Source organism: Prionailurus bengalensis, chromosome A3, assembly GCF_016509475.1.
Source record: "Prionailurus bengalensis isolate Pbe53 chromosome A3, Fcat_Pben_1.1_paternal_pri, whole genome shotgun sequence".
Lineage (NCBI taxonomy): Eukaryota > Metazoa > Chordata > Mammalia > Carnivora > Felidae > Prionailurus > Prionailurus bengalensis.
The window spans coordinates 1,437,233-1,505,748 of NC_057354.1; the positions used below are offsets into that span (position 1 = coordinate 1,437,233).

The window sequence follows — 68,516 nt, forward strand, 5'->3', positions numbered from 1 at the left end:
CAGCTGCTGGCCTCCGCTGGCGGGAGCGCGTGCACAGCAGCCGCGACCCTAGACTCACGCTGGGCGTGCCGTGTGTGTTGTTGGACTCTCCCCACCAAGTGAGCTAGACGGAGGGATGCGCTAAGAAAAGAAAGAAGACAGTTCGCCCACAGGGCTGCCCTGTAAGGTCCCGCGTGCCGAGGACCCACGCAGTTCACATCCGTGTTGCTCGAGGGTGGACGGCGCCCGCAAGGTGCTCCCAGGTCCACGGCCCCTGAGGTCACGCTCTCTCCCCTTCAGACCAAACGAGAGACGCCCCACGGGTGAGGCCACCGCGGGCAGCGCAAAGGGACAGTGTGCGGAGGTGCCCCCACGAGCCGTCTCTGGGGAGCCAGGGTAGCTGGGGGGGGGTGGAGGGGCAGAGCGGCCGGGTCCTCCCCCCTTCCGGCCCCACCGGCTCCACCCGCCCCTCCCGTCCCTCCATCACCACCGTCCGTGTTGCTAGGACAGAAGAGGGGGGCCACCGGCCCGTGTGCCCTAGCCTGACCGCCCGCTGGCTCCGGACGGGGCTGCGGGGCCCGCAGTGGCTCACATGTGCTGCTCTGAGCCTCCCCGGGAAGGTGGCAAATACAGACACAGACACAGACCAGTCTTCATTACTGTGGGTGTTGTGACGATGCCAGGGCCCAGACGGGGCCAGCAGAGGACGGGACTGGGGACCTCCAGGCTCCGGATGAGTGACTTCCAGGGGCGGCGATGCCCCCCCCGCATTGCTCCCGTGCATGTGAGTGACTCCTGGGGGGGAGGTCCTGGGGGGTCCTGGGGACGGCCCCGCACGACGTGCATTACCGATCACGCTGTGAATTAAACACAGAACGTAATTACCGTGGGAGCAGCCCTTAGAGGACAGCGGATCATACACAGAACAGGCGTCACACAGTCATCCGATGCGCGTTTCTAACGTGCTGCCAATTAAAATAAATCTGAGCGTAAATGACCAGAGTAATTGCTTTCTACACCTCATCCCTGTGCCCTAGGGAGCGGCCAGCACGGCCACTGGCCTCCGACCAGATCAGAAAGGGGCCACCTGGGGTCCTGGAGCCACCAGGGGTGACCGGGCATCTTTGGAGCTCCACCCAGATGGATCAGCTCTTCCCCTCCTCGCCCCGGGAGGCGGGTCCCCATCCGGGCCCCATTTGCAGATGGGAACACTGAGGCAGAGGGGCCAACATTCCTCGCTCAAGGTCAAACCACCTGTGAGTGCCAGAGCAGGGATCGGAACCCCGCCCCAGGGTCAGCACTTTAGAAGTGAACGTGTGTATGTGCGTGCAGGGGCACAGCCACGCGTGCACACAGACATGTGAGCACACGTATGCCCCCGATTTGAGTCCGCACCCTCGGTTGCTTCCCGCCCTCCCCCAAGGGGTGGCCCTCCCCAGGCTGCACGTCAGGAATTTGGGGAGGGCTGGGTGGGCGTGGTGCTCAGGACCCAGCAGCCCCCCCCCCCCACTTCGGAGGGAGGTGTCCCGTGGGAGGTCCTCGCACCGGTGCTGCGGGCGGCCTGTCCCCGGCCCAGGCCTCTGGCCAATGCGGCTGACGGTGGGGCGTCCCCTGGGGATCCAGCCAGGAGGCGGCTCTCCCGGCCACGGTGGCCCCGTTCCCCTGGGGCCTCTGTCCTGCCTTTTCTCCCCCATCTTGTGTCCACACAGTTACCTCATGTCCACACACTTACCTCGTGTTAACCGTAGAGGTTTCCATCGGGACTCGGACGGCCCGCGTGGCAGGACACCAGGAGGCTTCCGCATTCCCAGTGCTGCGCGTGGCCGCTTCCTTCGGGGGCGTCTCGGAACCGACATCTGATAATTGTGCCCGGCCCTCCCTGTACGGGGGCGGGGGCGTGCCCTGGACCAGGACCCCCCTCAGGGCCCAGGGCTGAAATCCTGCCAGAGTGACAGACATCGCCCCCAGCTCTGGGGGCCGTGTGGCCGTCCCAGTAAGGACCCGCCTCGTTAGCAGACCTCCCTCTTGTCACGCCCTCACGTGCTGGGCAGGGTGGGGGCTCCGGGGTCCCCTCTCATGAGGACGTTAATCCCGTGACGAGCCCCCCGCCACTCCACGGGGGCCAGGCCCTCAGCATGAGAACATTCGATTCATGACACTTGTCTCTGCCAGTGGCCGCCGTGGGGCCGGTCGGATCCTCAGTCTTCCCATCGGTAAAATGGGCAGTTCCACCCCCTGCAGATGGGGACACGCGGCTCTGGGCACAGGGGCCACCCTCCCCACCGTCCCCCCATCTTCCCTCGCCCCGTTCTTCCTCCTGCCCTTCCAGGCCTGGGTCCCAGGACTCATCTCTGCCGCACAGGACATGTCCACTGGGAGCTTTGAGGCCACACGGCTCTGGCAGGATGCAGTGGGGCCAGGGGACATGGTTCATGCTGTGGGGTGTGAGCGTGTGGACTCAACTGACCCGCTGACACACTCTGCCCCAACTCCTTCTTTGGGTTCTTGGTCCAGATGCCGAAGCCAGGCTGCCATCTTGGAACACTGGGGTGGGAAGGCATTGGAGGGGGTGGGAAGTGGTGGGAAGGGGTGGGAGGGGGTGGGGAGGGGTGGGAGGGGGTGGGGAGGGGTAGGGAGGGGGTGGGGAGGGGTAGGGAGGGGGTGGGGAGGGGTGGGGAGGGGTGGGAAGGGGTGGGAGGGGGTGGGAGGGGGTGGGAGGGGGTGGGAGGGGTGTGAAGGGGTGGGAGGGGGTGGGAAGGGGTGGGAGGGGGTGGGAAGGGGTGAGAGGGGTGGGGGGGGTGGGAGGGGGTGAGAAGGGATGGAAGGGGTGGGAGGAGTGAGCAGGGATGGAAAGGGTGGGAAGGGGTGAGAGGGGGTGGGAGGGGGTGGGAGGGGGTGGGAGGGGTGAGAAGGGATGGAAAGGGTGGGAAGGGGTGAGAGGGGGTGGGAGGGGGGTGGGAGGGGGTGGGAGGGGTGAGAAGGGATGGAAAGGGTGGGAAGGGGTGAGAGGGGGTGGGAGGGGGTGGGAGGGGTGGGAGGGGGTGGGAGGAGTGAGAAGGGATGGAAAGGGTGGGAAGGGGTGGGACTGGCTGGGAGGGGGTGAGAAGTGGTGGGAAGGGGTGGGAGGGGGTGGGAGGGGTGGGAGGGGGTAAGAGAGCGTGTGAGGGGGTGAGAAGGGATGGGGAGGGGTGGGAGGGGGTGGGAGGGGTGGGAGGGGGTGGGAAGTGGTGGGAGGGGGTGAGAGGGGGTGAGAAGGGATGGGGAGGGGTGGGAAGGGTGGGAGGGGTTGAGAAGGGATGGGGAGGGGTCAGAAGGGATGGGAGGGGGTGGGAAGGGGTGGGAGGGGGTGGGAAGGGGTGGGAAGCGGTGGGAAGGGGTGGGAGGGAGTGAGAAGGGATGGAAGCTGTGGAGGGGGGGAGGGGGTGGGAGGGGGTGAGAGGGGATGGGAGGGGGTGGGAAAGGGTGGGAGGAGTGAGAAGGGATGGGGAGAGATGGGAGGGGGTGGGAGGGGGTAGGAGGGGGTAGGAGAGTGTGTGAGGGGGTGAGAAGGGATGGGGAGGGGTGGGAGGGGGTGGGAGGGTTGGGAGGGGGTGATGGGGATGGGAGAGGTGGGAGGGGGTGGGAAGTGTGGGAGGGGGTGGGAGGGGTGGGAGGGGATGGGAGGGTGTGAGAAGGGATGGGGAGGGGTGGGAGGGGGTGAGAATCGATGGGGATGGGTGGGAAGGGGTGGGAAGGGGTGGGAGGGGGTGGGAAGGGATGGGTAGGGGTGGGAAGGGGTGGGAGGGGTGGGAGGGGTGAGAAAGGATGGAAAGGGTGGGCGGGGGTGGGAGGGGGTGAGAATGGATGGGGAGGGGTGGGAGGGAGTGGGAAGGGGTGGGAGGGGGTGACAGGGGGTGGGAGGGGGTGGGAGTGGGTGGGAGGGTTGGGAGGGGGTGAGAAGGGATGGGGAGAGGTGGGAGGGGGTTGGAAGGGGTGGGAGGGGGTGACAGGGGATGGGAGGGGTGGGAGGGGGTGGGAAGGGATGGAAGGGGTGGGAGGAGTGAGAAGGGATGGAAGGGGTGGGAGGGGGTGACAGGGGATGGGAGGGGTGGGGGGGGGGTGGGAGGGGGTGGGAGGTGGTGAGAAGAGATGGAGGGGATGGGTAGGGGTGGGAAGGGGTGCCAGGGGGTGGGAGGGTGTGGGAGGGGGTGACAGGGGATGGGAGGGGTGGGAGGGGGTGGGAAGGGATGGGAGGGGTGGGAAGGGGTGGAAGGGGTGGGTGGGGTGGGCCACAAGGTCAGGCCCTGGCAGCCCCTCGCCCAGGAGCCTGCACACAGGAACCGTGATCCTCTCTGATGGAAGCTGCTGTCCCTCGGGGGCAGTGAGACCTCTTCCTGGGGCTGACCCGGGACCTGCCCTCCAGCCTCTCGTCACCACCTGGCCCACAGGCCGGACCACCGCGGGCTCTCCAGGGTGACTCCGCCAGCCTCACCTCCAGCCCGAAGGCCCGTCTCCCGTTTGGTGGGAGGGGCCTGCTCGGCCCCGGGCACTCTGCCCCCCAGACCTGCGCCTGCTAGTTGACTGCTTGACACTCCGTGTCCCCGGATGCCCTTCCCCAGCCGGCCTGGGCCAGAGGTCACCCGGGTGAGCCTGGCGGACCCCATCCTGGGGACCCCAACGGCCGGGGGCGCAGCAGGGCAGACCGGTGTGGACGCGGCTGTCAGGACGTGCTTATGGGGTGCGTGTGTGCGCGGAAGATGCTGTGTCCCCGCGACGGCCACAGCGCGGCTCGCGGTCAGAGCCCTGCTGGAGGACATTACCCCGATCCCAGCATCGAAGTGAGCAAAAGTGTATTTCAGCCTGGAAAGGGCCGGGAGAAGCCGGGGACCTTTGTTTCTTCTGTAAGGAATGTGACCGACGCAGCGGGGCCCGTCCACACGGCGGACTGTCATTCGACCTTAGACGGGATTCGGGAAACGGCCTGGACGGCACCTGGCGAGCACAGCAGGCGTGGAAGACGCCATCAGTGCGGTCCCGCCCACAGCAAATGCTCCGAGGAGGCAAACAGGGAAGAGAGTGGATTCGTGGCTGCAGGGGTGGGGGGGGGAGCTGGGGGGTGCAGGCCAAGGGGGGTCTCCGCGAAGAGAACGTTCCAGCCGGCCTTGGCGATGCTGGTCCAATCCTGTGAACAGACCAAGACCCTCTGAGTTTTCCTTTATTTTATTTATTTATTTATTTATTTATTTTCAGAGAGAGGAAGAGAGGGAGGGTCAGAGAGACAGAGAGAGAGAACCCCCAGCAGACTCCGTGCTCAGCGCAGAGCCCGACAAGGGGCTCGATCCCGTGACCCTGGGATCGTGACCTGAGCCGAAATCAAGAGTTGGACGCTTAACCTACTGAGCCACCTGGGCGCCCCTAGTTTACTTTGAGTGGGTGATTCGCATTTCAATAAAGCTGCTTAGAAAAAGACATGAGCTTAAGTGAGCACCACCCCAGCTTGGAGCCTCTTCAAGGGCAAAGACAGGGTGGAGGGAATCCAGAGGTACCAGCGTCCGCCAGGATGAGGGGGGTTTGAGGGCCTCCTCCTCCGGGGAGAGGGCATTGGCGCACCTAAGAGGGTCCCAGCGCCCCTGCCAGGCTGTGTGTCCCCGGGCCCGCGGCCCCCCTGCCAGGCTGTGTGTCCCCGGGCCCGCTGCCCTCCCGCCCGGCCTGGGTTTGCCGTGGGGACCTCTCAGGCAGTGTCTCCCCCATTCCCCGCCACTCAGCACAGGGCCTGGGATACAGTAGGTGCCCCGTCAATTCTCGAACGTGGTCCAGAAGGCCAGAGAGGCCGTTTCCTGCTCACCACGTAAACCTTGGCCAACGGAAGCGGCCGGGTCAGGATTCAAGCATGGGGAGTGGAAGGAAAGGCCCATCCGGGACGTGGGCCCACGTGGGCCGGCTGGGGAGACTGGTGTCCAGGACACCTGTGAGCTGCCCCCAGGGCCCCCCCGGGCCGTAGTTGTGGACTCTCTGGGCTCCACCTGGGAGGGACTGCGTCAGATCTGGATACCCAGGGAGAAAGCCCAGTGGGGGGGTGGGGGGTGTCTCCCTTTGTGTCCCCTCTCACACACACGCACACCCTTCCTGAGCTACCTGCTGAATCCGGCCGTCCCCATCTGAATCCTGGTGCTGCGGGTCACTCAGGAAAGTGGGACCCTGGGTGGAGGGCTCAGGCCCACCCAGCTGGCACTGGGCCCCCGAGGGAGGGGACTCTCGGGGCACAACGGGGGTCACTGGTGAGGTGGGTGGCAAGAGGCCAACCGGGAGGGCGCAGGGCCAACGGAGCACTTGTCCCCGGGGCAGCCCGACACTGGCTTTGGGGCGTGAACTCACAAAAACCCACACGAAGGGGGTGTACAAACATCAAACTCTGCACCTTCGTAGAAAGAAAACACATTGGCCAGAGAGGTTTGCTTTAAATATCAAAATATATTTATTTACACATAATTTTGACTGAGGACATCCGCGAACATTCCATGGGAGTCCCAGTGTTCTCCAGGCAGAGTTCACGAATGTCCGCTGAGCCGGCCGCTATGCCCACCACACGAGCAGGTAAAAGACAAATTCTATAAATAAGGTTCTGCAAAATATTGGTCCATAAATATCTGCTTTTGCGACGCGTCCCGTCCCGCTGCAGCTCTGAGGACGGGAGGGGGCAGCAGGGACCGTGCCTCTGGGGACGGCCGCCCACCCAGCTGCCCCGCATCAGAAGAGACACAGGAAGTCGGGGCCAGGCTGGTCCCCAGATGCGCCGAATGAGGCCCGTTCGGGAGCACGGCCGGTGACACGCCCCGGCGGGGCTCAGGGCTTTGTAATTCCCACCCCGCGGTGTCAACGGTGTCACGATGAACAGGAGCGGCACGAGCCCCGTATGCGCGCCACAGGCAGTGACGGGCGCTTCTCCAGTCTCCAGGACAGAATGGTGACTTCCGAACCCCCGGCGGCTGCCAGCTTCACACCGGCCGGCAGCTGGTTCTGGACTTTCTGTAACAGTGCAGCTCAGATCGCATAGAGAGACTGAAAATCACAGCTGTCGACGCGTCCGGGGTTCTCAAAGCCCCCGGGCAAAATCCAGTGCCTCGCGGCTCTGTCCGTTCACGGACTGTGAGAAGGGCTGGGCTGCGGGGCCTCGGTCTTCCTGAGCCAGAGGGACCGTCACACTCTCCCCCGGGGCCAGGGGGGAGGCGCGCCGCGTCCCCCCATGCCTTGCGTTCTTCCTCTTCGGCGTCTCTGAGACTCGGACGTGCGGCCCCCACCAGCTTAGTACCCTCAGGATCCTAGGAGAGATTTTTGGAGGGTCCTCAGCCCTGGGGTATCAATCGGCGAGGGGTCAGCCCTTCTGGGGAGAAATCAGACAGTGCTCGCAGGAAGTGCCAGGCAGCTGGCTCGTGTCCCTGGGCCGACGGGTGGGCGGTCAGACGTCACTCTGGAGCTGGAGGGCCGAGGGGGCGTCCTGGAGGTCCATGGGGGTGTCGGAGGCCGAGGACTGGCTGGGCAGAGAAGCTTCTAGGCCATTGGGAGCCTCCAGCGGATGCTTGTACAGGAGGCAGGCGGCGGCAAAGAACAACAAGCCCAGCACCTGGGAGAGAGGAAGAGGCCAGGCGGCCCGGTTGCTCCCGAGGTCCCGAGGACCCCGCTTCCGGAGAGAAGACCCATCTTTCCTGCATAACCCGCCCTGCGTGGACACCCATACTGTCAGTGAGGGAATGAAAACCAGCATTTGACGACATACTGGCCCTGGATGGGGTGGGGGGGCTCGTCCTGGGCTGAACAGTGCCCCCCCCCCACCAAGAGCTGTCCCCGTGTCGACCCCCAGAGCCTATCGTGGGAGCAGTGTCTTGGCAGGTGTAATTAAGTTCAGAAGGTTGAGATGAAATCATCCTGGGTGTCGGGTGGGCCTGCCTGCAGTGACAGGTGTCCTCGTGGGAGCAAGGAGACAGTGGCTTTACAGAGACACCCAGGGGAAGGCCACGCGACACAGGGGCAGAGACGGGGCTGGAGCAGACCCTCCGTCAGAGCCCCCAGAAGGAATTGACGTGCAGATTTTGGACCTCTGGCCCCCAGAACTGAGGAATAAAGATCTTCAGGTTTTTTTGTAATTAAAAAAAAAAGTTTGTTTATTTTAGGTGGGGGGGCAGGGAGGGCAGAGAGAGAGGGAGACCCAGGATCCGAAGCAGGCTCCAGGGTCCGAGCTGTCAGCACAGAGCCCGACGCGGGGCTCGAACCCACGAACTGCGAGATCATGACCTGACCCGGAGTTGGACGCGTAACTGACTGAGCCCCCCAGGCGCCCCTGTACACGTGTGTGTTTTAACGTGCGGATGCTGGGTTTTAGCTTTTCTGGGTGCATCACCAGCCTGAGAAGCCTGGCACCCGTGTCCACTCTGGCGCAGGGATCGGAGGGGGCGTGTTCGGAACCTGTCTGCTACTCCTGCTGAAACTAACACGGACCTGAGAAGCCACCGTAACCACTGTGCTGACGCAGAGGGCTCGTCGTCTGGGTGGACAGACGGCCCGGGTACCGGCCTGTTGCTCTGGGCACAGGGGCACAGAGGAAGAGCCGGGGGCAGCCCCCAGGAAGCCCTGTCCCCTCCGACTGACCCCTGGCCTTCCGCTGGGGTCACGCAAATCCTTTCTCACACGTGGCTATTATTATGCTAATCCGTGTGGAGATAAGCCCAGGGGGCTGAGAATTTGCCATCCCGAGATGCTTCCAGACAAACGTGAGGCAAGGGGGGGACCCCTGAGCAGCCACCCCCCCCCCACCCAGAGAAGAAAATCGAGACACTCCTACAGGCTGGCCCCAGGATTTCACTTTATTGTGAAGGTTCGGTGTCCCTTCCTCCCATCGGGGAAAATTCAAACTATAAATACCGTGCTTCTCCCCACACCACACGAAACACGAAACACGTGATAAAGCAGGCAGTTTCTCTTCCCAGGGTCGGGCGGAGGGTGGGCCAGCGCCCCAGGCACCTCAAGGTCAGGAAGCGGAATTGTTCAGGGGTCCATAAGCCCCGCCCCCACAGCCCCCAGACGCGGACAGGCCAGCCAGAATCTGCCCTCGCAGGACAGAGGGGGGTCTTATCCCTGCAAAGCCCTAGGGGACCAGACTCAGGGGCCAGCGGCAGAGGGGAGGCCCCGGCAGGCAGGGGCTTCGTGGGGCTGGGGCCCCACAACGGGCTCTCACTTGGGAAGGAGGCCGCTTCTGGGAACCGGGGCCCCGGGTTTGAGCGGCTGAAAAGCCCCGGCGGAGAGCCTGGGCCCCTGGGCCAGCAGGAGGAGGCCCCGGGCCTCTGGAGCCGACCGGGGACCGCCCCCCTCCAGCGCGCCCCCGCACTCACCTTGTACACCAGCCCCACGATGAGCATGTAGCGGCTCATGGCCGAGTTCTGGTACACGAAGCAGGAGCCCTGCTGGCCACACTGGTCCTGCCAGAGCAGGCACGCCTTGTCGATCACCCAGCCGAAGGCGATGGGCCCCGGGATGCCCCCTGCAGAAAGAGGCTCACTCAGGACCCAACCCGCGCGGGGGGCCAGAGGGGGCGGGTGGGCAGCGACAAGACCCAGAAGGGTGACGTCAGTCAGCCACTGGTGTTCCCGGGGGGGGGGGGGGGGTGCGGACTGGACGTAAATGTTCCTTTCTGGGGACTTGGCACCGGGGGGGGGGGGAGGTGCCGAATCACCCGCGACTCCCCTGGAGCCTTTGTGCTAATGAGGAAAAGGCAAATAAATGACCATGGGTCCCCCTAGTGGACGGCGAGGGGATGGCGTCCTTCTCCAAAGCGGGCACTAGCTGTTCCCGAACGCACACCGCCGCGTGAGGGGACACAGGCCGGGTGCCCTTGTGCAGCGAACGCACTACACAACTGTACGTGGCTTCCTCACGGGGCACAGTACCTAGAGTTCTAACCACAATCCACTGGATTCCCAGCGCAAACGATCTCTGCCGGTCACAGACACACCTGAAACGTGAGACAGCCGCGTCAGCGCCCGGGGAGGTGGGGCCGTCCGCCAGGTCACACCCCCCGCGCTAGCAGCCAAGTCCTGGCCACGCCCCAGGCTGCAGTGGCCACCTCCCCGGGTGGCAAGCACCTCACAGAGGCAGTTGGCTCTCTCCTGCCGCGGTGTTTGGGGGGCCCGGCACGTACCCCGCGGGATCTGCAGAGCTCCACCGCAGCATGCTGCAAGGGAAGGTTCTGGGCCTGAGCGAAACCCAGGCCCGGGCTTACCGTAACGTTGCCGTGAGCGCAGGAATGCTGCTGAGGAATGTAAATATGATTACAACGAATATGAAAACCAGAAGGAGGGGCTTTCTTTGACAAGTTGAGGTGCATTTCCCTGCAGTGGCATGGCCAAAACCAGAGGAAAAATTCTGAGGGACACAGCTACAGTCTCGGTACACCTGAGGGGCGCAAACAGCGCGGATTACCGGAGGAAGGGGCAGGGGCCCTCCCGGGGCGCGGACGGCACGGGGGGCGGCGGCCACGCTCACCTTCTGGCCGCCGGGGGCCGGGTTCGGCCGCCTCCGGGCAGCCCGCGTAGCAGGGCGAGAAGTACGTGAGGCCGTCGGAGCCGCACACGGGGCTGTAGAGCTCGGGCCGGCAGCCGCAGGCCGCGTTGCAGGCGGCGGTCAGCTCCAGGCGGCCCTGGGGCAGGAGGCTGCGGGCGGGAGAGGAGGGGGCGGTGGGGCCGGGCCGGGGGGGGGGGGGGGGGGGGGGAGCCCAGCCTGGGGCCTGGCGCCCCCCAACCCCCAGCCACGGCCTCGGGTTCCGGAGGTTCCGATGCTCCCCTCCCTGCCTCCTGCCCGTAGACCCGCTGGGCGTTCTCACGCCACGCAAACCGCGCTCCGCTCTGCTCTCCGTGTGCGCGGCGCACTTCCCCCGACTTGGTGGTGGGACGGGCAGGTGGCTCAGAGCGCCCGGGGCCAAAGCCCCACCCAGAGGCGCCAGCCCCTCGGGTGACAGCTGTGCACCTGCACGGCTCAGGGGCGCGTGCACACGGTGGCCATCACGGACGCGCGGGCTTCCTTCTCTTTCCACTCAGATGGAAGACCCCATGCCCGTCCGGACCCTTCCCGCCTCCCGCAGCACCCTCCCTGGGAGCTGGCCCGGGACCCGCCTGCCTCCCTCCCGTGGCAGGATGGTCCTCGTGGGGGGACCATGGCGGTCCTGTCGGGGACAGTGCTCCCACGGCCACTTTGAGGTCTGCGGTCCTGACCCGCCAGCGGCACCAGGAGTCCCTGAGAGGGACCGCCCGTCCCAGCGGCCACCGTCGCAGCCTGCTTCAGATATTAGCCTGACCGGCTGTCGCTCTCACGTTCCCGTGACTCGGTCACACACGGGAGCCGACCCTGGGCCACCTTCCACGTCCACACGTGGAGAGCGGCCAGGTGAGCGGAGTCACGTTTTCCAGATGGGAACCCCGGGCTGGGCGCTGGGACGGAACCCGGGGCTTCCAAAGGGCCGATGCCGGGCTTTCAGTGACCGTTAGCCCTGACCCTCTCCAAACAGTGACCAAGTCCCCACCCCACCGCCGCCATCCCCTGGGGCCACCGGTGCCTCCGACAGGCGCGCTGGGCTCTCCCCTTCTCCCGGGCACCTCTCGGTCCTTACCCGCCGTGGTAGCTGGCGGTCACACCCGCCACGGGCACGTTGGGACAGTGCATGAAGAACACGAAGATGGCCAGCAGGCTGGTCAGGGCACAGAAAAGGCACAGCTTGATGATGCCCGCACCACGGAGCTTGAACTTGTTCACGAAGAAGCCACCCAGGAAGGTGCCGCCACCCCCGGCCGGCACCACCAGGTACCCTGCGGCAGAGGGGACGTGCTCGGTGAGGGCCTGCGGGGCCGCAGGGGCGGGGCAGGACTGGGAGGGGGAGAGGCCAATAGCCCGCTGCCCGCCTGACCGGGAGGCCGCCCAGGGACTGTGCTCCCCAGAAAACCACAGCTTCTGCGAGTCCAGCTGTGAGCCACCTTCGAGAAATCCGTGGCCTGCGCCATTTCACGGGAAGCTGGGATTAGTTGGCGCGCGGCTCCCAGGCCGTCCCAGGGACGGGGTGCGGACGGGTGTGGGGCTCGGTGGGCCTGCCTCTCCAGCAAGGACCAAAGCCAGCTCTGACATGGACCCCTTCCAGCTCTGGGCTGCAGCCCGGGGGACCCCAGAGCAGATGGCCGTTCTGGGACAATGTGAGCACAGGGAGGGGGCCGCTTTGGGAAAGGGGAGGCGCTTGTGGATGGGGCCGAGAGGCCAGGCAAGGAGGGGTGTCTGGGGGCATTAGATAGGGGGACGGGGTCCCTAACTGGATGCCCAAGCCCCGTGCCGGAACAGAACCCCGAGGGCTGGGGGGTGGCCTGCACTGGCCCATGTGCTGCCCAGAAGTCCCCACATTCCACACGGGGTGTTGACTCTCCCGGCCAGGATCCACGCCACATCTGGCACGGTCCAGCATCGACCCCTTGTCTGGTAACGTGTCCCGCCTGGTGTGTTCTCCGTGAGGCTGCAGGTGCCCTCTGGGCAGCAGCAGGATGGGGTCTAAGCAGGGCCCTCGTTCTCCTGGGGGGGCCAGCCTGGCTCTGGCCACAGAATGTCTCTGGCCGGGCGGGTCCCGGGGCTCCGACCTCACGGTCCCGTGAAATCCTGGGACGCCGGCCACCTGGCTCCCGGGTGCGACCGGGCCTGAGGGTCTGGGTGCCACTAGCCAAATCCTTTCTGCAACAAGCCAGGGACGCTGGAGGGGGTGAGCGGGCGTCACAGGCGATGAGCTCGCCCGGACCCTCCCAGCCAGAGTGGACCCCCCAGGAGGTCAGCACGCTGTGGTCCGTGCTCCCCACCTCCCGGGAAGGACCATCAGACCCACGAAGCAACACTGCGCACAGCCCAGCACCCGCTCCGGGGGCCTCCCCTGCAGGACCACACGCCCGCGTGTCCTCGCGTGTACAGGAGCCGCGTGCGCTTGTAAAAGAGACTCCGGAGACCCCTCACTCGTCCGAGAACTCACGAAAAGTCAGAGGACCCCAAGGATTCAGCGAGTTTTCTCACCGAACAAGGTGGCAGCTTCCGAGGCGCTCAGGCTGAACTGGGACTCCAGGAACTTGGGGCCAAACGTGGACATGCCTGTGATGAGTGTGGCCTCGGTGGCTCCCGCCAGGCACAGCAAGATGAACGTGGGGTTTTTCAGTAGGAGCCAGATGGAGCTAGATGGGGAGACGAGAGAGAAGAGACAGAGGGTCAGAGCAGGCCAGAGCAGGGAGGAAGTGCCCTTCCAGAGGGGAGCGCAGGGGGCTGGGGAGTGGGGGGCCCTCCACGTCTCCCCCAGAGCAGTCAGGATGGGGTATGAGGCTGGCGGAGAACCAGCTCCAGGAAAGCAAGCCGCTAAATCAACCTCCTCACCGCCTCTGCCACAGTTCAGCTCTGGCATGGGGAGAGACCCCGAGCAACCACAACACCGTGGAATCACTTGGCGGTGGGGGAGTCAGGAGCCGGGGGCCGGGGGAGGCGGCTGTCCCCAAGTCCAGGACTGGCCAGGTCCCCACGGATGGGGACCGGCACTGAAGGCTGGGGTCCTTTCTCAGCCACCAGCTCTCGAGAAGGGGGCACAGGGGGCCCTCCAAGGAGCCTCTGGGTGGACCGGGCTGGTGTGTACTTTGGGGGTGGTGTCGTAGGGATCCTGAGGAAGGACCTCGGCCCTGGCCCCTCGGACCTGACCTGCCCGTTCCCTAGTGAGGCCGGCCTTGCTTCCCTGTGGGGATCAGGGCGGGGAGCCCTGCACGGCCCCCCGGCGCTCTCGGCCTCAGGTCTCACCGAGAAGGGGAGAGACCTCTGTGAGCGCCCGACTCGGGCTCTGACTGCTGTCCACCTGTGTCCCCGCCCCGAGCGACGGGCTGGGCACCAGGCCCTGCCCCACACCGCCTGCCCTCGCGTGAGCACGTTTCTCCGAGGGCCGCTGGCTCTGGCCGGACTGCTCTGCACCTTGTTGGGGATTCGGGCCAAGCAGGGCTGGCGCCCGGGTGTGCCGACCACACACGCAGCATAGAACACAGCACACCGTCCTTACGGGGCAGTGGAGGCACGACGCTTGGAGTGGGAACGAAATTACAGCCGCGGGGGGTCCGCAAGTTCGGAAGCTCGGCCTCGGGGGGCAGCCAGCCGCCCGCACTTGAGGCTCTAATGCCCGCTTTCCCGATTCCCGGAGCCACCGGGCGGCAGGTGCCTGGACCTGGGCACCGAGGTGCCGACCGGTACGCTTCTGTCCCTGGGCCCCGGGGAGTGATGTGGGCTGGGGGCAGGGTTTTCTCTGGAGCCCCGGGTCACCGCAGGGCAGCGCCTCCCTCTCCCGCACCTACGAGAAAGCAAACCCTGGAACTAAATGACTACCCTCAGCCCGCCGTGGGGGCCGGCTCTGAAATGGCCCTCGGGGCTTACGCTCTCCGGGTCTGCAGCTCAGGGCTGTGCCACACGTGAAGCCCGTCCTCGTGAGCCCCGGCCCCGGAGACCCCGCTGCTGGTCGTGCTCACACCGGGAGGGAGCCCAGAGTCCCTGCTCACATCTCGGGGCACCTGCCACAGGCCGGCAATTGGATCTTGGAAAGCAGGGACGTGCGGTGCAGCCGTGACTAGGCTTTGCACTGGGACACGCGAGCAGGCGGCCGGGAGGAGGCGAAGGAAAGACATTCCACGCGGCTCGTGGCACCTGACCCGCCCCAGAGCGACACACATGCAAAACTGACTTTCGAGCCAGAAGACTGAAAACAATGCTTTTTGGTTAATTATTTGGGTCCCATGTCCATGAAGGAAAGAAGAGGGGTGCTGGCGGGTGGGGGTCTGGGGGGGGCCCAGGGCACCGGCCCCTCCCCGGGACCTCCTCTGTTGGGGCTCACAGGTCCTGCCTTGTACGGGGGACGCCCTGTGTCTGGCTGGCCCCTTCCCTGGGTCTTGTTCAGATCGGCCCAGGCTTCGGGGCGCTTGGCTAGGCTTGTGGGGGGGGGGCAGGCGACCCTCCCCAGGGTGTGCAGACTTTGTCCCAGGCTCTAGGTGGCTCTGCTAAAATCTGGTGTTGAATTTGCTCGGAGAACTAGTCGTGATGTTAACAGAGGGCACACGTTCCAGGATTTATTTTATTACTGGCAACCGGCTAGGGAACTAAGCCTGGACGCAGACCTCTTCTCCGCCCTCTGTCCCCAGCGCTGCTGACGTGCTGGGTCCCTAGCGCTGCGTGTGGGGCACTGGTGGCCCTGCTCCAGCTCAGAGCGCCTCCCCGTGGCTGCTAGGAGACGGGGCGACCCGGCCTTCACACAGACGCTCCTGCGCCCCTGCCCAGTGCGGCCCCTGGCGGCTTACCTGCCTTGGGGCACCGTGCTGAGCGGGCAGCTCTTGGGTGGCCCCACAGGAAGCAGGAAGCAGGAGAACAAAGCCCGAAGCGAGGCAGGCCCGTCCACCTTCCACCCCTAGCACGCCAGCCGTGCCTCCTCTCCACGCGGACAGCAGACAGCCCCGGGGCTTCCCCGGAGGCCGCCTTCGGCCCCGACGCCCCTCCACCCTTCCCACGGCGAAGGCAGGCAACAAGGGCTCATTCCTGCCACCGACAGCCCCACGAGGCCGGTTAGACACGGCCGTTCCTGGGCCCCGGCTCCAGACTACCGGGGGGCAGGGGAGTACTCAGCGAGGCCGAGGAATCAGGCTGGAGGCCGTCCGGGGGCTCCTTCCCCATTCCCTCGAGAGCCCCCTGTGCGATGCCTGGTCCCGTGAAGAGGGTGTGGGTGGCCAGGAGCCCCCCCAGGGCCCCGAGTCTCCCTGAGGTCAGAGCAGGCCAGGGGTCCATGAAGCCCACAAAACAAGACCAGGTCTCACACAAGGGAGGGGAGCACACGAGGAGTGGGGGCTGGTGCAGGGCAGTGCGGGCAGGGGGCCGGAGACAGTCCCGTCCCTTCCTGGGTCGTCAGAGGCCTCAAGGCAGAGAGAGGGCGTGAGCCTGGAACCCTGGCACGTGCAGGTGACCTTAATGAAAAGGTCAGAGGACAGAGGACACAGCAGAGTGAGGGCCCTCCGTCGGGACTGTCCCTCACCGGCTCTGTGTGCAGCTCTGAATCTCCCAGCCCGGATTTCAGGGCTGAGACCTTGAGTCCGTGGGGCCACAAAGGAGGTTCAGAAGCTGTGTGCTCACTGCGGCCCTGGAGGGGCCACGCGGACTCTCCTAGCTTGGGGTCAAGGTCCGGCACGTGTGGGCCCCCCAAGGGTCTGCAGGACACATGGGCACGGGCAGGAGCGCCCCCCCCCCCCCCACTGCCCACAAGGTCCTTACAGAGGCAGGTCTCTGATGGTTTTCCCGAAGTCGGGGTTGCTGGCCGCCTCGTGGCCTCTGTCCTTCAGCCGGCATGTCTCCGACGCTCTCATGACCACGTAGTGTCGGGAGCCTGGAAGGACACAGACGTCGGCGAGTGGCAGGGACCAAGGTCTCTGCCTGAGGCTCCCCCCTCCCAGGCCTGGGGGCGCCTGAGGGTCAGCTGCACGTGGCCGGGCTGGCCCTGCAGGACGGTGGCCTCGCCCCGAAAGCGACGGGCCCGGACTCCCCAGGGGTGCCCCCCCCAGGAGGACAGAGGAGCGACGCACTCACCTGGCAGCTGCCGGGGGTAGCCGAGGATGGGGATGGCGATGAGGAAGGCGGCGGCTCCCGCGCCCAGGAAGCCCACCCACCAGGCGCCGACCCACAGGGGGCTCTCGGTGGTCAGCTCCGTCCTGTGGGGGGAGACACTTGGGGTCAGCGTCCTGTCCACATGCACTCAGGGCGCCCACGCCGGGCATCCGCACGCTGCTCCAGAAAGACCTTAGCCCAGGGGATCGGAGGGCTCCGGGGGGGGGGGGGTGCTGGGGTGGCGCACTGCACATCACGGAAGCCCGCACCCCCTCCCACACCTGGCCTCTCCACCTCCTCCATCTGGCGGCTCCTGGGTCGTAATCTGCTTAATAAACCGGTAATCTGGTGCATAAAGCACATTCCTGAGGTCTGGGAGCTGTCCTAGCCGCTCACGAAACCCAAGGACGGGGCCGTGGGAACCCCGATTGGTAGCCAGGCAGGACGGAAGTCGTGGAGACCCAGTGCCTTAGGCTGGCGTCTGCAGGGGGTGGTCTCCTAAGGCTGAGCCTTCACCTGTGGGGTCTGTGCTGACCCTGGGAAGTCTGTCAGACCTGAGCTGAATTTAGGATCCCCAACGGGTGTCAGAAGAGACCTGCCTGGTGTGGAAAACCCCACACAGAAGCTCACATTGGCAGCACTAAATCTGCTCTCCGTTCCGCAAAGGGTATCAGAGAACTGGTGACCTGGTCTCGCCTGGTTCCAGGTCTCTGTCCTCAGGGCCTGCACTCAGGGACCCCCAGACCCCCAGGGCAACCAGAGCAGGGCCAGCCCCCCCAAGACCCTGGGGACCAACCCCCCAGACCCCAGGGCCGCCAGTGCAGGGCCAGCCCCCCCCCAAGACCCTAGGGACCACCCCCCCAGACCCCGGGGCCGCCAGAGCAGGGCCAGCACCCCCCAAGACCCTGGGGACCACCCCCCCAGACCCCGGGGCCGCCAGAGCAGGGTCAACCCTCCCAAGACCCTGGGACCACCCCCCAGACCCCGGGACCGCCAGAGCAGGGCCAACCCTCCCAAGACCCTGGGACCACCCCCCCAGACCCCGGGGGCCGCCAGAGCAGGGCCAGCCCCCCCCCAAGACCCTAGGGACCACCCCCCAGACCCCAGGGCCATCAGAGCAGGGCCAGCCCCCCCCCCAGACCCCAGGGCCATCCCCCCCCAGACCCCAGACCCTGGGGCCTCCAGAGCAGGGCCAGCCCCCCAAGACCCTGGAGACCACCCCCCAGACCCCAGGGCTGCCAGATTAGGGCCAGCCCCCCCCCCCAGACCCTGGGGCCGCCAGAGCAGGGCCAGCCCCCTCAAGACCTTGGGGACCACCCCCCAGACCCCGGGGCCACCAGAGCAGGGCCAGCCCCCCCAAGACCCTGGGGACCACCCCCCAGACCCTGGGGCTGCCAGAGCAAGGCCAGCCTCCCCCAGACCCCAGGGCCGCCCCCCACCCAGACCCCAGACCCTGGGGCCTCCAGAGCAGGGCCAGCCCCCCAAGACCCTGGAGACCACCCCCCCAGACCCCGGGGCTGCTAGAGCAGGGCCAGCCCCCCAAGACCCTGGGGATCACCCCCCAGGCCCCGGGGCCGCCAGAGCAGGGCCAGCCCAGCTTCTTCCTGCTGTGTGTCCTGCTCTGAGGGAGCCACCGCCCAGGCGAGGTGCCGTCCGCGTGGGGCAGGTTCAGCTGGGGCCACTCACTGTCGGCCTACTTCTGTGTAAATGTTGAGCAGGGTGCCTCCGATCAGGTAGCCAGCGGCGGGGCCGAGGATGGCCGCCGTGTAGAAGATGGCTGGGGAGAAGCAGAGAGGTTGAGGCCGGCCACGTCCGCTGCCCCAGGGCTCGCGAGCCACTGACACGCAGAAGCCCACCTGCGAGGAGCCCCCCACTCCGTGTGTCTGCACCTGTCTGCCCCCGTCACACGGACCCTTTGGGCCAGGGTTTACGTCGGGGCGGCCTTCACGGAGTCTGAAATCTGGCTGCTTTTAAGATTTTTCTGGGGGCACCTGGGGGCTCAGTCGGGTGGGCATCTGAGTTTGGCTCAGGTCACGATCTCATGACTCGTGAGTTCGAGCTCTGCGTCTGGCTCTCTGCTGATGGCATGGAGCCTGCTTGGGATTCTCTGTCCCTCTTTCTCTCTCTGTCCCTCCCCTGCTTGCGCGCGCGCTCTCTCTCTCTCAAATAAGTAAACATTTAAAAAAATTTTACAGCTTTCCTGGCCGAGCCGACCGCAGACGTTATTTGGACCCTTTCTCCCGGAAGAGCAAAGACCCCCAGGGCCTGTGTTCCAGGCCACGGCTGTCTCCACGCAGCATCACAGGCCCACCAGGGCGTTGCTGGACTAAGGAGACCCCAACGTCCCTGGGTCGGCACCGCTAGGTGACTAGGGGGACAGAGTCCGAGGTGGGAACAAGCAGGCTGCAGCCAGCTGACGGGGTCAGGGGAGGCCTTGGAGCGCCGGCCGGTCCCTCGCGCGCGTCCCCGAGCACCTCTCCCTGGGAAAGCCTGGCCTGGCAGGAGGGACGCGGGGACGTAGTGCCACGAGGTTGAAAACCCCAAAGTCTGACGCCCCCCCCCCCCAAACGAGGGTGTCTCAGCGGGAGCGTGAGGCTCGAGCCCAGTCCCGGGGGCAGCAGGGCAGCGCCTGGCTGACCCGGGGCACGAGCCAGCCCCGGGCCCGCTTACTCTGCGCGCGTCCCCCGGACCCCCAAGACGTGCTGGGGGCCAGGCTGAGGTCGGCCAGGACCACCGCCAGCCCCTGCGCTCGCCCGCTGCCTCGCCTGCGACCCCACTCACCGATGTAGACGGGCGAGTGGCTGGACTTGACGTTCTCGTCCAGGTAGGTGACGCCCAGCGTGTAGAGCGGCGTGGCGCCCGCACCGTGCAGGAACTGGCCCAGCATGAAGACCAGGCGGTAGGCGGACAGGCCGGAGGCGCGGTCCCCGCAGGCCAGGCTGCGGTTGGCCCGGCACGCGCCCAGGCCCTCGGCGCCCTCCGCCTCGTAGGCGCCCGCGGCGAAGTGGGGCAGCGCGAACACCAGCGAGCCGGCGCCCATGACCAGCACGCCCCGGCCCAGCCAGAGCGGCTTGTGGCCGGTGCCCCCGAAGTAGCTGACGAAGGTGAGGCACAGGCAGGCGGCCACGTCGTAGGAGCTGGCGATGAGGCCGCTCTGGTAGCTGCGCAGGTCGTAGCGGCGCTCGATGGAGGTGATGACCGTGTTGATGAAGCCGTTCACCGTCATGCCCTGCAGGAAGGCGGCCGCACACAGGAAGAGCAGGAAGGCCCTGGGCGTGTTGAAGGCCCGCAGGCACTCGGGCGCGAAGGCCCGCCAGCCACACACTGTGCTCTGCGGCCCCGCAGCCACGCGGCGCGTCTCGGGGGCTGCCCGGGGGTCACGCTTCCCGGCCGGCGGCTGGCACAGCGGCTGGCTGCAGGAGCCCAGGGCGTCGTGGCTGGGGGGCGAGCCGAGGGACGCCCGCCTGCTGGGGGGGCTGTGGCCGCTCCCGCCGTCCGCAGCCGAGGGCAGGCTCGGGAGGATCAGCTGTGGCAACGACGTCGGGGGCTTGTCCCCCATCGAGTGCTGAGGCATCTCCGCCGGGGGCGGGGTCCCGGGGGCGGCCACGGAAGCCGCCGAACGGTATTCCGGGGGCCGGTTCGTCCTGTGAGAAGAGTTTCCGGGTCAGAAAGCTTCCATCTGCCCTCGGAGCACGGATATCGCCGGGAGCGTGTCCCCCTCCCCACCCCCCCACCCCGTGCCCGGTCCTTCGGGGCAGCCGATGGCTCTGCTGTCCGCTACCCAGTCTGATGGGGTTTGACCTTCCCTGGCCAGCCCCCTTCTGAATCCGGGGCCGGACCTCCCAGACCCACACGCGTGAGCAAGCCACAGTCGGGGAGCGGGGCTGAGGCACAGCGGGACCGAGCCGGATGGCCCGCACCATCCCCCCACCCCCCGCCCCGGCCTGTGCCCGGCCGGCGTGAGCCGTGCGCTCTGCCACTGGGAGGGCCGCCCCGTGTGGACGCGGTCTCCGCACTGACCGTCCTGCCTCACTTCCGCAGGAGACTCACACCCCGCTCGCTTTCCGTGCCCTCAGCACGAAGGGGACATCATTGCAGCCCAGCACTTGGAGGGCGCGGGCCACGCGGGAGGGGAAAAGGGCGCCACAGCTGGCCCGGCTTGTTCTGCGGCAGCGGTGCTCGCTGCCCACGGCACGTTTCTCAGGATGTCGCCGCAGAGCACGTGTGCGGCCACGCGGGCGGGTTAGGAGAAAGGCAGACACTCCTCTCCGCCGAGGCCCCAGCCCAGCCCCGTTCCCTCCCGGCCCCCACGCCCCCACCCCGCCCACTGTTAGAAAGGGCAGCACATCCTGCCGGGTACACGGTGGCTTCTGGGCGTCCACCCGGCTCGGCCGGCGCTCCCGCCAGAACTAAACCGTCGGCCCGCTCGCGCTCCCTGCGGGAGAAGACACTGGACCCCCCCCGTAGCCCAGCTGCTTCTGGCAAACCCCACATAGTCTCTGCTTCTCGGGGCTGACGGTCCTCCCCAAGGAAGGCGTGCTGCAGCCCCGACCGCCGGCCCCTCAGAACGGGGGCGTGTTTGGGCCAGGGCCTTCGAAGAGGTGACTGAGGTCAGATTCGGGGGTCAGTGCGGGCCCCAGTTCACTGTGACTGGCGTCCGGACTCAGGCACACGCAGAGCGAACACCACGTGCGCACAGAACACTGTCCCCCGGGCAGGTGCTCCCTCGCGGCCGCACCTCCGTCCCAGGCATCCTGCTCCCAGGACTAAGACCCTCAACACCTGCTGTGTCAGCGTCCGGTCTGCGGTCTGCCGTCTGGCAGCCCCAGGACGCCGCCACGCCCTTCACCTTTGGGGCCGGGCCACTTTGTATGCAGAGTGTTTCTGAAGCCCAGCCATCCTGGGGAGCCTCATGCCGTGGGAGGCACGGGAAACATCACGGGGTTGTTCTCGGAGGCCCGGAGCTGCCTGCTGGCCTCCCCCAGGGCTGGGGCCCCGTTGCTGGTGACTCAGGACCCCGACGGATCCTCAGACCCAGAGCATCAGGCCACAGGGGTTCACTCCCACCCACACCCCCACCAGGCGCAGAGACGAGGGTGTCCAGAACTGCCTCCCGTCCACTTTCGCCGGCTGAGACTCCATCAGGGAGTCTCAGTTACGGGGCGCTGCCTCGTCGGGCCCTGCGCTGGGCGAATGGGGATCTCCCCAAAACAGCCAGTGTCCGCCCAGACACTGAGTGCGACCTTATTTGGAAAAAGTCTTTGCAGACGTGGTTAATGGTTTGAGATGAGGTCATCTGGATTGGGGTGGGCCCCAATCCAGTGACAAGGCTCCTTAGAAGAGAAGACACAGAGAAGTCACGTGACAATGGGAGCCAAGAGCGGAGAGACGCAGTCACCAGGAGGCCAGGGGCCCCAGGGCACGAAGACCCTCTCCTGGAGCCTCCAGACGGCGCGAGGCCCGCTGACCTCAGGCTCTGGCCTGCAGAGCCGGGAGAGGCTGAAGTCCTGCGGCTTTAAGCTCCCGGTTTGGGAAGCTTGGCGAAGGCAGCCACCGAGGACGCCACAAGCTGTCGCATGTGGCCCGGCACCGAGGAGGCCGCAGGCCTGAGGGGGTGGGGCGGCCGAGCTAGATGCGGGCGTGCGACACGGCCATCCTCGCCAACACCGTGCTGAAAGAACCCCGACTGATGGTGGCGTTCGAGCACGGGGCTGGCTGCTCCCCGTGAAGGGGGCGCCGCCAGGCCATCCATGCCGAGTCCCGAGGCCGTGCAGGGACAGCGCCATCGTCTCGCGGTGGCCGCGAGTGTTCCAGGCGCCTTGCTAGTCACTTGTAGCGCCTCCCAGCCTTGTAGGCCCGGCTCCGCGGAGCCGCGGTGAGCAGAGCGGGGAGGGGGCAGCTCCTGGGGACCCTGCAGGACAGCGGAGCGGGTGCTGCAGCTGATGGCCGCGGGGCCACCTCCAGCCCACGCAGTACAGGCGCCTGGACCACGGCAGAGCCTCGCAGAAGAGAGCAGCCAGCGCGAGCCCCGGCACGGGCGGGCCGTCGAAACAGACACACGGAGAGATACCATGAAGGCTGGACGTTCCCCGAAATGCCAAGGCCCAGAGGCCAGCCCGTGCTGTCGCCGTGGCGTGGTTTCCTCTAGATGCACCAACACACGCGTGGGTGCGGGTCCACGCGTGCACACAGAGCTATCTGCACTTTGCACGCACAATGCACACATCATCTGGGGCAGGCGCGGAAGCAGAGGAACCTCAACCAGGTGAAGGCCAGCAGGGGCCACAGGGAGCTCAGGGAGGCCACCAGCAGCCTGCGTGGATGACAGGCCGGGATGGGGCCTCGGGAATTATTCGTGGGTCGGCGTTTCCAGTAAGTGGCAGAGACACCAGCCGCGGGCAGAAGCCTGCTGCCCCAGCTCTGGGCTCGCCTCACACGCCCCACCCCTGCAGGAGAGACGCAGGGCAGGTGACCCGGAAAGATCAGGCCCACAGCAGGGTTCAGGAGGCGGCGGGACAGCCAGCTGTTGTGACTGGGGCCAGGCACAAGATCTGAAATCAAAAGCCACAAGCGAGCACCCACGAGTCAGTGGGAAAATCCCACCTGCACCAACACTGTGGACGGACCTCGGACATGAGTGTATAAGGCTCAGGCCAAATCCTATGCGTCCCATTATTTAAATTAGCAAATTGAACCGCCAGTCGGGGTGTTGGCCGGCGACCCACTTGTGGCTGCCACCCGCACACGGCAAGAATTATCAGCAGCGTTCAGGGCCGCCGGCCCTGGCGCCTCCTCCAGGGGTTCCGCCAGGAGGCTGACTGCGGCGGGCACGGCCGCCTCTCCTTGCTGTCCGCGGCCAGGTCAGCGCGCTGTGGAAAAGCCTTTGCAACCTTACGCCTGCAGCTCCGCCCCAGCTTTCCTGTGCCTCCTGGAGGCTGGAGTTCTTTGTCTGTCCGGCTCTCACCCTTCTGGACGGACGCTCTGGATGGGGAATGAGGAGGCCAGCCCTCCCGGTGGCCCCGGCGCTCCCGGCACTGCAGCGTGAGAGAGGAGCGGGTGCTGCCTGGAACCGTCCCTCCACCGGCAGGCAGGCGGCGGGGTCCTGAGCGAGTCTAGGCTCCACGACACCTGGAATCTCACAGCCACAAGGACGGTCCAAGCATCATGGGGCTTCCAAAGGACATTTCCGAGTTCGTGCCAGGATCTCACACGGCCCTGCCTGGACACTGTCGTGTGCCAAAGCCTGGGGGTGGATGCACAGACGGCCATGCCGAAGCTTGCTGTGCGTGCCCGAGGCCCGACACGTCACCGGGGAGGCCTGCTAGAGAACGGGGTCCTGCACGACAGCAGTCGGCCGCACTGGCCGAGCCCGGTGGTGCGGGCGTGGAGGCGAGGGCCGGACATCACGGCTGCGCTCGGAGAAGCCTTGCTCCCGAGGCCCTGTGAGCATGTGACAGGTGCCTAGTTTCTGTCCGCTGGGAACCGTTTGTACAGAACGTGTGTCGGCTTCCCACCTGCCGATCGGGCCTCACTGCATTGCTGAGCCGGGTCCAGCCGGTGCCAAGGTGCTCACTGGCGCTGGTGCAGAGGGGCCGGGCAAGGTAGCCGGACGGCGGAGGAGGGAGCGTGTGGACGCAGGAGGCCGGCCGCGGGAGCCGAGGGGCAGACAGACCCCACAGCGGGAGGGACGGGCTGCGAGGCCGCCCTCACCCCCCAGGGGCTCCAGGCATAGCCCGCGGGTACCCTCACCCAAAAGGACCCCAGGGCATCTCACTCCTGACGACTCCTCCCCCTCCTCTACCCAGACCACCACTCAGAGTCTGGCCCAGAGCCACGGCCACGGCCTCAGAGCCAAGGGCAGCATGATGGTGGATTCCACCTGTCGACCTGGTGGGCCACGAGGTGTGTGGGCAGGGGTGTCTCTGGGAGAGGTTAGCGTCTGAACTGGTGGACCCAATGCAGGTGTGTGGGCCTCGTCCAGCCAGTCGAATGGCGGGATAGGGCGGCAGGGCTTACCCTTCTCTGAATTTCTCTGCCTGGCTACCTTTGAACTGGGAATTGGCTTTTTCCTGACTTTAGACTCGAACTAGCACGTTGTTCTTCTCAGGTCTCGAGCCCACCCTGCCGGCCCTCAGGCCAGAAGCGCACCTTTATGTGTCCCGGTCTCCAGCTTGCCGACTGCCCATTTAGAGAATTGCCAGCCTCCACAGTTGTGCAGCCCAAGTTTCTAATAATAAATCTCTTTATATATAAATATCTCCTATTGGCTGTGTTTCTCTGGAGAATTCGGGCCGCCGGGGCGGGTGGTTCTACACCGACGCCTGCTGTACGTGAGTGAGGCTGTGATGGGCAGCGGGGCTTGGGGACCCCCGGGGCACTGTCCCATCCACCAGGAGCTCACAGCCCCCCTACACCCGGGGAGCCATTTAAGAGCCAGCCGCAAACTGCCCGCTACCAATCACAACAGCACAGGCTGCGAGAGCCAGCAGAGGCAGGAGGCAGGCGGCCAGCAGAGGCCCCGGGAGGAGGGCTTCAGGGCAGTGGGATCTGGCAGGACGGCCGCCACTGTCGCAGGTCATGAGCACCCTGCGGCCTGGTGCCGGCTGAGGCCTCTCCCACGCACACATAACCTCTGAGATCCCCGGTCTCAGGAGGGGGGTCCTCTTACCACGGAGCCGTGCGCGTTGCCCAGGACGAGGGAAAAGTCCTCCAGGGGAGCCCCAGCCATGTGACCCCCAAACAGTGGCGGCAGCAGGAAGGAGCCCCCGCGACTGGAGCGACTGGAGCGGACTGGGGGGCTCCGTCTGGTGCCCTCCACCCCCTGCAGCACCTGCTCACACGCTGGGCCGTCCCTCCCTGCTGCTCTGCTGCCTTCAGCCCTGTGGAGGCGCATCTGAGGCCGCCAGATGCTCCGCAGGACGCTGGGAGGGCTTCCCAAGACCCGAGAGGAGAGACAAAGCATCCCCCTCCTCCAGCTGTGCAGGGAGGAGGCAGCTCCTTCACAGGGAGCCACTGTCTGGGGCCTTACCCCGTCCTCCAGGCCTGTCCCGGGTCCCTGGGAGCCTCCCCCTGCTGCCAGAGGCCCTCCGCCTGCTCCCATAGGAGACGCGCCCTGTGGGATTAGGTGCCCGGGATTAGCGGCGAGGACAACGGGGTCCCCGGAGCCTCCAGCCAGAGGCTCTGCACCTGGGGCTCCGGTGGGAGGGGCAAGGGCGTGGCTGCACACGCACACGTGTGTGTGTGTGTGGGGGGGGGTGAGCTCGCTCAGGAGGACAACGCAGATCTCTTCCACCGGCCCAGCCAACAGCCACAGCTCTCTGAGTCCGAGCCACTCGGCTCCAAGAACTCCAGGTGCATCTCCTCCCCGCCCCGCCGGCCCCAGCGGCCGCAGCGTGAGCACCGGGGGCCCCTGTGTGGGAGGCTCAGGGTCCTGGTCTCAACCCAGGGCTGCAGCAGCCCTAGTACCCACAAGCCCCTCTGCCGGCTCAGGCCTTGTGCGCTCACCCACGCCCTACGCGGAGGCTGCCCACAAACCCAGTGGGCGGGAAGGACGCAGGTCACCCCCAGCGCCACTGGTCCTCGCCTGCCGGCTCAGTCTGGCTCTGGCCCAGCCAGCGCCCCAGGGGGGCCTTTCCTGTTAGGGGCCGGGGCGCTCCCAGGCTCCATCCTGAACCCCGTTCGCCGGGGACGTGGCAGCCAGGGACACACACACTGGTGTCACTTCTGCTTCCTCTCTGCGCTCCAGCCGGTAGGTCCCCTTCTGCACTGATGGCTCTGAGGTTGACAGCCACAGCCCACGCCACTGTGACATGGGCCACACCACATGGTGGCCTCTGCCTGAGCTCCTGCACGTGGGTCCCCTCCCTGTCCCCTCCCCTTCTCCCTCCGAACCCCCTGCATCCTGGGTCCTTGCCCTGTGACCCTGGACCCTTGCCCCCGGGACCCTGGGCCCTTGCCCCTGTGATCCTGGGTCCTTGCCCCTAGGGCCCTGAGGCTTGTCCCTATGACCCTGGGCCCTTGCCCCTGAGGCCCTTGCCCCTGTGACCCTGGACCCTTGCCCTGTGGCCCTGGGCCCCTGCCCCTGTGACCCTGGGCCCTTGCCCTGTGGCCCTGGGCCCCTGCCCCTGTGACCCTGGGCCCTTGCCCCTAGGGCCCTGGGCCCTTGCCCCTGTGACCCTGGACCCTTGCCCTGTGGCCCTGGGCCCCTGCCCCTGTGACCCTGGGCCCTTGCCCTGTGGCCCTGGGCCCCTGCCCCTGTGACCCTGGGCCCCTGCCCCTGTGACCCTGGGCCCTTGCCCCTGTGACCCTGGACCCTTGCCCTGTGGCCCTGGGCCCCTGCCCCTGTGACCCTGGGCCCTTGCCCCTAGGGCCCTGGGCCTTGTCCCTATGACCCTTGCCCCTGTGGCCCTTGCCCCTGTGACCCTGGACCCTTGCCCTGTGGCCCTGGGCCCTTGCCCCTGTGACCCTGGGTCCTAGCCCCTAGAGCCCTGGGGCTTGTGCGTATGACCCTGGACCCTTGCCCCTGTGACCCTGGACCCTGCCCTGTGGCCCTGGGCCCTTGTCCCCACGACCCTGGGCCCTTGCCCCTAGGGCTCTGGGCCTTTTCCCTATGAGCTTGGGCCCTCGCCCCCATGACCCTGGACCCTCGCCCCTGTGACCCCAGACCCTCACCCCTAGGGCCCTGGGCCTTGTCCCCATGACCCTGGACCCTCGCCCCTGTGACCCCAGACCCTCACCCCTAGGGCCCTGGGCCTTGTCCCCATGACCCTGGACCCTCGCCCCTGTGACCCCAGACCCTCACCCCTAGGGCCCTGGGCCTTGTCCCCATGACCCTGGACCCTCGTCCCTGTGACCCCAGACCCTCACCCCTAGGGCCCTGGGCCTTGTCCCCATGACCCTGGACCCTTGCACCTGTGGCCCTTGCCCCCGGGACCCTGGGCCCTTGCCCCTGTGACCCTGGGTCTTTGCCCCTAGGGCCCTGAGGCTTGTCCCTATGACCCTGGACCCTTGCCCCTGTGGCCCTTGCCCCTGTGACCCTGGGCCCTTGCCCCTAGGGCCCTGGGCCTTGTCCCTGTGACCCTGGGCCCTCACCCCTTGACTTGTGGCGGTCTTCAGGCAGCTCTTTTCTGGTCTCCTACATCCATCTTGGTGTTTTATCCTCTGACTGAGGGAGAGGAGGGGACTTTCACTTGTTGAAAACGAGGCCAAAACTATTCAGAGGGCAGACTGTGGGTGGCAGGCAGATCTGGGCTGGTCATCCCAATTTGCATACTAGGGTGAGCAGGAAGCCGGCCACTTTGCATGGAGATCAACAACGAAGGCTAGGAGAGAGCCAAGGACCTGTCCCTTGGGCTGTCCTGCACGGACGTCCCTGCACCCACCTTGTCCCCACCAGTGGGCAGGAGTGTGGGGAGGGCCGGATGAGCCAGAGAGAGGGGAGTCCAAGTTTACTGGTCTTTCCAGTTCCCCACGTTTGATCCCTGGAGGGATGAAGATAGGATGTGTTGCAGCCACGCAAGCGTTCCCACCTTGGGCAGTGGTGGATTTCTCCGCACTCTCTGTGCCTCAGATTTTCCACTTAAACATAAGCGTGGCCTCACGGGGAGGAGGGAGTGAGCCTCTTCTCAGGTGGGTCTGGGCACCACTTGGGGCTCGTGAGAAACAGAGACTGGCAGAAGGGCCCTCATAGGGTTTGGAGGGGCTGGGTGGGGCACAGGTTCGCTCGGCTGTGTCCGGGTGGCCTCTGAGGCCTGGGGCTCCAAGTACCAGGCTGAGGGCACCTGCTGAGAGGCAGACCGCCAGGACCAAATGCGCGGACTCCACACCAGCCCAATGGGCACCACCCTCGGCTCAGCTGGTCCCAAGCCCTAAAGGGCACTGAGCCGAGGGACGTGGCCTCGGGTACCCCCAAGGCTTCCTGGATAAAAAGCCAATGAGGAAAGGGGGCCCCCGTGGGAGGAGAGGACGTGTTCGAAGTTCCCCAGCCCAGGAGCCTACGACTCTCCGGGCGGCCATAAGCGGAGTGGCCAGGCCCTGGCGAGCAAGCCCCACCCTGTGCCCGGTCCTCCGTGGGCCACACCTGGCCACGCTGTGAGCGCCGTCTGCAAAAGGCATGATGTTGTGCAAGATGTCCACCAGCCCCAACAAATGTGGTTCAAGAGGCTAATTCTGGGTAATGCTGGTGGGAGGGGGTGCACCATGGCCACAAAGGGAAAATGAGGAGTATCTGAGAACAGCAGGCCGAGGGCCTACAGCAGGAAGAGTCCCCATGACCAGCCGAGGAGGGGATACGACCCGGGGCCCAGAAGGCCGGTTTCCTCCCCTGCTAGCAGGCCCCGGGCTCCACGGACACACACGAGCTCTGGTCCCCAGAGACCTGAGCTGGTGCCTCCTTCCCACCCACAGGCAGAGGCCTGGTGGGCCTGTCGATTACCTGCCATGGTGGAGCCCCGGCCCTGCCCTGAAGTGGGCTCACCACGACCAGGCCCAGGCCAGACAAGCAGCTCAGTGTTCCAGAACAAAAGCAGCTGGGCTTCTGAGGATTATTGTCTATCCCCTTCCAAAAGCAGACAATGGGCTCTTTGCCATGCCTGAGAACAGGAGGCCACGTGGCTCAGGAGGGAATATTTTCGTGGTTTCTGCCCACAACAGAGGAAGCAGAAATGGGGCCAGGCGGGTCTTCTGGGTTCGCGCCGGGCCAGCTGTCGAGCCCCCTCCTGACCGCGAGCACCGGGCACCGCTCTGCTACCCGCCGGAAACCCGGGGAGGCCTCCCGGACCAAAACCACCCCAGCGAGCTTCAGCACTGACAGCAGCTCAGCAGTGCCGGCCCAGGAAATGGATCACCGCTCGCGGAGACTTCTACATCGTTTAGAAGCCGGACGTGGACCCAGAACCCGGACTGCAGCGGCGGTTTGTCAAGGCGAGGGTCCACTGCAGACTGGGGAGAGCCAGACTGTCTGAGCCGAATCCCTCAGAACAGGTGTTCAGCAGACAGAAAACATCGGCCCCGAGACTTCCATTCACTCGGCCACCATCAAGCCCCGCCTCCAGGCCCCGGCCACCTCACCATGGTGTCGGGAGGGACTCGGTCGGTCGGGACCTGCCCAGGCACCTGCCTGAGGGGCCACACCCAGGGCGGACTAGGTCACAGCCACCCAGGAGGTAAGCAGCCCCATAAAAACTTTCCAGGTAGTGTCCACCAGGCCTGTCCGGCAGGAAGGCAGTACTGAGGCAGGGCAGCCCGGAGCACGGGGGTCCAGCCAGAGGGGCCCTTCCCTCCTCTCCCTGCATCCGTGGGCATTGGCCATCCCTGCCGGATGCTCCAGTCCCCTTAGCCACGGGCCCACCTTTTGGGACACTGCCCTGCGTCAGGCCGGGTCACCCGGGTTGCCTTCTCCCCACCAGCATGAGAGCTGTGAGAGCTCCGGAGGCACCCAAGTCTGGATGGAAACCTCTCCATCACATGCTAGCGGTGTGACCGTGCTCGAGTCACCTAACTCCTCAGTGCCTCGGTTTATTCATCTGTGAAATGGGAGTGGTAGTAGCCCACTCCACAGGGTTGTTGTGGGGCTTACATGAGATAACGCTCAAAGCACTTAGCACCGGGCCTGGCACGTTCGACTGCTCAGCAAACAGCTTCTCCCCCGTGAGCATTACTGATGTTGTCAGGTTCGAACACACAGCGGCTCAAACCAGACACTTTCTCTCCTCTGAAGGCCACGACCCGGGGCACACAGGGAATGAGATCTTCCCGGGTCGCGGGGTCCCAGCCCGGCTCCCCAGAGCCAGGGTCTGGTCTGACGGCAGGAACCCAGGTTCCAAACAGCACAGCGGGAAGCGGCGACTAAGCTGGTTCCTTCAGGTGGAAAACTACTGCGCTCCCCCGCGGCTGCGGAGAGGAACAGGCCCCTCCACCCAGTCCGCCGCCCACGAGGGAGCGCACGCACGCGGCCGGTCTCTACCCTCGTGGCGCTGACCCCGCGGAGCCCCGCTCGGGTCCGCACGGCCGGCCGGCTCGTCCTGCCTCGGGTCTCCAGGTCCGGGGCCAAGGGTGCCCCGCGGCGCCTCAGGCGGGTGCGCACCCTCGTTTCCATCCCCCCACCCCGCCCTCTGCGGGCACCCGGGCGCCCGGGGGCTCCCCGCCGCGCCCCGCGCCTCGCGCCTCGCGCCGGGGTACCCGCACCTGGCGTGGTGGGGCGGGAGAGGGGCCGGCCGGCGACGCCCGGGCTGGGGACCAGCCCCGCGTGCCCGCCCCAAAGCCCAGCGCTCCGCCCGCGCCCCCGCCGCGGGGTGTCTTTAGCGCAGCAGGCGCGCGAACAAAGCCCGGCCGCCCGCGAGAAACTTCTGCGCCTGGCGATTTCCTCCCGGACCCGGCCCGCCGCCACTCTGCACCCCGAGGAGGCGCGTCCGTCCCTGAGCTGACCCGCGGGGCCTGCGCCTGCGAGCGCGCCCAGCCACCTGCCCGGGCACCAGCCCGGCCGCTCCCGCCCTGCCCTCCCCTGCCGGTCGCCCTCCCCACCCCCCCCCCCACCCCCCAAGGCTTCCCGCCCGGGCTGCCGGCGGCGACCGGGGTGCATTTGCCTCGGATTTCCCAGAGGCGGCCGGGCCGCCGGGCGCACCGCCCGTGCCCTGCGTCCCGCCCCGCCCGCGCCGGCGCCACCTCGAGCCCGCTGGCCCCAGCCCGGCGTCAGCGGGCACCTGCCGCGCTCCTGACGTCAGCAGGCCGGGGCCGGCGCGCCCTGGCGGCGCCCCACGAAGGCGCCCCGAGCCCCGCGCCCGCGCCCGCCGGAGCGCTCACCGTCCCGAGGTCCGGCCGCCGCGCCGCGCTCCGCGCTCTGGCGGCCGCTCGCAGCCGCCTCCCGCTCCATTCATCCGCGTCCGCGCCCCCGCCCGGCCGCCCGGCGCTGGCCCCACCTACCCGGGCCAATGGCCGCGCCGCGCCCCGGGCCCGCCCCCAGCGGTGGGGAGCGGCGGGGCGGGGCGGGGCGGGGCGGGGCGGGGCGGGGCGGGGTGGGGAGCGGCGGGGCGGGGCGGGGCGGGGCGTGCCTTTCCGGCCCCCGGGTCTCTGTCGCCCCCGGCCGCTCACCGACCCCTCCCCAACCGCGACAGCCCGGCCTCCGCCGCCGCGGGTCGGAAACCTGGAGCCCAGCGGTGAAGTCCCCGGGCCGGGCGTGACTCAGACCTGAACCCGCGCGTGTGGGACCCGGGCGGTGGTGGAGGCCGTGGTGGAGGAAGTGAAGTTTCCCGCCCAACCCTTCGGAAAGGCCGCCGGGGGCCGAGGGAGTTGGGGGGGTGCCGCTCGGGGGGGCTCGCCCCGGCGGCGCATGGTGAGGCCAGCACCCTTGCCCGGCGAATCCAGCGTTCCCTGCCTGCAGCCTTCTCGGTAAAATGACCCTTCCTTAGATGGCAGCCCTTGGGCGGGGGGGGGGGGGGGGGGGGGTGGTGGTGACGGGCACCAGACACATCCCCGTGGAAAGGAGGTTCCGTCTGAATCCCTGCCCCAGCTCTCCTCGGCCTGACCTTGAACACGAGGCTTAATCTCTCTGAGCCTCCGTCGGGGGGGTGGGGGGGGGGATGACAACAGCTCCTCAAAGGTCCCTGAAGACCCTGAGCGGGATGAAAGGGAAGCGCCCTGGGGGTTGCCAAACTCCTAGAGTAACAGCACATCACGACCACAAGACTTTTTGCTTTCTGGTTGCCACAAAATGAATGTATTTTAACAGAAATCTACAAAAGTCAACCGTGTGTGTTTAAATCCTGAGGTAGGTTGGGGTAAGGGAGAAATGACCAAAGCATGACCTTAGGCCGGTGAGGGGGCGCACCCAGAGCTCGAGGTGGGTGCAACCACCCCGGAGGGAGGGAGGCTGGCGTCTTCCTGTGTGTGCAGGGGGAGGGGAGGAGAGCCGCAGCGCAGGGGGGGTGGTGGTTGCTGGGCCTTAGGGTCATGTCCACATTTGCTCGTTATTTATGAAATGCTCTGCCTTCAGAGGGCCGCCCCCAGGGTCCCCGGTTTTGCCTTTGTCCCCACGCCTGCAAGCTGGGGCAAAGTCTCGCTGCTCCGGGAGCATTAGCCTCCACTGCCCGCACTGCCCTTTAAGAGGAAAACCCAGCACCTGTGCTCCCAGCTGGAGACCGTCTCTCTGAGAGTGTGAGGCAACCTCGCTGGCCTGCCTGGAAGAGGAGGCTGTTGGGAGAAAGTGGGAGCACGGTCTCTGCCAAGATCCCCGCCCGAGGAAAGGACGGTGAGCTGGTCTGCAGACCCGGCCTCCGTGCGGAGCCTGCTGGGAGCTGACCGGAGATGCCTTTGGTAGATCGTGAGCTCCCCATCCTGGGAGTGTGTGAACAGGGCTGGCCGATGCTGTGAGAGGATGCCGTGAACGCACCTCAGATGGCAGAAGCAGCATGGGACTCACTGTTTCCAAGTTCATTTTGGATTCTACGCCTTGAAACTGTTACATACACATGATCTTCCTTTGGACGACTCCTGTATTTCACTGAAAGAGTGAGTTGCCTTTTAAAAAGGCCAATCCGTATCTTTATCGTAGAGCACGGACGCAGATAAGAGAACACGGAAAGTGGGGTTACGTTCTAGACAGATGCTACTGTCTGCTGAGCGCTCCGGCCACAGACCCTCTTGCCTGAAAAAGGGCTGGTATCAGACAGGTGTCCGAAGGGCTGTCGCTGACGAGGGGAGCCCGTCTCCTGGACGTGTGGGACGTGTGGGACGATCGGCGGGTGGGACGTGTGGGACGATCGGCGGGTGGGACAAGGAAGGGGAGAGAAGCCGGCTCCCGCTGCGACTCACTGTTGTCCCCGTGCTTGCTCAGGCACTGTCTCCATCACCCACCCCAGGGAAACACTGTCCCCAAGGCCCCCTGGGGAGCCTGGGCTCCTGGCCCTCCGCGTGGGCCCCACCAAACCCAGGGTCACATTGGACAGTCTCCTCAGCGGGGACCCTCGTCCAGGACTCATCCACAGGTGCAATTTGAAAGGTAAATCAGGAGGGAACGTTTCAGGCACATTAATGCAAAACTCGGGCCTTTGGTTCTCCAATGTTAAGCCGGTGCCTTGGTACCTCGGGAGGCCCCTGGGAGCACCTGTGTGCCCGAGACCACGCCCTATGTGGCCTGCCCAAGGGGGCAGCCAGGTGCCCCGGGGCAGGTGTCACGGGGCCGAAAGTGCTGGCCCACGCTTCACTGGCCACTGGTGCCGTGGGACTGGGCGGCGGCCTGCTCTCCAGAAGCCACCCCTGTCCTTCAGCGTGTGGGGGACGGATTAGGAGAGCAGGGACGAGGCCTTCGAGAGGTCACTCACAGAGCACAGCAGCCTTTGAGAATAAGCCAACCTGATAAAGTGCCCTGGAACATTCTGAACTCAGTTCTATTCCGGGGGGGGGGGGGGGGGGGGGGAGTGGCAGGGAGGTTTGTCTGGAGAGGAAGTAATTAGAAGGAAAAGAAAAAAAGTACCCAAGTTGCACCGGCCCCCCTGTGGTCCCGCGGAGGCCGTGCCACCGCCTGTCAGAGCCTCTCTAGGAGACTCGCAACAGACATGTTACATTTTTACGGTCGATCACCACCGTCTGGTGTCACCTCCGGAGGCACCCCAGGAAACCGAGATGTGTAAGCTCCTGCCGACCGGCACACCCTCTCTCCGTGTTCGCCCGCTGGATTTACGCACATCTCACACCTCCTCGTACGATCAGAAGCAAAGAGAGAGGGAGAAACGTTCCCTGTGTCCCAAGACAAGTTGATGGTCAAACCAGAAGTGCCCCTGACGCTCCACAGGCAGCAGATGGGGCGTCGTGTTCTTTTTAGGAGCCGCTCCTAACTGAACAGGTCGCTGCTCAGAGAAGCTGCTGTGACACTTTAGTTTCTGGTGGAGAAAGAAGGGGTCCGGGCTTTCCTGCCCGACTACACGGCCGTGTGATCTGAGGACGTCACTTGAGGACACCCAGGGCACCAAAGTTCCAGGAAAGTCCGACTCAGCAGAGACGGGGGAAGGCCCCTCTCTCTGCAGCTCCACGGCACAGGTACTCCGGGACCCGCCGAATGGCAGGTGCCAGGCTCCCGCGACCCGTGGGGTCCAGCCCTTGTCGAGACCCAGGGCCTCGGCCGCCCGGCACTTCCCTGGAAGGATCATTTGACTTTCATTGGGATCCACTTGTGCGGCCCTTCTCCGTTCGCTTCCACAGAGGCAAATGTCTGCCAGCGGGAGGGCTTCTGGAACTGCCCAGGCCTGCCCCGGGCCTGCCCTGTCGGACTGGGGTGGAGGTGGGGTCAGAAGGTCTGTTTGGCAGAGACCTCACATTCCAGAATGACCTCATGGTAGGTGAGTTGTTACTTCAGCCTCACCGATCCGCACGCGGGGCCTCCCGACGAGGCCTTGGGGAGTCCAGCCTTCCCGCTCGCCGTCGTGCCCACCCAGGTAACGCGCGTCATTTGTGAATCCTGTTAATTGGCCTGACGAGGAAGACGGTATTGCATCGAGGGTGTTTTTGTGTCGGAAACGCTTAAAGCAAACATTCAAATTATCAACAATTATTTGTAGGCCTGCTTGGGCATTTCTTCGTGTTTGATTTTGTTGGAAACCTCAGCAAATGGAGTGGGCGGGACCTTTCCCGCCACCGAGGCACTGCCCGGGGCATCTCTGCCCCTACGGCCACAGGAAGGGGCGACACAGGATGCAGGGGGCCGGGGCCTCTGCTTCTCCGTGGGGCTGGGTGGTCTGCCCCGTGCCCTTCTGGCCCCAGCCCTCCCTTGTCCAGTGTCCTTGTCCTGTCTCCCGCCCGCCTGGGCCGCAGCTCACGCCCCACAGCCCAGGCCGACCTGCCGCCTGCCGTCTCACTCCAGCCAGGACCCTCCTGCACCACAAACACCTCATGGGTCGTCCCGTCTCCGTGCCTTACACTTGCAGCGTTCTTGTTTCTGGAAGTTTCCTTCCTTGCTGACTATGGACACCTCTATCCCACCTCCTCCAGGTCCTCAAGGACCATGTCTCTCTCCGCACTCCTGGAAGCCAGATCTCCGGGCTCTGTAGGTCTTTGTTCGTGGGTGTAGGCCTCACCCTGGTACCTGCCAGGCTGCATGCTCCCTGCAGAACCTTCCAGAAATCTGGCCATCCAGCATCGACACTCAGGCTGCCAGTGAGGCACTGATGGTGTGAGGAAGGGGGGGGACACATGTTCATGAGACATGATCGCAAGGGGGCTGCCTCAGTTTCCCCAGCTGTGGGAGGCATCCTGGACATCCACAGCCTAGTGCCAGCCCCAGGGTCCCCTCTGCTTGGCATGGCTTCATCATGGTCCCAGAACTGCTACCTGGGCTGACCCCTTCAAGCCCGGTGGTTCTGTTCACTGAGTCTGGCTGAGCCACCTTCCTCCCCTACCCTGACCTTCTCAACCTCCATCCAGGACAACATGGCTCCTTCCCAGCAGACAAGCTGCAGGGCCTGAGAGCCCCCTTCCCCGGAGTCAGCTGCCAGACCTCCCCCCCACCAACCCCTGTCCTGGAAATAAGGGACAAATTCCGAACTGAGAAACAGACCTCCAGGGGCTTCTAGCTTAGTGATGGGACAGCAACAAGGTGGAGACCAGCTGCACGGCAGTTCTCAGTAAGTGCTGGGGGGCTGCTAGGAGGGAGAGACCACGTCGGGAGGCCTACCGGCCAGTGTGAAACGGCTCTGGGGTGGCTGGGGAGGGCAAAGCTGGCAGGTGCAGCGGGGAGAGCCAGGCTGTCCGCAGGCAGCTGACCTCGGGCACCGTGCACTGGCATCGGGTGGGTCTGGTGCGGGAAGGACAGCCGGCTGTAGTCACAGAGGAGGGGCCGAGATTTGCAAGGAGACAGGACGCTGAGTCTGGAGCCTGCCAGGCACGAGTCAGGTGGAGCCGTCACTGCAGGCAGGGAGACCGCCCTGAGGGGGGTCCTGGGGCCCAGGGAGACCCTCGTGGGAGGACTGAGACTTTGGGACTTCGCCTGAGGGGGGTATGTCCCTGCAGAGCCTGGCTTGGGGGGCCAAAGGACCAGGCCCTCTCCAGGCTCCCCGGCTGTGAGCAGAGAGCTGCCCGCAGAGGCCCCTGGAAGGACCACTGGGGGGAGGCCAGGAGTGAGCCCTCTGGTCCCCCAGCTTCCTTCTCCGGAGCCCTGGTGGCCACCAGGACCCCGACAGCTTGCCGACCCACCCTGCCCCGGGACGGGGGACCAGGGGGCTGGGTGAGCTCAGGTGAGTTCTCCCAACACCCGAGCCTGCTCAATGGTGAGATCTTTCCCAAAGTCTCCACGGTTCGGTGGCCTGTGGCCAGCATCCTGCAGGACTGGTGGGCACCTTCCCCATCCCGGGGTCGAAATGCGATTCTCCCGCTCGCCCAGAGGCCTGAATGTTCTATCAACCTCAGGAACACCGAGACCCAGAGGGGATTTGGAGAGCTGGCTTAATTTCCGGATCCCAGATGGCTTGCCCCGTCACAGGAAGTGGGTGGCTCGGCAAGGCCCTCCGAGGCCCCCTGCCTCCCTCACCCCGCCCCTCCCCTGGTGGTGCCTCCCCCCTCCTGCCTCCAGGCCTGCGGGACCCCTCCCTGCAGGTACACCTGAGGCTTCCCAGAAATGCTTCCTGAAAACCCTCCCACAGGCTCCTGGCTGGGCAGGGGGACCCGCTGAGGTCACCTCCGAACCCGGCCCCACATCCTCCCGTGCAGACCCCGCCCCCGCCTCCTAAGACGACCTCAGCGCCCGCTCCTCACTTCTCCCCCCTCGCTGATCACTGCCCCTCCCGGGAACGCATCCCCCCTGCCGGCCAAGGCCTTACACGCCTGACGTCCTTCTCTGCCTCCTCTGTCCCCTCACTCGTGAGGCAGGCTCGCCGTGGCCCAGGCCCCAAACCTGTGCCCGCAGCCGGCGTCCTCTGAGCTCTGCCTTCCAAGACCCATGGCTGGCCTCCCCCGTGTCCCCCCTGGGAGGGGTCCGTGTGGGTCTCTCCGGCTGACCCCCGACCACAGGCATGGCCCAGGGCCTCCTCCTTGGGCCTCGACTGGCTCCCTCCCGGTGTCCTCGTCTTGCCCAGGGACCTGTCCAGACCGTTCGGGTTCTCCAGTCTCCCGTCACCGCTGCTTGCCACTGTCCCTGCCAGCCCCCCGGTGGATCGTCGTGTATTCGGAAAACGCCAGCCTCCCGCCGTCGTTCCGGGGGCCGTGCTGGGCTCCAGTGCAGACGGCCCCCTGCACACCTCGGCGTTTCGGCCACCTCGTCCCCACCTTGTTCACGGTTGCATCCGTGCCCCTCCCCAGGGCCCCACCTCCGGGGCTCCCGGAGACCCCAGAGCCCTCGGCCAGGACGTCCCACACCCTCCGTTCGGCCCCGTTTATCCCACCCGGGTCTTGCCTCCCTTCCTCCCCGCCAGGCTTTCTTCTCCCCACCCTCCATGACTCGCGCTCCGCCTCTGCTCTGCCTCTCCGTCTCTGTCTCTGCGTCTCTGTCTCTGCGTCTCTGTCTCTGCGTCTCTGTCTCTCTGTCTCCATCTCTGTGTCTCTGTGTCTCTGTCTCTATCTCTCCATCTCTGTGTCACTGTCTCTCTCTGTGTCTCTGTCTTTCTGTCTCTGCCTCTGTCTCCATCTATGCGTCTCTCCGTCTCCGTCTCTGTCACTGTCTCTCTCTGTCTCTCCATCTCTGTTCCTGTGTCTCTGTCTCATTTGTGTCTATCTCTCTGCCTCCTCCGTTGTCTCAGGAATTTATTTATTGCCAAGGCGACGTTGCAACAGTGTCACAGGGAACGTTTAAAGGACAGAAGTTTGCTCCCGGCCCGGGACGTGAGCACAGTGGCTGGTCTTCCCTATTTTTCTTGTTTTCTCTTGGCCTCGGCCAGCGACGTGGTGGGTGAGGTACAGCTCCAGAGGCAGCCTCTCCTCAACACTGCGTCCACGCGGACACGTCCCCTGGCCGGCGTCGGCACCGTCCTCCTGCCGATGGCCACGTGCCTGTGTGCACATGTGTCCCGGGGGACGTCGGCACGGGTGGTGGGTCCCCGCCACGGCCTTCGGGGAACAGCCCGGCAGAGCCTCCTCGCTGGGGCCTGGAAGGCATGGAACCCGCACCCAGAGATGCCGGGGACCTCCCCCTGCAGCCACCACCCGGGAGCCAGGCTGGTGTCGCCGGAGGCGGGTCCGCACTACGCCCTTGTGTGGTGGGTCCCTCCAGCGCGCACCTGTTTTAGCGGAAGGTGGGGAAGGGTGACCGCTGACAGCACTGGGGCCGCAGGCGGAGGGAGGGGGGCAGCGTGACTTCTCCTGGACGCCCCCGGCTGGGTCCGTGGAGCTCATGTTCCCTTGTCTTAAGAAACCCACGAGGGCCCAGACACCGCAGAGGCCAGATGCCCCCAGTGTGGCCCCCTGGGAGCAGCCGGGGGAAGGGAACTCGGTGAACAGCCGGGGCCAGGACGCCGTGCTCCTGAGGATGGGCTCCGTCCTCCACCTTGGCGCCAGCTCCCTGGGTGGCCTCCCGCACCGGGCAATTACCACCTCAGTCACCTCCCACGCGTCTCAGTCCAGAGCCAGGCCAGCCACGGTCCTCGGGCAAGACGCCGCCCACGCGGGCGGGGGGCCGGCTCCCTCCTCCTGGCCCCCTCCTCCAACCCTCCCCCCTCCCTTCTCCCTCCCCCTCCCTCCTGTCTCCTCCACCCCTCCCCCTCCCCCTCCTCTCCCTCCTCCCTCCCTCGTCCTCCCTCCACCTGGCTCCTCACCCAGGTCACCTGGGCTCTGCCCCTCCCACCCCACCTTCGTGTCCTAGGCTGTCCTCCTCATCTATGAGCACAGCCTCCAACACGGTCCTGCCACCTCCGCTCCGACACGGGCCGCCCTCTGTCCTCGTCCGCACCCTCAGGAGGGTGCTCCCTCCTCCCCGGACCCCAGGCCGAGGACCCCCAGAGAAGGTGCCCACTCTACCCCACGCTCCACGAGGGGGCCCCGGCAGCTTCTGGTTGGGTAGAGGCCCCAGTCCCGGGAGAGGGGCCACCCCAGGTGGGCGAGCGAACCCCCTTGGCACAGAGCGCGCCTTCAGGTAGGAAATCGGCTGATGTGCCGGGAGCCACAGCTTTCGTGCGGAGACGGCGGAGGCGCAGGTGCCCGCCCACCAGGCGCCCCGGGCCCGGCTCTCGGCGGGCAAGCCCCCTTCTCCCCGCTGCTCCCGTGGGCCCGAAGTCAGCCCCTGGCCAGAAGCCCCTCCCCCACCACGGTGGACTCCCGGTTTACGCCTCGGCTGGGCGCGTGTGGGATGCTCTCTCCATGTGGGCAGGTGACGCGGAGCCTGGCGCCCGCAGGGGCCAGAGCTGCCTCTGGGCTGCCTCGGCCCAGACGTGGTTTCTCAGGCCATGTGGCGGCATCTCTCAGGAGCACACCCACCGCTCCTCTCCTTCCGGGGGCTTCTGAAAAACACACGGGCCAAGCACCGTTGGTGAGGATGGGACGTGGTGTAGCTGCCGGGGAAAATGGCGCAGCGGGTCCTCGGAAAATTCGGAACGGAATTGCCGTGTGAGCCGGCAACCCCACGTCTCGGCGTATCCCCCCGAAAGCAGGGACTCGGGGGGATCTGTGCGCACCCACGTTCACAACAGCCTTATTCGCAAGAGCCGACAGGTGGAAGCGACCCGAATGTCCGTCAACGGAGGAGCAGGCGAACAAGCTGTGTGTGTCCATACAGTGGGGTATTCGGGCTTAAGGGGGCCGACGTGGGGCAGTTGCACGGGGTGGGGTTCCAGATGGCAGGCTTCACAGTTGGCTGAGTGAGGTTGGGGCTGCCAGGCCTGATTGACTCACAGCCAGTTCCCTTGGATCAGGGAGGTGGAAAAACCCCAAGAATGTGAATAAGTATTTTCCTGACAACCTTCGTTAACTGTGTCTCTACATGGCCCGGGAGATGTTAATTTCCTTGTGTCCAGGTCTCACTCATAGTGACAGAAACACTGTCTGGGGGCGTCTCTGCCTCCTGGGTCCCCCATGTAGGGAGAGGCTCCCTCCCTTTCTAGGCAAACTAGGAAAACGATGATGGTGATGGTGAGAGTGGAGATAACGGTGATGGTGGTGATGGTGGGTCAGCAGCTGGGCATACAGCTCTGGGTTTTGAGAACAGTCAGGCTGGAGGGCCAAAATGGGATGTTGTCTGTGACACTTACGTGGTATTTATCTCAGACCAAGGCCAGGGCCCTCTGTGTGGGGTTTGCAGGGAGGAGACTGGGAAGGACGGGTGTCTGGGACACGGAGAGCGGAGGGACCTGCCTTTCTAGTCTCTTCTGACATCCCACCTCACGATCATGTGTCCCGAGCCCGGGTGGCCCTTGGCCGCACGCATGCCTGGGGACGGCAGGGCGGCCGGCCTCCTCCTCCCTCGGCACCGCTCCCCGTCCCGACCACACCCTCGGCAGGACCAGCCCCACGAGGAAGTGCATTCCAGCAGCTTTCAGCTTTCGTCCTGGGCGCTGCGGCTGGGTGGGCGGGAAGGTGGCCCGCCCAGGACCGTGCGCTGTTCCGTCCTCGTTTAGGGCAACATGAAGCCACATTAAGCTCTAAACCAGAGACTCAGAACCGCAGGATTCCGTCGTGCCCGGTGGAGCAGAGAATGCTCACTGGGCCCAGACAGTGACCGGCCCGCCGTCCCTCGCTGGGCCCAGACGGTGGCCTGGCTGCGCTCCGCACGTGGACCATGCTGTGCGCGGCTAACGCACCCGCTCCGTGTTTCGGTTCTGCACCACAGGCGGTTACCTGGAAATGGGAGGACGTTTCATGACGAAAACTGAGCTCATAAGGTGGGGATTTGCATGAAGCGTTCTTTGACCTCGTTTCTGGGGAGGAGGTAAGAGCTGGGGCGTCTACGTGGGTGACTCCAAACTGCTGGCCCGTGTGTGCCCCGTGCAATGCTGTGTCACTCTCGGTGGCTGGGAGGGACGCAGGGATGAGGGGCCGTGGGGCCAGAGTCTGACCTGTCCCGGCAGGCGGGGCGGGGGCGGGGGAGGGGGGGCTCGCCATGCCCTTGGGGGCACCGGCTGCAGCACAGTCTGCTCTTTCTGGAGAAACCGGAAGGAGTGTGGTGTGGACGGCGTTTCCCTTTTTTGATAGTCACACACTTGGGTAATAATAAAGAACTGCCCTTAAAAATATCCAAATGCAGAGTTGCCGGGAGGTTTTGTAGAAGACGAGGCGCGCTCATGGGCGCGTAGGGGCAGCATCCGCTTCTGAGGGGGGCGGTCGGCACGGGCCCACACGAACAGGTCCCCGGGCCCGGGCTTCGGCCCCGGGAGCCCCTCTGGGTGCCGTGCAGCCAGGGCAGGGGAGGAGGAGCTGGGGAGCCGCACACGAGTCCTGAGGTCTCCCGTCCAAACTGCAGACTGCCACATCCTGTCGCTCTCCACGTGGGCCCCTGGCGGGCGGAGGTGACCTCCTGCCTTGTGCCTGAAGCTGGAGGAGGGCCCCTCGCTTGGTGCGGCGTGGTTTGGGTCCGGTTCGAGGTTCATTCTGGGGGAACGGGGGCAGAGCTCGGCCACGGAGCCCCTGCCGCCTGCCCGCGGTGGGTGGGTGGGAGTCCTGAGACCTCGGGGCTGAGAAGGAGTGGCGTCTTGCTGGCCTCTCTCCCGCCTGCGGCCGGGGTCCTGAGTCTTTGGCCACCTGGGCCTGCCCCCTGGAATGTTCTGTACCTGGGAAGTGATGCTCACATGTGGCCAGAGATGCACGTGGTCTGAAGGTGGCGGGGGGGGGGGGGAGGGGGGGACAGCCAGACCTCCCAGCGCCCCACCTGCCATGGCTCTGGATGCGTCCTGGGACGGCACCCCGCCCCCACAGCCGGCGGCCCCCGCCTCCCATCAAGAGCTGCCTCTGCCCCTGCTCTGCCGGCTTCCCTTATGCTGCTGAGTCACGTCCCGGATCCCACTCTGGGCAGTTGCGACTTCTGGCTGGGTTGTCAGCAGCTGAATGTCCTTCCTGCCCCTTGACAGGAAAGTTGCAGCTCTGGAAAATTACCAGGCCAGGAAGCAAGGGAAGTTTCTGCCCTGGGGAGGCTGACAGAGGAATTTCCCAGGTTGGTCCCAGCCTGCGAGGAGAAATACTGACTCCTGGCAACCTTTATAATTTTTTTTCTTTAATTTAAGTAGGCTCAACGCCCAGCGTGGGGCTTGAACTCACGACCTCGATGTCAAAAGTGGCATGCTCCACCGACTGAGCCAGCCAGGAGCCCCACCCGGTAGCCTTTATTAGAACCAATTTCCTGATTCTGGGGCAGCCGGGAAGGCTGTGTCCCAGACTGCGCTCGTGGACCCAAGCCAGTCTGTTCAAGAGAAACTCGGTCCTTTGTGAGAGGTGGAGACTCTAAGCGGACTCCTTCCAGAAAGCACGGGAACCCCCAGTGACGGCCTGAAGTGACTAAAACACGGCCAGGAGGCACATCCCTGCCCCAGCCCTCCCTAGGCAAACTTCGTGTTCAACGCACCTGAGAGTCAGGTAAATACCGATAGCAGGTTAAATACGAGTTGAACCATTAGAACAGAAAATACAGCTGCCGAGCAGCCCAGAGAGGCTGCGGGTTCCGGGAGGGGCAGGCCCAGCACTGACTGAGCTCGCCGCCCGGCACAGGTCGTTCGCTTCTGTAGGAACCACTGATCTGGACACCCGCCTCCCCCTCTGTCTCTCTGCCGCTGGCCCGCGTGTTTGTCGCGCCCACGTGGGTGTCGCATGGCGCACAGTTCCGGGGAAGGCTCCCGAACGCTCCTGAGGAGAAGCCACTGAGGAGTTATGCACAGCTCAGCCCCGGACGCAGCACGCGAACCTGATGAGCGGAGCTGTGGACAACCCCAGCAACCTGACGGGGGCCCCCGAGCAAGGGGCTTCGAGGCCAAGTTTGATACTGAAAGAGAAAGCCGGCTGACAGAGGCACACGTGACACCCGAGGATGCCTGCAGGGTGACATCCACCCGCCTGAGCTGCTCTGCTGTCCAGCACCCACCGGGAGGGCCAGTACACAGACAGGCCTCGGTTTGCCCATCTGTAAGATGGGGACCCAGCCGCGCTGCAGGGAGAGCAAAGGAGGCTGTGCCGCCAGGGGCAGGGGCCGCGTGAGCCGTCCGCAAGGGTCCTGGGGCCACCCTCCCAGCAGGTGCTCACAGTTAAGAAACACAGACTTAGACTGTATCTCTTCCTGCTTCAAACCCTCCACGGTCCCGGGAACCTCCCCACGCTCAGCACCCACGCTCCTTCTCTCAAAGGCCACGTGAGCCTCCTGTTGCTGCTGTGACAAGTCACCGCGAGCCCAGGGCTGAAAACGACACACGGTCCCAGGGCCGAAGTCCAACCCGGCCTCACCGGGCTGCAGGTGTCCACAGGACGGAACTCCTTCCGGAGGCTCCAGGAGAGAATCCGGGTCCTTGTCTGTTCCGGCTCCTGGGGGCAGAGGCCTGGGGTGGGGGGCATGGAGTCTCCACAGAAGCACGGTGAATAGAGAAGAGTCGAGCTCTGGGCTCCTGGGGCCCTCGCTGGAGGACTTGTCGCGTCCTCCGCTCCCCATCAGAGTGGCTCTCCGAGAGCGGCCGGGTCGGCCTGGTGCGCCAGCTCACGCGGCCTTGGAGTCCTTGCTCATCCCTCAGAACGCCGAGTGTCACCTTATGGCCGTTAACCCAGGTGGGCTGCCTGCAGGCGGGGGGCTGGCAACATGGGTTTTGAAACCCCAGTCCCATTCGGCAACCACAGAGTGCTTTAATTTGACTTTAATTAGGTCAGATTTAAAAATTTTAATGACAGGGGGTGCCTGGAGGGCTCAGTCGGTTAAGCATCGACTTTGGCTCAGGTCACGATCTCACGGTTCGGGGGCTCGAGCCCCGTGTCAGGCTCTGTGCTGACAGCTCGGAGCCTGGAGCCTGGTTTGGATTCTGGGCCTCCCTCTCTCTCTGCACCTCCCCTGCTCCTGCTCTGTCTCTGCCTCTCTCTCAAAAGTGAATAAACATTAATAAAAAAAATTGTTTTTTAGGTTTTAATGACAGTTCAGTTACTGAAAACTTTTATGTATGTTTGGAACAACTTAAATAAATGGATGTCCCTTTTGGACTATAAATCTTATGAAATGTAAGTACAATCAATCATACCTGATAACAAATTTAGCGAGTGAATTGAAAAGTGCGGTGAGTGTAACAAAGACACTGGACTTTGAGGACTTCTAGAAAAAAAGGAAAGTATCCCACCAATAATTCCTTATATGGATCACATGTGTAAGTGGTAAGTTTTGGCTCTGTTGGATTAAATAAGATATTCTTTCTCTTTTCCCTTAAGACAGATCTTGCTCAGCCCAGGTAAATAAAACGTATTATTACAGTTAACTTCGCCCATTTCATGTACAAATTACCCACGTGGCTCCATTATATTTTTATTGGACTGTTTCATTCCGGGTGCGCAAAGTGTAAAAAACCGAAGCAAACGCCGGCGGTTTTGCGGCGCCACCTAGTGGAACCGCGGAGAGAGTGCGTCCTCTGGAGAGCGGGCGCGTGGGTGCCGGAGTGCGACCCCCGGGGGAGGGGGGGGCGGCGGGGGGTGAGCAGGGCTCCGTCCCCGCGCCCGAGCGGGAGTCCGGCCACCGTCGCCGCAGGGGCTGGAGGCCTTTCCTCCAAACCCCGAAGACAACTGCAAACAGCAAGGCTGGCGCAGCGGGGACCAGCCGCGTGCAGTGGCCTGGGCCACAGGTCCGGCACCAGAACCTTCCAGCGGCCCCGCTGCCCTCCGCGTCCTGTTGCAGCCTGTGGGCTCGGAGCCCGTTCCGAGCCGGGGACCGCGGGCACCGCGCCTCAGTCTCCCCTCCCGCCCCCGGCCACCTGGAGCCGCACGCGAACGGGGCACCTCGTGCCAGCGGACCCCACCTGTGCCGCCCCAGGGCCCCCCCCCCCCCCAGCCCACCGAGCGGGAGGCCAGTGCCTGCGTGGGGCTTGGGCAGGAAGCCATCCCCCTGCGGGGCTCGCAGCCCTGCGTGGGGGGGGGGGGGGGGGAGGGGGTGAGGTTCCCGCCCCCTCGGGGAAGGTCCCGGCTCGGCTTCGTCACCCTCCCCAAGGCCACTTCCGGGAGCACCGTGACCCCGCATGACTCAGCCCAGGCCTCCGCGCTCAGGAAACGGCAGGTGACACAGGGTCACAGTGAAACCACCGTGACTGTGACCCGGAGCTGGAGTGGAAACGTTTGAGGAGCCGTAAATCCTTCCTGGGAAACTCCCCGGGCTTCGCGGGGGGCCGAGCCACCAGACTCCGGCCTGTGCCGCGTTCGCGTGCGGCCCCGGGTGGCCGGGGGCGGGCGGGGAAACCGAGGGGCCGCGCCCGCGGTCCGGAAACGGACTCCGAGCCCGCGGGCTGCAACGGGCGTCCATCGGGGCCGAGAAGCCCCTGGAAAGTTCAGGCGTCCCGGGTGCGCCGAGGCGCCGCGCCCTCCTCTGCCCCCTGGAGGCCGGCGAGCCTGGGGACGCCCCCGGGAGGCACCGGCAGCCTCTCCACGCCGCGGATTCCAGGCAGCTGGCGTTCCCCGCGCCTCCCTCCCGGATCGCGGGCAGGGACCCCGGGGGACGGCGGCCTGGCTGCACGCTGCGGGGGTTTCGGTCACCGGTGTTTCCCTACGCGTGGCTTCCACCGCCCACACCGCAAGATCGCTGCGCGCAGGAGGCGGGGCGGGCCCTTCTGGAATCCCGCGCCCGCCCTTCTCTGGGAAAAGCAGGTGCTCCAGCTGACCCCACCCACCCCAGGCGCAGACACTCCCGGACCCCACAGTCCCTACAGCAAAGGCAGCACAAATGCCTCAGTCTTGCCTTAAAAACCAAACATTTTTCAAAAAGAAAGCCTGGGCTGTGCTGCTGTTGTCATCACCGTCTCGAAGGTGTGCGTCTCGACGCAGCGGCCGGACGGGTGTGGACAATGGCTGCCGTCACCCTTCCCGGTGCCCAGTCGACCCTTTCCGAGGGCTTGCCACCACCCGGCCCTGCGGAGCTGCCATCCTGGCTCGGGGAGGCGTGGCATCGAGGTCTGGCCCAGGGCCCCGTGGGGCCTGCGGGCCCTTCTTCTGGCACCTTCCCTCCCCTCCCGGGGCCGGACCCCCTCTCTGCTGGCTCTCACAGGCTGTGCGTGCAACTTGGGCATGGTTAGGGGTCTTCTCTACATATAAACGCTACCTTTCTGACAGTTTGAGAAAGAGTAGAGGGGAGGCAAACGCTCAGCCGGGTCCCCCAGCGCCGGGCTCTCTCCAGGCATATGATGCACACGCCTGCCGCCCAGAGGGAGGGGCCCCGCTCATTCATTCGCTTTGCTGTAGGCCATTGTCCAAACACGCACAGTTTACCCACTGAGTTGTTCGCGGGCACTTGGGCCCTACCACTTTGGGGCTGTTCCCAACGGCACCGCCATGCCTGCGGGAGCGGCCACACTGGCGTGCCCGCGTGTGCACTTCTGATGGAAGCGGGTGCCGCGGCGTTGTGGCTCCAGGATACGCACGTGCCTCGCCTGGATCTGTGTGATCCGTGCCAAGCAACGTTCCCTTGGAAGGAGGCTGTGTTCTTCTCGAATAAATACAGCAGCAAAACCCAGGTTAGCCGTAGCATGGGTGTTTATCAAGTCCTTCCAAAGCGGATCCCAACTCTGTGAGGTGCATCGAGGGGGCAGACACGATCACTTCTGTGGCGTCACGGATGAGGATAAAGTGAGAAGTCGGGTGGCTCGCCCTGAGTCCATCGCTAGTGAGCGCGGAGCCTGAATCCCACCCGCTGGGCGCTGGCGCTGAGGTGAACAGTCTTCGTTCCCATCACTTACCTCTCCATCACTCGCATTGCCTTGTAAAAAATCGGTTTTAATTGCAAGGGGACTATGGTAATGGTTGTCCCGCCGCGCCCCGGCTCTTTCCTCCTCTGTTATGACAATAACCCGCTTGCTAAGCGGATGCCCGTCTTCCCTGTGTTTGCAGCCCCATCCGGGTGCGTGCCTCCTTGCACTACGATCCTGAATAACTGTTGGAAGTGATTTATAGAACAAAGTCAGTGGGAACAGATAGGGGAGTCATCAGCAGGACACTGACCGGCCTGTCTTGTGATTTCTTCTGATTTGCCGCGAGTAAGTTTAGGAAGGCCCGCTGCTCACCCCGGGCACGGGTGGGGACGGCCCTGGGCCCTTGGCCGCCCGCCTGTCCGACTCTTACAGAACTGCGTGCGCATCTGCCCACTGTTTCTGGAACTCTCTTCACCCCACTCGGCCGTGCTCGGGGTTACACGCTTCGTCAGTGAGCGTTCTTTTACAGCATTTCAGTGGCTGCGTACGATTCTCCCACAACCTGCTTATGCTCGGAGACCGTTTCCAGCTTCAGGTGCTATGTGGAGCGATGGTGCTGGATGCAAATCTTCCCGCGGGAATGCATTTTTTACGGACATATTTCTATGAATTTTATTAGGATTTCGGTTCATTGTATCTAAATGCGCCCCGTTGCCTTGCCCCCACCCTAGCCTCCGTGCCGCAGGGCATAAGGGGTCTTTTCTCTGTTCTTTGGCCAGAAGTGGTTTTATGATTTAAAACATTGTTTGCCAGAAGATAAATTGAACGCCATCGATGCTTTTGTGGCATTTCTCTGACTCCAGCGAGGTGAAGCATTGGTCATGAGCTCAACCGGCTGCAGTGCAGTTTGTGAAATGCCTGTTCAAGTCTTTTGCCCATTTCTTGTGGGTGCACTTGTCCTTTAAAAATGTAGTGCATTGGGGCACCTGGGTGGCGCAGTCAGTTAAGCGTCCGACTTCAGCCAGGTCACGATCTCGCGGTCCGTGAGTTCGAGCCCCGTGTCGAGCTCTGGGCTGATGGCTCGGAGCCTGGAGCCTGTTTCCGATTCTGTGTCTCCCTCTCTCTCTGCCCCTCCCCCGTTCATGCTCTGTCTCTTTCTGTCCCAAAAATAAATAAACGTTAAAAAAAGTTAAAAAAAAATGTAGTGCTTTAAGGGCGCCTGGGTGGCTCAGTCGGTTAGGCGTCTGACTTCCACTCAGGTCATGATCTCGCAGTTCGTGAGTTGAAGTCCCTCGTCTGGCTCTGGTCTGATAGCTCAGAGCCTGGAGCCTGCTTCGGAGTCTGTGTCTCCCTCTCTCTCTGCTCCTCCCCTGCTCACGCTCTGTCTCTCTCTCTCTCTCAAAAACAAACATTTAAAAAAAATTTTTTTTTAATGTATTGCTTTATAAAATCATTACTAACCATTTGTGACATATATTGAAACACTTTCTCCTGGTTTGCCATTTGCTTCTAATTTTGGTTTATGGTAACTTTAACCATTCAGATGTTTTACGTTTTTATGTGGTCAAATATGAGTCTTTCCTTTTGTGGTGCTTGGAAAGACTCACCATCCCAGAGCAATAAAATAACTCACTGTGTCCCTGTTATTTTATCTGTCTGGCGGATTTGGGTATACGGTGACGTGACGCTTCTAAACTTTGGTTCCAACTGCACATTTAAATAATTAGCTGAGGGTCTGGCACTGGTGACCCACGATCGCAGATCGCGTGTAATTATACGGTTTGAAAGGGATAGAGGCTAATGTATTCTAGAGATCTTCATCGACAGCCCTGAATAAACTCATTTGTCCGTGTCCGTGGGGTTGGAGACAATGATTTTCCCCCAACCGGAGATCTTTCAGCTACTGGGCAGTGACCCCTGAGGTTGGGGTCTGTCTCAGGGCCACTGCCGCCCCCCACGTACACACACAAGGTCGCAGACGGAAGGGAAGAGCCCGAAGCAGCGTCCTTGCACACACGCCGGGCGTGAGTGTGGCCTGGGCTGCGTGGCTGCGTCTGGAGATCGGTCCCCAGGGGCCAGGCGGGCACCCAGGAGGGTGTGGGCCGGAGTGAAGGCCGCCTCGCACCGGGCGGAGCCGCCTGGGAGGACGCCCCTGCTCGCGACGCCGGGCTGCCTGGAAAAGACCTGACTTGTGGGATTTCATAAATCAAGATGATTTTCGTGTCGAGGGTTGAAAATTGATTAAAATCTGAGCTGTCACGTGTCGTATGGATCCGGGAGGCCGGTCTCCCTCGCGCTGTCTCTGCCAGAGTCCCGGGTATCAGCAGTTTTCCCGGAAAGCCATCTTTCCACGTTTAGCGTCGGTGCCATTACCGTGATGCCGTGGTGGCCGCGGGCCTGGCAGGCGGGGGCTCGGTGACTGGGGTTCGCACAGCTCCCGGCACTGCTCCGCTCCTGAGAACCTTGGCCGGGGGGGACCCGTAGGGCAAAAGCTGAGGCGTGCTGGCCGGATGCCTCAGGACCTCCCTGCTGCGGGGGCGGGGGCTCCCGCTGACGTCAGATCGCTGGGCCAGGTTCGCGCTGGGGCGGGGGCCTCAAAAGAGCCGACCAGTCGCTCTACCCTCGTGCCAGGCTCCCTTCCGCCCCTGACAGAGGTCGTGCGGCGTCATCACCCGCTTCCGTGAGCAGGGGCCTCGAGGGGGGCCCCCCGCGTCCACCAGCCCGCGAGTTTTGGTGACCGTGAAGCCAAGGCCCGGACCGAGTGTGGACGTCTGGCCCGTGGGCTCGTGCTTGGCCGTCACCTGACGAGGACGGGCCCTGGGCTCCCGCCGGTCCCAGAAGATTAAGGGGGACGGGAAACCGTCATCCTTTTCGTGGCCGAGGGCTCTCAAGCCCGACTGCGTGTCTGCCCACACAACCCCTGCCCGTTCATCCTCGGGCGGCCCGGGAACCTGTATTTTTCTCGCCGTGGGATTTTGTGCTGCGTGGACTGCTTGCACACGTAACAAAGTTCCAGACCCACGCGGGGCGGCCGCACGCCTCCCAGCCCCTCCCTTCTTCTAGAGCTGAAACGTGTAACATCAAACCGAAGGCTCGCTGGTGTCTGCAAAACCGTATCTCCTCAGTAAATTTTCAAGTTGTGATTTATTTTTCTCCTTCCTGTTTTAAACACACATGGAAAATTTTAGAAGGGTTTCAATTTACAGAAATGCTGCAAAGAGAGGGTGGCGAGTCCCCACGTGCCCCCAGCCAGATGCCCTGCCGCTCCCGTCTTGGGTCACGATGGTACGTTTGTCACAGGGAAGGAGCGTGTGAACCCGTGATGGGAAATGGGCTTTGCTGACGTCCCACTGTCCTCCTTCTGTGCCAGGACCACATGACGCTTGGTCACCACGTCTCCTCGGGCCCCTCTCGGCTGGGACACTCTTGGACTTTCCTTGTTTTTGGCGACCTTGGCAGCTGTAAGGAGGATTGGACCGGTGTTTTGTAGAATGTCCCTCAAGTTGGATTTGTCAGAGGCTTTTCTCACGATGGGGTCATGGCATCTTCTCCGCTGCCTGGCGTGGGCCCAGCGAGCCCGCGCCGCCCCATCCTGCCCCTTCAGCTTGAACACAGGCTGGCCGGCCTCCCTCGGTTGCAGGTGGTGGAAAACACAACCCGGAAGGTCAGGGCAGGCTGATTTCAGGTACGGCTTGATCAAGGGTTTAGAAGGTGTGGTGCCTGGGTGGCTCAGTCGGTTGAGCGTCCGACTTCATCTCAGGTCACGATCTCCCAGCTTGTGGGTTCGAGCCCCGCGTCGGGCTCTGTGCTGACAGCTCGGAGCCTGGAGCCTGTTCGGCTTCTGTGTCTCCCTCTCTCTGTGCCCCTCCCCTGCTCATGCTCTGTCTCTCTCTCTCAAAAATAAACATTTTATTTAAAAAGGATTTAAAATATGTTGCCAAGATGAGATTTCTCCTCTCTCTGTCCCACCCACATCAGCTCTGTCCTCAAGAACCCATTTCACTGACATGGATGCAGTCCCCGAATCACCCCCCTCCCCAGGGTCACGTGCCCGCCCTGGATGGCAGCCAGGCAGCCGAGCCTGTAACACGTGGGCTAGAGGGGCAGCGGTGGATCCCCAAGGCAAAACCAGTCCACCACCGTAAGAGGGGGGCCCTCCACTAAGGTCTTCTGCAGCGGGGAAGGGATTCCCAGCAGCCCTGGCCCCACTGGGCCTGCAGCCCAGAACTCTGCTGAGGAGGCCATGAGGAGGCAGGGGTAGGACATGTGCCCTCAGCCCCGACGTCTGCCCCAGTGGCGGGATGGCAGACGGTGTCTCGCGCTTGCATTAAGGCCAAACAATGAGTGGTCCCGTTTAGAAAAGGGTGTCACCCGACAGCGCTCTGTTCCTCACTCGCGAAATCATGGCAGCGAGGCTCGAGCCTCCACGAGTGTCTTAGAAGGCTGCTACCACAGGTGTGGGGAAGAACCTTCTGGAAGAGGGCGCTTTCGCTGCACTTCTCCAAAGTGGAAAAGTGTGAATTTCCCTGGGACACCAGCCTATTAGGAGGCCACAGCGTGACCTCAGAGAAGTGCGGATGGTAAGTACGAGAAATGTCATTCAGAAGGGCCACTGTGGGCTCCCCCAGCCACCCGCTGGGCTCCCTGACCACTCACCCCTGTGGTCCGCCGGATATGGAGCTGGGCCTGTATGTCCCCCCTGCCCCGTGAGGACAAGGACCGGCCTGCGGGGCAACCTGGCCCAGAGCCTGGGCGAGTGCCAACCCCAGGAGTGGACGACAGGCCATCTCCGAGAGATGCTGAAGTGCAGGGGTGGCTGGGGAGGGACATCGGACCCCAACAGGGTCCCAGGTGGGGGCGTGATGGGAGCTGGCAGGTGTCCGGGGCCGAAGGGTCCGTCAGTTCCATCTTCCCTCTCCACCCGCCCACTCCACGTCTGTCCGTCCCACCCTGCCTCTCCCCTGCCCGCCCCTGAGCCTCTCCCGGATCTTACCCTCTGCAGACAGGGTTGTGAGTCGGTGCCTGGAGCTGGCTACACTGGGGTTGCTCTGGACACTGAGCACTGTCGGTGCAGGAGACTGGCCCTGGGGAGCGTCCAGGACAGGAGGGGGCGCTGAGCATAGAGCCTGCTGCGGGGGGAGGAGTGAGGGGCTCGGAGCATTGCCCGGCACTGAAAGGAAACCAGGGGGCATGGCTGGTGGGGCAGGAGCGCCCTGGAGGCCCCGCCACCCTGCAGTCCCGAGTCCTAAACAGCTTCAGGGCCTGTGCCTCCAGGATCGAGGCCAGCAGGGCTTTCCCCCTAGCCACCCCCCACCCCGCCCCGCCTCCCCCCACCCCGCGCTCTCCGCTGCCCTGCCCTCTGACTCCAGCCTGGGCTGAGACCCTGCCCTCCTTCCGCCTCCCTCACTGCTGGGCCAGGATGGGCAGCGTGTGACCTGCTGTGACCTACAGGTCTGCCCGGGCTGGTGGGGCAGGGGCGCTTACCTGGGACACCCGGCGGGGGGCTGCGGGAGAGTCTGACCTGTGTTGGCTCAGCCTGCTGTGTGCACACGTCCCACGTCCAGGCTCTGAGCCGGGGGTCCCCGGCTCCCAATCTGGTCCTGAGCCAACCTCGGGGGGGGGGGCACATGTTCCTACAGGTGTCCCCTTGGGTGTCCCCCCGACGCCCAGGGTACATGGTTGAAGAATCACGCTCCTGCTGAGCACAGACCTTGGAAATGGAAGGAACAGAGAGCCCAGCCAGTTGGTGGGACCGTGGTGGAACTGGGGCCCTTTTAGTGGCTCAGCGCCCACCCCCACCCAGGAAGGAGGTCCCTGTGTGGCTTGTCCGAGCCCTGGCCCACAGACTCTGAGAGCAACACACGAGGTCGTCTTACAACCTGAGTCTCGGTGCTTGTGATGTGGTAGTCCTGGGAACAACGTTTGAGGTCTGGGGGCAGGCCCTGGGACATCTGGGGGCTGATCCCGGTGGGCTGTCGGGGGAGGCCCTGGGGGTCTTACAGTGGCACTTGCTAGACAAGCATCTCCTGCAGCAGCCTAGCTGACATCCTTTGGTTGAAGCAAATATTGGCCTTGGGGGCTCACCTCCCTCCAACCTCGCCCACACGTGCTCTGGGTACATGGTGCATCTCCTGCCACAGGGCCTTTGCACACGTAGGTCTGGCCTTGGGGAAATCTCCCCTCACCCCGCATGGGTGAGGGCCTCCATTACCCACTGCCCCTGTGCCCCCAAACTCTTCCTGTTCCCATCAGGTCTGTGCCTACTGTTTCCTGCTGGGGACATTATCTGACACATAATAGGACCTTACTTTGTATTTGTGAATAAAAAGTGAATGGGGTGACATTCATGCGGCCCGAGCGCCCAGTCCCTCCGTGTCTGTGGTTGAACGTGGGCCCCGCCCTCCCACCTGGCCTCCGGAGCTCACGGCGCAGAGGAGCTGGGCCCCCCAGGCTCTCCGCTGCCAGGATGTGACCTCCCCCCACCACGCTGTGAGTCCTCAGTCCGTGGCTGACCTCTTCGTTGAGATCCTGAACCTGAGAATTCTCAAGACACTGCCTTCTCCCCTCTCCCCTAAGACAGCTAACCCCTGGGACGAGAGCTTCCTGCCGAAATCCCAAAGAGCCCGTTTTATAGGCTTCTTTTATTTGCAAGCACTCTCTGGAAAGCTGACCTTTAGGACTCACTTTCCCCTCTACCGTTCAAAGTTTGAAGTCTGCACACATGGGTCGCTGAAGGGAATGTGGTTTGTCACACTGGATCAGGACAGGGGCCCCCTCGGGCTGTGTGACCCCAGCAGGTGTGCCGAGGGCTCTGTGGGGGGCGGGGGAGTTCCCTGGTCACCCGTCACCGCAAAGGTGAGAACGTAACTACCCGTGAGCAGACCCACATCGTGCAGCCGGCCCGGCCCAGGGTCCCCAGAGAGGAGACGGGGGTGGGGGGGGCTGAGGCACGGGATTCCCGGGGGGCTGCAGAGGGGAGCTCGGGGGTGGCGTGGGGAGGGGGCCCAGACGCACTGGCGGGGCCCCGGGGCAGCCAGTGATCTCATCAGAGCAGATCAGAGGGTTCCACCCAGGTGCGGGGTGGGGTGCTGTGTGTCCGTGACAAGGGGGGAGGGAAGGGGGGCAGGGCTGCCTGGGGGTGCTCTCGCCCGCAGGAGACCCAGGCGGGGGAGCCCCGACGGGGGGTGCGGGAGCTGGCAGAGTGGGCTGGGACACGGGTTGAGGGGAGCCCCTGAGATCGCTAGCGGACGGGCCAGCGGGAGCCGGATGCTCAGGCCTTGAGTTCGGAGGCAAGAGTAAGGGTGACGACAACTGGGGGACAGATGCCGGCTGGTGCTGATGGGGGCTGACGGGGCTGCAGCTGTGGAGAAGGACGGCCCTGGCCCCAAGGGAACGCTGCCCGGGGGACGTGGCCTTATTCTAGACTCGGGGGCGGGGGGATGCCCAGGTCCTTCCTGACCTCACTATTCTCCCCAAAAAGGGACAGCAGATCTGGAGGGACTGTAGTGTGTGGGTGGCCCAGGTTGCAGCCTCCAGATGGCCAGTGTGTGGTTTGGGGCCGCGGGCCCTCGCTGTCCCCTCTTCCCGGCTCCTGCTGGTGGGGGCCAGGGAGGGGCCCGCAGGGGAGGTGGGCTCGTAGTGAACAGGCAGGGAGGGGCCAGGTTCACCCCCATCCGGATGTGCCCTCCGTCCCGGCCTGCCCACCGTCCCTCGGAGGCTGGGCAGGTCCTACAGGGGGGGCATGGCCCGCACGTGTGTGCGCACTGTGGCTGCCACACCGTCCCCGCCCGGCCGCCGCGTGACGGGGATTGCGTCCGCGTCCGCACAGAGCCTCGCCCGCGCTGGCACACTCAGGGGACGCTTTAGCCAAAGGCCATTAAGCTGTCACGCTCCATATGTCTCACGTCCTTCTTCCTGCCCCGTGTGCATGCGACGCCTCTGCCTCCCGTCTCCTCCTCTGCACTGAGTCACCGCCGTCCGGCCAGACCGCCCCCAGCTCTGAGCTCACCGGCCCCGCCATCAGCGAGCCGCCCCGGAGCGGCGGGGTGGGGCCGAAGAGACCGGGTCCTTCCTGCAAGGACTCAGCCGGCCCAAGCGGCTGGAGGAGCTCAGAGAACTCGGGGCCGGGGCAGTGCCTCCGTGTGACGACGGAGCGGGGACGAGGTCCGGAGGCCCCGGCTCAGGTTTCGAGTCCGGCCCTGCCTCCCGTCCCCACGGCCGTGGGTGTGCCGCTCCGGGCTGCCCGCGTCTGAGGATGCCGGCCAGACGTGTCGACACGAGGGGGCCGATCCCCACTCCACCTGACCCGGCCTCTGGCCGCAGCCTCCCCACCAGTTGCGGGACAGCTCCGGCCAACTGCCAGGAAAAGAGTCCTCACCACCTGCCTGAGCTGCCAGCACCGCCCGGGGGAGGGGGGGGGTGGGAGGGTGGGGAGGGGGCCCGCACCCAGCGGGGGCCCACGCTCACTCGCCCTCAGGCCTCAGAAAGATCCTCCTGCAAGCGTCACGGGCAGGAAACCCTCGAAGGAGCACAGAGGTGGCGTCTCCCACGCGGCCAAGGTGCGGATTGGGCTACAGCCCATCCCTCCACTAATCACAACGGAAATCCATGCAAAATGCAAACGAAAACTTCTGCCGAGGACGCGGTGAAGTGCGCAGAACTTCTGGGTTTTCCCGGCGGCTCTGCCCAGGAGGCGAGGCCCGGCCTCGGGTCAGCGCGGCCACGCGAGAGGCTCTGATTGTGATAGAAACCCTCCCCTTTCCAGGGAGAGAAACAGGGAGAAGGGCTCCTGCGGGCCAGGGGGGGCGAGGACCGGGGGGGGAGGGAGCCGACAAGAGGGTCCCCTAGTTCCGTGTCTGGCCCCGCACCCACCTCAGAACAGCCCCGGAGGGTGTGAGGCCCACAGAAGGCGAGGTGAACCCGCCTCCACGCCACGAATGCCAGCATCTCCAGAGGATTAAAACAGGACCCGGCATCTATGCAGCACGGCATTCCAGTGCTCACGATGTGAAACAAAATCGCTCGACAGAAACCAGGAAAATGGGGGCCCCCGGGCGACTCGGTCGGTTAAGCGTCTGACCCTTGATTTCGGCTCAGGTCGTGATCTCACGATTCTTTTTTTTTTTTTTTTTTTTAATTTTTTTTTCAACGTTTATTTATTTTTGGGACAGAGAGAGACAGAGCATGAACGGGGGAGGGGCAGAGAGAGAGGGAGACACAGAATCCGAAACAGACTCCAGGCTCTGAGCCATCAGCCCAGAGCCCGACGCGGGGCTCGAACTCACGGACCGCGAGATCGTGACCTGGCTGAAGTCGGACGCTTAACCGACTGCGCCACCCAGGCGCCCCATGATCTCACGATTCTTAAGATCGAGCCCCATGTCGAGCTCTGTGCTGACAGCATGCAGGCTGCTTGGGATTCTCTCTCTCTCCCTCTCTCTCTGCCCCTCCGCTCTCCTCTCTCTCAAAATAAATAAATAAACACACAAAAACAAAAAACAGGAAAAAGATCAATCCTCAGGAGGAGGGACGATGGATGGCCAGATGCCAGTCCTGGGTATGACCAGGTACTTACAGCTGGCGTCCTGACTGTTTTGTGAGACCTCTGTCTCTCTCTCTCTCTCTCTTTCTCACACACACACACACACACACACACACACACTGTATGATAAGAAATTAATAAGAATTCTCAGCAGAGAGGTAGGAAACATAAAAAACAAATGAGTATTTTCGAATCCAAAAATGCCAGACCTGAAACCCCCTGATGGAGTTGAGAGCAGAACAGGGATGAAAGAGAAAGCCAGTGAACTTGAAGATGAGCAGAGAAGACCCCATCCGGAGAAGAGAGACAGGAAGTGACAGCTGAGTGGAGGCTCAGGGGCCAGCGGGCACGACCTCAGAAAGTCCAGGCGGAGGGAAGAAAGGTGGGGAAGGGATTCAAAGGAATAGGGGCGGGAAACATCCCCAATTTGGTGAGAGAAACGTGTCAAAACGTTTAAGAAGCTCAGAGAATCCCAAAGAGGATGAGCTTAAAGAAAACCACACTGAGAAACATAATAATCCCTGAAAACCAAAGAAAACATCCTGGAGGCAGCTAGAGAGAAACGACACGTTGCAGTCACCGTCCGGTGATTCAGTCGCCACACGTCGCGGGGACGAGGCGCAGGGAAGCGGCGCCTGGAATGCGGAAAGACAAGGGCTTTGGCCGAGTTTCATTTCCGGTGACTACCTCTTTCAGGAATGAAGGTAAAGATCATCCCAGGTGAAAGAAGCCCGAGAGGATCCCCCAGCGCAGACCGTCTGCTCCCGAAATGGCGCGGGGGCTCCCCAGGCTGGTGGCGAGCAGCGCCAGGGAGGGGTGGGGTGGGGGGAGCCGCCTTCACAACAGAAATGTGGTTCCCTGAGTAAACACAGGAGTCTGCTTCCCTCCCCCTTTGAAAAACTGGTCGCACTGCGGTGAGATGGTCAGCCCTCGTCGAGGACACACGGGCGGCAACCGCGAAGGCCAGCGGGGCCGGGGCGGGGGGTGGGGGGACGCGCCGGGACCCGCAAGCCCGCTCTATTTTACGGGAGGGGGTAAAGACGCAGGGTACTGACAGTGAAAATGACAGAAGAAGAGACAGCCGAAACGCCGGCGAATGCCTGACCACGCCATACTAAGCAAAATATTCGTTACAACAAATAAACGAACCCAGAGGAGAGAGGCAGAAAACAAAGGAGAAGACGACAGACCTAAACTCAGCCATGTGGATAATTACATCAAGGGTTAATGGGTTAAACATTCCCATTAAAAGGCAGAGACCAGGGCACCTGGTGGCTCGGCCGGTTAAGGGTCCGACTCGTGGTTTCGGCTCAGGTCGTGATCTCATGGTTGGTGAGTCTGAGCCCCGGGTTGGGGGCTCAAATCCCTGCTTGGGATTCTCTCTCTCTCCCTCTCTCTCTCTCTCTCTCTCAAAATAAATAAATAAACTTAAAAAAACTAAAAACTAAAATAAAACGAACACGAAGTTAGCCTTCCCACGTGTGCTGGCATCTCCACTACGGCATTAACGTGCGTTTGTCTGATAATTAAGGATCCTGAACATATTTTCAGGTGCTCACTTGCCGCCCATATACCTTCTTGGAGGAAGCGTCTGCTCAAATCTGTTGCTCATTTTAAAAGCTGGGCTGTTTATGACCGAGTTTTGAGACCCCTTTATACATTCGGAATTCCAGTTCCTTATCGGGTAATGGGAAGGGCAAATGTTTTCTCCCCGTCAGCTCCTCTGTTCCTTGTCTCAACTGCCACAGAAAAAGCTGAAGTTCTTAATTTTTATTAAGTTCAATTTACAAATTTGCTTTTTTATGGATCACTGCTCTTAAGTGTCATATCTAAAATCTTTGCCTAACCCAAGGTCACAAGAATTTCCTTTTCCGTCTTCCAGGAGTTTTATGGTTGCAGACTTTCTGTTTAGGTCAATGAACCAATTTGAATTAATTTTTGTATGCACTGCAGTGTGTCGGTCAAGATTCTTTTCTTTTCTTTCTTTTTTTTTTTTTTCCGTATGAATATCTGATCGTTCCAGCCCCATTTGTTAAAAAGACTCTCTTTTCTCTGCTGTATTGTCTTCGAATCTTCACTGAAATCAATTGACCACGTGTCTGAGGGTCCAGGTGTCTATCGTGTCATAAATACCACAGGCTCGTAATGACTGTAGCCTGACAGTAAGACTTGAAATCAGGTTAGAATCTCCCAGCTTTGTTCTTCCTTTTCAAACCCTTCTTTTGGTGATCATAGCTGCTTTCCCTTTCCCTGTAAGTTTTAAGATTGGGTTTCCAACTTCCACACGAAAACGTTCTGTGCTTTCCCTTGTATTTTTAGTTTTCGGCCTCCCATTGGATCTATAGGCCAGTTTGGGGGAAACGAACCTGGCAACGATCCATGAACATGGTCCATCTCTCCGTTTATGGGCATTTTAGCTGACCTCGATAATAGCGTTTTGTGGTCCTCAACTTACAAAATTTACACTCATTTCATTAGACTTATTAAGTCTAAGTATTTCATATGTGTTTGGTGCCGTTGTAAATGGTACTGTTTTTGTTAAAAAATTTCTTTCATGTTCGTTTTTGAGAGATAGAGCATGAGCAGGGGAGGGGCAGAGAAAGAGGGAGACACGGAATCTGAAGCAGGCTCCAGGCTCTGAGCCATCAGCACAGAGCCTGACGGGGGTGGGGGGGGCTCGAACCCACAAACCATGAGATCGCGACCTGAGCCAAAGTCGGATGCTTAACCGACTGAGCCACCCAGACGTCCCTGTTTTTAAGTTTCAGTTTGCAATTGCTCGTTGCTGGTATGCAGACATAGGACTGATTTTTGTACAGAGACCTTGTATCTGGGGACCTTGCAAAGCTCACCTATTAGCTCTCCTAGCTTTTTGTCGGTTCTTGGGGACTTTCGATACGGATTCACGTCACCCGTGGGAAGAGGCAGGTGTGTGTCTTTTCTCCGGCCAGTGTGGCGTCCCCCCGGCTCGTCATTGCCTCATTACACCGTCTAGACCTTCCACCATTAAAAGCGATGTTAGCGGGGCGCCTGGGTGGCGCAGTCGGTTAAGCGTCCGACTTCAGCCAGGTCACGATCTCGCGGTCCGTGAGTTCGAGCCCCGCATCGGGCTCTGGGCTGATGGCTCGGAGCCTGGAGCCTGTTTCCGATTCTGTGTCTCCCTCTCTCTCTGCCCCTCCCCCGTTCATGCTCTGTCTCTCTCTGTCCCAAAAATAAATAAACGTTGAAAGAAAAAAAATTAAAAAAAAAAAAGCGATGTTAGCTACCGGGGTGCCCGGGGGGCTCAGTCGGTTAAATCCTGACTCCTGATTTCAGCTTAGGTCGTGACCTCATGGTTCAGGGGATTGAGCCGTGTCGGGCTCCACGCCGACAGTACGGAGCCTGCTCGGGATTCTGTCCCTCTCCCTCTCTCTCAAAATAAATAAATAAGCATTTAATAAAATGACGTTGGACACATACGGTTTCTTGTCTACCATTATTAATTTTTGTAGATGCCTTTAATCAGGCTGGGGGCTTCCTTCCTTTCCGAGTGCACTGAGGGTTTTCATAGTGAAGAGAAGTTAAATATTCTTACGGCACCTACTGAGACGTTCTCATGGGTTTTCTTCTTTGGTCTGTTGGTAGGGTGACTGCAGTATTGAGTCTGGAACCAGCCACACACCATAGGGACAACTCCACTTGGTTAGGTTGGTTTATTTTTATTTTTGCTGGATTCATGGCCTAGTATTTGTTGAAGATTTTTGAATCTGTTATGGGCCAAATGTTTATCTCCCCACCCTCCTGCCCCCGGCCAAGTTCCCTCAAAGTGCCTATGTTGAAACCCCAACTCCACCGTGATGGTATTTGGAGGTGGGGCTTTCAGGAGGTGTTTAGGGAGGACGAGGTCTTGAGGACAGGCCCTCCCAGTGGGATTTGTGCCCTGTAGGATGGGTCACTCTATCCGCATGCACACCAAGGAGGGGCCATCTGAGGACACAGAGAGCGGAATGCGGTCTCAAGCCAGGAAGAGGCGTCACCAAGAACCAGATGGCACGGGCACCGTGGTCTCAGACTTCCAGCCTCTGGAAGCGTGAGGGCAGGGGTTTCTGTCGTTTAAGCTGCAAGTTAAAGCCTTCTGAGCTGGCTGAGAGAGCCCTGACGTGCATGCGGCCTGGCCTTCCCGTCAGCACACCACAGCTGAACGCAACTCTTTCTCCGGGACCCACGCCCAACCAGAGCAAGGATGTGCGGGCGGGCGGGCAGGGGGCCCCACCAGCCCCGTTTCCCCTCCTGGCTGTTGAAGGGCCACTGTCACTGCTCGTCTGCAGCAGATGTGAGTGCTGGGAGCGGGCCCCGGGCAGGGCTCCTGTCCTGATGTGCGCTGCACCCGGAGGACAACGGGCGAGACCACTGGCCTCATGCTCCGTGTCCTTGCCTCCACCTGGCTGGGGCCATCCGGCCTGCGGGAGCCCCCGTCTCCTCGTGTGACGACGGGCCCGCCCCGTGGTCACAGTGAGGGCGGCACAGGGCAGACGCCCACGGGAGGCCCTCTCTTGCCCCACCACCGGCATTGGCAGGGACCTGGCACCTACCTGCCCCGAGGGACCTCTCTGTGGGTGACCTGGTGGCCGTGGGCAGGTGAGGGCAGGGTGCGAGGGGCCCAGTGCCCCCCCGGGTTCTTGTCTCTCTGCGGCCCACTGGCTACCCCTCACTTCTGCCGTCTCAGTGTCTCCACGGGGTGAGGAGGAGAGGCGGGGGCCCCCGCTAACGCCCACCCCAGCCCCCCCCTTCACGGCGCCGCTCGGAGGCCGGGACTGGCTCCCCTGCGCTGCTGAGAGCTGGCGCAGGAAAGGCTCGTTCGGGGTGAGAGCGTGTTGTGCCCATCACCCGGGCTCCGGTCATTTGCCAAGCCTCTGCCTTACTTGGCACCAACAACAGCTTTGTGTCCAAGGCCCGGGGTGCTGGCGGCTTTCAAGCACTCGCTGTCTGCCGGACGTCAGGCGATGGACGGGTCGGGTCACGGTCCCGGCATGAGCGGGGCCCGAAGGGGCTGCCGGCCGCTTTGACTCGGGACCCGAGCCTCCCGCCCAAGGGGGCCCCAGGAGCTGCCTGGACACGGATGTCCCCAGCCTCTTCTCTTCTCCTGCTGGGCTTTTAATTGATCGTTAATATCAGGGCCGAGGGGAGGCGGGTACGGTCACCCCAGCACAGGCAACATTGTCTTTGGGGGCTTCAACAAACATTAATAAACCCAAGTGAAAGTCAGAGAGGTGATTCTAAGGAAAGGGGCGAGGAATCACCCCCCTCTGCCCAGTGGTGCCCCTGTCCTTGGCACACTGCCAATCACACAGGCCGCAGACCGCCTCTCCTGGGCCCAGAGGCCTCCCTGAGCCTCCTCACCTGCGCACAGGTATGTGGGTGACGCTTGAAACAAGCAGTGTGTGGGAGGTATTTCTGTGTGTGTGTCCGTGTGTGCGCGTGCAATGCTGGCAGGCGAAGGCACTGTCCGGCCACCTGTGTTTCCCACCGGGTCTCAGTTTATCCCACGGATCCCCCAATAATCGGGTCCACACCCCCACCCTAGGTGCTCCCTGGGGACTCTGGGCGGCTGGCTGGGGCATCCGTTCTCACCAAGCCCTCTTGCTGGGTCCACCCGACTCGGGAAGCCCTGACCGCCCCCCCTCGTAGAGGCTGCGTGGGACCAGACGGCACGCACGACCACATGGCTTGCACCTGTGCTCCTCCCCTCCCCCCACGCTGGGCCCATGGTGGGGGCGAACCTCACAGATTCCTCAATACCCGCCCCCTTCTCTCCTCCCTTCCCCAAACTCTGGGTGTGGGGTGGGGCCGGGCTCTGTTTTAAAAGCTCAGCGGGTGATTTAGTATGCAGGCAGGGCAGGAACCCCCAAGTCAGCGGTCCTCAAAGCGGGGTCCCAGACCAGCGGCATCATGGAAAGGCACATCCTCAACGCCCCAGACCTGCCGAGCTCAGTCCTCCGGATGCGCCTCGCGGGAGTTTGAGAACCACTGCCCCCCGGGGAACCGCGTCCCTCTCCAGGGCAGTGCGGCCGCCAAGCCCAGCGCCTCCACAGGCCAAGGGCCCCTTCTGTCCCCGGTCAACGGTCACAGCATCTACTCCGGGGGAAGCGTTCTGCGGGCAGGAGGGCACCCTGTGGTCCTGCCTCCCTGATTCACTCGAACCCCACTGGGGCCTTTGTGGGGTTGAGGGCACCGGCCCGGAAGAAAGATGTGCCGAACGGACTGGCTGGGAAGGGGGTGCGGGGTGTGCAGGGGGCTTCGGGCGTCAGCACACGGGTAGCCCGGCCGTGCGCCTCCCACCTCCTGGCCACGGAGACCCTCTGTGTGCTCTGCTAACCGCACGCTGGGTGCCCCGCGTGGCAGGCGGAGCCTGGAAATCTCAGGAATCCAGGCTGCTCATTTGTGGACCAGGAACTGAGATGCTGGACCCCCCCCCCCCCGTCAGGTTAACCAGCCGGGTCGCCCCCCGGGCCTCACGGGGAGAGAACACCAGAGGCGAGCAAAGGTCCGCTTGGGCGCTGATCCAGCCCACAAAGTCGCCCAGTGTGTTCACGCGAGCCCCGGCTGCCCTTTGCAGACGACGGGCGGCGGGGGGGGGGGGGTCTCCACAGGTGACCCCGGAACAAATCCGCTGCTGCTTTGGACAGAGGCAGGTGACTACCGTCTCTTGACCAGCAAACTCTGAGCCAAGTAACGATACCTTACTGACATCACGTGCACCCCTCCGGGCCCTCCCCCCACACCCGCCCCCCTCCTCGGGTCACGGGTGTGGAGGCCACAGGGCTCGGCCTCTTCTCCCAGCTGTCCGCACCCCATGGCCCCAGACAGTCCTGACGCTTCAGAGATCACCCGTGCACTATGACCCCCGTCCCCACCCACGTGCCAGCTCGTCTGGGTCCTCGGTCACCGGCTCACCCATGTGAAGGCCCGGTGGGCAGCCCAGGTTGGGTGAGGCCAGGTGGCCCTGTCCACCAGCCCTCCGGGCCCGGCTGCCCCAGGCTCTGCCGTCGATGCCTCGGTGTCCCCCAACTCAGCGTCACCGCACACCCGTCCGTCTGCAGCTCGCAGCTTCGCCCTCAAGATACATCTGAAATTCCCCTCCCGTCCCACCACGTCTCCTGAGAGATGGTCTTGAAGCCCGGCCTCCTCACTGCCCTCTGGCTCCGCACACCCGCCCCTCCCCACAGCAGTCAGAGGGTCTTATGAACACGGGGGCCAGGCCCTGTCGCCTGGGCGCCCCACAGCACCCGGAGGACCCAGCGCCACACCGGGACCCACGAGGGCCCTGAGACCTGTCACCGGCCGTGAGGGCCTCCCTCCTGGGCGAGGACCACCATCCCGTCCCACGCACCCCAGGTCCTTTGCACCTGCTGCTCCTGCCTCTGCAGTGCTCCCCCCCTCCCCCGCCCTCCCCCCTCCCCTCCCCCCGCCATGAGGCCCTGTAGCTGCTCCTTCCCGGGGCTCAGGCACCATTTCAGACATTTCTTCCCCAGGAGGGGTCTTCCTTGACCCGCCCCTCAGTCCCTTCTGACATTATCTCAGCTGCTCCCTGGCCCCTCCCACTAGGACGTGACCCCTGGGAGCAGTGACCTCCTCTGTCTGTCTTGTTCACTGAGTCCTGCTGCCCGTTGTGCTGAGGAAGAAACTGAGGCACCAGGAGGAGGGGGAGCGCGCCCAGCAGGCAGCACTGGGGCTGGAGCAGGACCTGAACCCCGTCGTCGTGGGGAGGCCGTGGCCACATCCTGTCTGGGCCAGAGAGGGGCTGTGCTGGTGGCTGCCTGAGGACGTGCTCAGCTGCCTCCACAACACAGCTAGGACAGCGGCGCTGGCAGGGGAGGCCGCTGCCGTGGGGCCCGGGCCCAGAGGAGCCTCCAGGCGGCTGCTGGGTCTGGCGAGGCTCCCAGGCTCCTAATGGGCCGGGCAAGCCCCCCCCCCCCGCCCCCGCCCCCGCCCCCGCCCCCGGGAAAGGGGTTGGAGCAGGGCTGAGTGGTGGCCCAGATGCACCCAAGCCCCGCCCCCAGGGCCAGGCCCCAGAGGCCGCCCTCCGCGGGCCCGCCCACTCTGAGCAGGGGGCGGAGCCTCTGGCCCGGGGACCCCAGTGCCGGGGGGTGTGGCGTGTCCCGCAGGGGCTCAGCCCGGGGCCAGTGGCAGAGACGGAGGAAGCGACGGTCTGTACCGAAATGTGAGAGCTGTGTTGCACGCCCCCCGTTGTGTCCTGGCCGGGGCTCCGCTGTTCTCCGGAGAGAGGTGCATCCTGGCCTCAGCCCAGGAGCTATGCAGGGGCCCCCTAGGCCTCAGTTTCCCCGGCTCTAAAGTAATCCCTGGACCCACGGAGCAGGTGCGCCCCTCCCACCTGCGTCCTGCCTGCCCTTGGCCGGCAGCCTGGAGCCCGCCGTGCCTGCTTCCTGTCTGGGTCAGCTTGCTGAATAATTCACTCGGCACGGGGCAGGCCCTGGCGGGACGGGCAGGGGTGGGGGGTGCGTCCTCCTGGACCGCGGCCCACCCCTCCAGTGCTGTCTGACTCATCTCTGGCTCCAGCTCCGAGCTTCCGTCCTGTTAATGGAACCACAGCCCCGGCGGCTCCCCCGCGGCCAGGCCGGCCCCTCCTCCCGCGGCTTCCTGGCTCTGGAGCCGGGCCCCGGTCACCCGTCCAGCACGTCGACACCGCGTTTGCAAACAAGGCTCCAGCCAGTCGCCGCGTTCACCCGCGTACCTCACCGTCCACCAGGCAAGGAATCCGGCCGAACTGGGGCTCCAGAACCCCCAGGGCTGCGGCGGCCTTGTTTTCCCCAAAAGTGTCTCCCGGGAGCGTGGAAAGGGCGACTGTAGGTTCGCTTTGAGGGGGGAAGTGTGTGCGTGCACATCCAACGCACCCAACACGGCTTGCATCGCCTCGGCCTCCCCTGAGCGCACACCTGTGTGCACGTGTGCGAGGACGCTGACCCAGCAGGTCCGGTGCGTTGCAGGCCTGGTCGGCCGCGGTGCTCCCACGTTCGGTGTTCAGCCGGCTTATCCTGGCTTGCCACTTCCTGCCGGTTTATCCAGGATCCCCGCTGGATACAGGGACCAAATCCCGGTCCCTGTAAACCTTTGGCACCAGGTCTGCTGGGCCCCCGTGAAGCTCCAGGCCCAGCCCTGTCCTTCAGCAAGGAGAGAGTCTGTCTGCCAAGAGGGCCTCGGATTCCCTGCTCGAGGCCCTCAGGGCAGAGCCGGCCCCCCACCCCGGGACAGGCAGCATTCCTGGGGGTGCTGGGAAGCACGGCCTCTTCCAGGTATGTCTTGGGCCGCCAGGAGCCCGACGGAGGGGATTCCGGACAGATGAGTAAAAGCCCCTGAAGGCCCAGTCCATGGGGTCGGAACCACAGCACCCCCAGAGGGCGAGTCCAGCTTCAGGTTCAGCAGCCCTGGCCCCTCCTCACCCCCAGCCTCGGGCCGTCTCCCCCCGGGGAACACGCACAGCTCAGCCTGGTATCCTGACCCTGGTTCGATGCCCTCAGGGAGCTAAAAGTTCTGCAGGGAGATCTCCCTCCTGGCCTGCCGGTCGGGGTCCCTGGTGGGGTCCCTGGTGGGGTCCCGGATGGGGTCCCTGGTGGGGTCCCTGGCAGGGTCCCGGATGGGGTCCCTGGTGGGGTCTGGATGGGGTCCCTGGTGGGGTCCCTGGCGGGGTCCCGGATGGGGTCCCTGGCGGGGTCCCGGATGGGGTCCCTGGTGGGGTCCCTGGCGGGGTCCCGGATGGGGTCCCTGGCGGGGTCCCGGATGAGGTCCCTGGTGGGGTCCCAGAAAGGGTCCCAGATGGGGTCCCTGGTGGGGTCCCAGAAAGGGTCCCGGATGGGGTCCCTGGTGGGGTCCCAGAAAGGGTCCCGGATGGGGTCCGGAGCCCCCACGGCTCCTGCACGGGTAGAGTCAGGTGCCGCCACAGGGCCTGAGTTCTGGCCATGTCCACACCCCGGCAGCCCCCACCCCCACCCCAGGCACTGGATGATGTGTAGCAGAGCCCCTCAGAAGGCCCCCAGCCACTGGCCCTTTTCCGCCTGGCTGCCCTGCCCCCCAGCTCTGATCCCGGCGGTCTGAGGTGGGCGTCCAGGGAGGCAGCGCCCTGCAATCCGGCCATCTGCACTGCGGTCCCCTTTCCCGGTGTGGATGGGGGACGCCGGCCGTAAAAACCCAGACAGTCACCCAGGAGGCAGGTCGCCGGCCGGCAAAGCCCTTTGAGCCCCGGGTGCTGACAGAGGTGGCTGACTTGAACCACATGAATCCCCCCCCCCTTCGCTCGATGTGTGACCCAACCCGGGTCTCCCTGCCCCCCCCCCGCCTCCCATCTCGCTCCCCTCAGCTGTGAGATGGGGCCTGTCCAGAGGCGTGTGCTGGGCTAACGTGAGGGGCGTGGGGAGCTGAGAACAGGGCCAGGCAATGCCCAGCAGATTCCTCTGACAGAAGCATGCGACCTCTGGTCCCCTAAGTCCCCCAGATGCTTCCTCCGAGCTCAGCAGGCCCAGGGCCCTCACCTGGGGCTCCTGATATCACAAACCCCAATTCAAACCTCAGCCCCCCACACCCCCCTCAGGCGCTGTGTGGCTTTGGGAAGCTGCCTGGTCTCTGAGGCTTCAGTTCCGTCTGTGGTTTGGGGAAGCGAACCCCACACACTTAGAGCCACAGTGAGGATGAAGCGGGGTGACCATTGGCACCTGCTACGTTTGGGGTCACCTCTCCAGCAGCAGAGCCAGAGTCCCCAGCCACCGAGAGCCAGGCTGAGCTGCCCGCCAAACTAGCGGCATAAAGAAAGGGCTTTTGGAGACCAAGGGCTGCCATTCAGCACGGAGGGCTTCGCAGAGAAGGTGCCCTTGAGCTTGACCTTGAAAAAGAAGTCAATTTTGATGCTGGGGGCAGGAAGGGCGTTGCAGGAGGTAGGGGGACCCCCAGCCCCCAAAACACAGGTGCCAGGTGGAGCCCAAGCCCCCACCGCCTGCACGGCAGAGACTATCCTCCCCCGGTCCCTCCACCACCCGCAGCATGCCGACCTCCAGGGACCCATTTCCCTCCTGTTTGTGGCGACGGGGACTCGGGCCCACCGGGACACGGAGACACGCCGGGGAGGGCTTGTGTCGGAGCTGCCTGCGCGGGGCCCGGGGAGCAGCCTGGTGGCCGCACGGTGGGCTCCCGGCTGTGACGGCCTCCGTCCCCCAGCTCCTGGGGCGCCTGCTGCCTATAAACCCCGCATCGCTGACGGGAGCCGAGCGTCCCCCTTAAAAGGCCTCAGAGATAGATTCGATTTGGTCATTCTGACTGGCAAACCCAACTCGAAAGCCCCGGCAGATTTGTAGGAAATTGGTTACTCGTGCCCAAAATGAGAGAGTAAATCTTGGCCCCGCACGAGTCACTGCCCGAGAGGCCGTCACCCTCAGTGTCCGCAGCACTTTCTGCCTTGGCAAGCCAGCGGCATAAACCTCCGTCTTCGAAGTGATTTACAAACCGGAGCTGCGCCAGCCCGCGGCCCGCCCGGGCATCGGGCTTCGGGACGAAGACAGACCCCAGAACGGGTGGCACCCGGGCTCTCCCAGGTGCTGGAAGTCGGCAGGGGCCGGACGGCC

General features: G+C 63.9%; 1 protein-coding gene and 2 long non-coding RNA genes across 4 annotated transcripts; 1 reads left to right on the forward strand and 2 right to left on the reverse strand.

Annotated features, from left to right (window-relative positions):
• Positions 1-6,409: 6,409 nt before the first annotated feature.
• SLCO4A1 (solute carrier organic anion transporter family member 4A1) lies at positions 6,410-31,538 on the reverse strand. The gene is given in 13 exon segments (XM_043553509.1): positions 6,410-7,579; positions 9,342-9,490; positions 9,897-9,961; positions 10,229-10,401; positions 10,492-10,506; positions 10,508-10,658; positions 11,612-11,807; positions 13,039-13,193; positions 16,297-16,408; positions 16,609-16,730; positions 18,313-18,403; positions 19,408-20,270; positions 31,426-31,538. Coding segments are annotated over 13 exon segments (2,331 nt in total). The 5' UTR covers positions 31,500-31,538; the 3' UTR covers positions 6,410-7,414.
• Positions 31,539-31,660: 122 nt separating this feature from the next.
• Positions 31,661-33,619, forward strand: LOC122467182. 2 transcript variants are annotated; one of them, XR_006292849.1, is made up of 3 exons: positions 31,661-32,010; positions 32,615-33,129; positions 33,455-33,619. It is a non-coding gene; the product is annotated as an uncharacterized LOC122467182 (long non-coding RNA). The 2 variants fall into 2 exon arrangements; XR_006292850.1 differs by having other exon boundaries at positions 32,939-33,129.
• A 16,875-nt stretch (positions 33,620-50,494) lies between these two features.
• On the reverse strand, positions 50,495-55,480 carry LOC122467183. Its single transcript, XR_006292851.1, has 2 exons — positions 52,363-55,480; positions 50,495-50,828 (listed from the first exon to the last, which is right to left on the reverse strand). It is a non-coding gene; the product is annotated as an uncharacterized LOC122467183 (long non-coding RNA).
• Positions 55,481-68,516: the final 13,036 nt, after the last annotated feature.